This window comes from Heterodontus francisci, chromosome 26, assembly GCF_036365525.1.
Source record: "Heterodontus francisci isolate sHetFra1 chromosome 26, sHetFra1.hap1, whole genome shotgun sequence".
NCBI classification, from domain to species: Eukaryota; Metazoa; Chordata; class Chondrichthyes; order Heterodontiformes; family Heterodontidae; genus Heterodontus; species Heterodontus francisci.
The window spans coordinates 20,275,362-20,347,450 of NC_090396.1; the positions used below are offsets into that span (position 1 = coordinate 20,275,362).

The 72,089-nt window shown below is 45.6% G+C and overlaps 1 protein-coding gene across 3 annotated transcripts; it reads right to left on the reverse strand.

The window, feature by feature from the left end:
• Positions 1 to 2,095: 2,095 nt before the first annotated feature.
• LOC137384537 (transient receptor potential cation channel subfamily V member 5-like) lies at positions 2,096 to 55,622 on the reverse strand. Of its 3 annotated transcripts, XM_068058679.1 has the most exons (15): positions 55,005 to 55,622; positions 51,730 to 51,827; positions 47,461 to 47,583; positions 46,404 to 46,544; positions 45,062 to 45,160; positions 43,528 to 43,694; positions 38,127 to 38,276; positions 37,821 to 38,033; positions 36,120 to 36,206; positions 31,997 to 32,073; positions 23,524 to 23,689; positions 16,884 to 16,950; positions 12,508 to 12,776; positions 6,280 to 6,386; positions 2,096 to 3,006 (listed from the first exon to the last, which is right to left on the reverse strand). In XM_068058679.1, exons 1-15 carry the CDS (start codon positions 55,133 to 55,135, stop codon positions 2,763 to 2,765), a joined length of 2,139 nt encoding a protein of 712 aa, XP_067914780.1. In that variant the 5' UTR covers positions 55,136 to 55,622; the 3' UTR covers positions 2,096 to 2,762. The 3 variants fall into 3 exon arrangements, with proteins under 3 accessions (XP_067914780.1, XP_067914781.1, XP_067914782.1); XM_068058680.1 differs by lacking the exon at positions 36,120 to 36,206; XM_068058681.1 differs by lacking the exon at positions 51,730 to 51,827 and having other exon boundaries at positions 55,005 to 55,121.
• Positions 55,623 to 72,089: the final 16,467 nt, after the last annotated feature.

The following is a 72,089-nucleotide window of genomic DNA, read 5'->3' on the forward strand; positions in this document are numbered from 1 at the left end:
CTGCAGCACAACATTCGTTACATCTTGCCAACCAGAAAATGCCCCATTTATGCCTACTCATGGCTGGATTTTATAAGCTCGCTGCCAATCTTGATGACGTGGAGGGGGCGGGCAGTCCTTCCCTGGCATTAGCATCAGGCACTATTGCACAGGCGCAGTCGCCATTTTTAAAGGGCTTTGAGCCCTTCCATTTAGTTCAAATATTTAAAGAGTGAAGTAAAATTGACTTTTAAAAATTATATCTTTCTAGCCCCTCTCCCACTCCCCCAATAGCCATACAATTTATTCCTTGCTCTCTCCCCCCACCAAAATACTTACCTTGTGCTGCTGACCTTCCCCTCCGCCCCCAAAGTTCATCAACCTTAAACTTTACCTCTTCCCCCACCCCCTAGACCAATGAAAATAATCTGACCGCGCTATAAATTTAGAGTTTTAAAAAGCCAGTACTAGTAATGATGACTAAGAAACTACTGAATTGTTCCGCAAACCTATCTCGTTTGCCTATGTCTGCGAGGGAAGAAAATCTGCTGTTCTTACCCAGTCTGGTCTACATGTGACTCCAGACCCACAGCAATGTGATTGACTCTTAACTGCCCTCTGAAATGGTCCAGTGAACAACACTGTTTTTCTCAAGAAAGCGGCTCAGCACCAACTTCTCATGGGCACTTAGGGATGGGCAAAAAATGCTGGCCTTGCCAGTGATGTCCACCTATAATGAATAAAAAGCAAGTCTCAGCCCACAGATGAAGAATGACTGTGTGAAGTAGGGATGATAAAGTGCCACTCTCTGAAGTTGGGTGTGTGTGTGAGGTGTCTGTGTTTGAAGTGGGGGTGGAAGAATGAAGGGTCTGGGTGTGAAGTAGGGCGCAGGGGCTCAGATGGGTAAAACAGATCATCTGGCCATTGCAGATTGTGGGACCTTGCTGTGTGAAAATTGGCTGCCATGTTCCCTACTTTACAACAGTGACTGCACCTTTTTGCCAAGCAACCCTTGATTCGAACGTCAAAGGTGTATTTCATGATCCAAGGTAGGCAGCAATGCAGCAACATGCTGCATTATAAATGGTCGAACATCATTTCATGCTCAAGATCCCATTCACATAAAACATAGAACTTGACCAAGCCAGAGGGAAATGTGCTATATAATGATGAGATGCTTCCAACATAAGGGGCAAGGTCAAGTGTGTAAGTGTAAGAATGCAGACTTGAATCTATTCAGTTAGAGTAAGGTGTGTAATATGGATTGGGGTGGGAGGAGGCTGGAATTACAGAGAGAAAAATACAAAGAGCAAAGAGAGACATGAATGAAAATATTTGAGAGGCGTGATAACCTAATTCATTCCACACTGTAAGGAAATGAGATGTTACACTCACGACAGAATGCTTTTCCACACATACCTACTGTGGCAGACTATAACACCATTTAAAAGAGATTTAGATAAGTATTTGAATATAAGAGGCATGGGAAAGGGCAGGGAGATTGGATTGGAACACAAGAAGCAGAATAGACTTTGTAGTCTATGTGGGAGGTCAGAAAAAAAACAATCCCTGTCATCCACTCCCGTAAATCTCTCCCTCAAATCTGCCCACTCTATCAGCCCCTACAGCCTGCTTGGGTATGAGTGGTTCAAAGCATTCACCACTCTCTAGTGGCGCAGTGGTTAACACCACAGCCTCACAGCTCTAGGGACCCGGGTTCGATTCTAGGTACTGCCTGTGCGGAGTTTGCAAGTTCTCCCTGTGACAGCGTGGGTTTTCGCCGGGTGCTTCAATTTCCTCTCACAGCCAAAGACTTGCAGGTGATAGGTAAATTGGCTGTTGTAAATTGCCGCTAGTGTAGGTAGGTGGTAGGAAATATGGGATTACTGTAGGGTTGGTATAAATGGGTGGTTGTTGGTCAGCACAGACTCAGTGGGCTGAAGGGCCTGTTTCAGTGCTGTATCTCTAAATAAATAAAATAAACCTAAGCTGTCCTTCTTCTGAGCTTGAGCCTGTGGTCCTTGGAGAGCTAGAACTGCCACGAGTGCAAAGGGCTGAGTCGCTTCCTTAGGTGCTGTAATTTCCAAGATGCTCATCATAAACAAAGGCACAGATCTGAATAGAGATTTATTAGATTTTTTTATATATATATATATATTTCAATGTCACATCAACAGGTAGAAGTTTCAATCTTTATGTTAGTCACAAAGTGGACATCTTTTACGCCAACATAGTCAGTAATGCCATCCTTCTGAGGAATCTTGTATTCTTTATTCCCTGAATGCACCGAACAATCCCTCAATGACTCCCAGGTATATATTATTTTACTTATAAACCACTTGAAGGCCAAGATTAGATTCCAGCCAGAAACCCATTTTGGCTATCCATTATCTTCTACATCAGCCATTTGAACTCCACGATTAGATCCCAACCTGTAATTTACTCCTAGGCATCTATTATAAAGCATTTGAACCTCTTGGTCACAAGTTTAAGAGAAGGGGAAGAAGACTGAGTAAACATAGTGGAGTACAACCACATTGGCTGAAAGAGGAACTTTAGAAAGCCCTCAACATCAATTGTTCATCAACCCACGTTCTGTCTGAGCAAATGATACCAGTATCAAAGCACCAATGATTCTTGCCACCTCAAAACCTTTAGGTTTATCTATGATAGGCACCGTCATCCCTCCATAGTAAAGTTCCCTACAGACTGATAGGAGAATGGATAGATGCTGCATGGCATAGAAGCCCCAACGGCAGTCGACGCAGGGTGTCTGTCAGAGTTTACAGATAACACTCAGCTTCTTTAACCACATTGGAAGCTTCATCAGTAAAGTTAGCCCTGGATCTGTGCTGGAGAATGTGCAGCTCTATACTGGAGTTCAGCTCAGTTTCACTCAAAGTAGGGGGTGGCTGGTCATTTTGCCCTTTCTCCGTCTTGCTCCCAGGTTCCTGATGTTCTTCTACCTTTGCACACGTGGGGCTACAGCAACTCTTCAAAGTATCGCTATCATTCCTGTCTTCCACGCTGTGAGATCAAAATAGAGAGGTCACACAATTAACAACCTATATTTCCATAGCACCTCAAACATCTCAAGATTATTTACAGAGGACAAATAGGAAGTGGATGACAAGTCTTTGTGAGAAAGTTGGGAGGAGTCCTGAAAGCCTGGTCAAAGAGTTGTGCTTAATTAACTGGCATTTGTTGATATTTGTGGAACCTTGTGATACAGGATGCAATCCCTGCACCAGCATGGTGAGGCCCAAAGCACCCCTGATATTGGGCCTCTTTTCCATGGAACCGGCAAGCTGCAGAGAACTGCTGGCAAAGTGCAATTGAGGATCGGGCCACTGCGACACTAGCAGCAGCCCTTAAGTAAGTGAGGGCTGTCAGGCAAGCCCCCTCCCCACCTGACAAGAATAAGGAAAATTAATTTTTTATTTATTTATTTTTATTTAGAGATACAGCACTGAAACAGGCCATTCGGCCCACCGAATCTGTGCCGACCATCAACCACCCATTTATACTAATCCTACACTAATCCCATATTCCTACCACATCCCCACCTGTTATTCCCCTACCACCTACCTATACTAGGGGCAATTTATAATGGCCAATTTACCTATCAACCTGCAAGTCTTTGGTGGTGGGAGGAAACCGGAGTACCCGGCGAAAACCCACGCAGACACAGGGAGAACTTACAAACTCCACACAGGCAGGCCCCAGAATTGAACCCGGGTCGCTGGAGCTGTGAGGCTGCGGTGCTAACCACTGCGCCACTGTGTTCGTGAAGAAAGAAGTTGCTTTAAAAAAACAATTGTAGATCTTGGCTGGAGAGAGACATCAGCATATCAACAGACAGTACTTCTGCTCCCTGCTCCAATTTAATCCACAATGGACTTTTGATTACCAGACAGTGAAGCATTCCAGGTTAACTACTAAGATGGCCGAATACACAAACAGACGTGGTCAGGCCAGTTTAGTCACATGACTAACTGACTGTTGGAGTTTTTTGAATTTGACCTTCCAACAAGGAATTTGAAATCAGAAAGCTGTTTGCTCCTGGACTGGAAAAGACCTCTCTCCTGTTTGCTCTTATCTCGCTCTCACCAGCTTTGGAAACCATTGAAGTCACATGATCCCCAAGAGAGAAAAGGTTTAAGAAGAATACTGGGCCCCAACAAAAAGCAAAAGGACTACAGTGAACTTGAAGCACAGTAAACAAGAAACTCTTCAGATATTGCCTCAAACCTCTCCATTTTATTTTTCCTCTGCTCTTTTCTGTCCCTATTTGCATGTGTGTACCGCATGTGCATGCTGGCCTGGGCGTGTCGTATATCTGTAAATGTTAACCATATTAGAGTTTAAGTTTAAGGTTTAATAAATTTCACTTTTCTTTCCAAGAAAGCCTGTTCATGCTCATTTCTTTGCCTTATAATTGGAAAGTGGTGAACAAGGATTCACCAAAGGGGGAGCTCAAAACACAGTGTGTTTAAAAATTAAACCCTGTTACGATAAGACCAGGTGAAGACAGTAAAAGACCCCTAGACACCTTTCTCACCTGGTCAGAACAGGGCGGTCAGGCCAGGAAGGGTGGGCAATTGAAGGGAGGCAGGGTGGGCAGAAGGCTTGGATGTAGTGGGGAAGATGGTGGATAGTGAGATAGAGGTTGAGAGGGGAGGGTGGCTAATCAGTGGCAGCGGAGGTGGCAAATGGTGGTGGGGGCGCAATCGGTGACAGGGAGAGGGATGATCAGTCACGGGGTGACAATTAGAGGCCTGGGAGTGGCTGGAGTGGAAGGGAAGAGAAGTAACAGTGGCTGGGGAGTGGTGGGAGGGAGTTTTCTTTTAATTTTGGCTCCGGAGGAGCATTCCTGCTCTTCCCAGCTCCACATGTAGTTAATTATATTTTTAAAACTTACCTTGTTGGTTGCAGCCTAACAGCAGTTGGCCCTTTTAATGACCCCAAACATTAGGCTGCATGTCGGCCTGTTTTTTTTGAGTGCAGCCAATGTTGGCAGCAGTACAGCAAACCAATGTTACAGTTATTTGCATATGCAAAGGCTAACACACATTTCAGGGGTTGGCACTGCACACTGATTTTTTTGGCTCTATCCAACATGACGGGCAGAGCACTCGTGGTTCATAATGTGCATGTCCTTCCTAGCTGTCATATTGGAGCTTTAGGAGGCCATCAACAACAGGCACCGCGCGACTAAACTTCTAAACCAATGTCTTTTCATATTTCAATAGTTCAACTTTTCCAGCTTATGGCCAGCCAGTAAGTTGCATGCTGAGCACAGGATTCATTAAGTGCCCTGTACTAGTGTCATGAACCTGGTTTTTTTTTCTGGAAATATGCGGTGTGTTTTTAAGACAGCAAAGGATCAGTACTGCTTTAGAGAAGTAAGCTTCAGACGTAAAGGTGCATCTTGGTTGCCTTGGATACAACCATTCAGAGACCAAGAACAGGTTATAAATGTTGCAACTGACTTTCGAAAACTGGCTTTTGCAGAGACAGTTGAGAAACAGACACAGACACAGCTGGACCAGCATGACCTGAAAAGAGATCGATGTCAATTTAAACTGAAGGAAGTGAATTTAGACTGACTATTTTTTACCGCTCAAAATTCTAAAAGTTAAGCCAGACTGATTCTTTTGAAAGTGGGTGCAAGTTGTTGATCTGCTCTGGTCATCGCTGGAAGGATGAGGAGTTTGAAGCTTTGGATGTTGGACTGGATTCCCGAATCCCTCATCAAACACTGGAAGATTTTTAGATTTTTCTAATAAACAGTCAATTTGTTGATATCCAAAGATACTGGGTTTGGTTTGCCTCATTCGGGATTAATAGATTGTTCAATTCGGCTGTGACTTTCTTTGATTTGGAAAGTTTAAAGTGATATGTTATGCGATCTGTGGAGTGACGGGACTGAATTGACAGTGCATTGCTCCCATCGCAATCAGAATCATATATTTTGATTGGGGGCTTTCTCTTGAGCGGTCATGCCGTAACACTAGGAACAGGCAAGAGAGGAGTTAAATATATAATTCAGACATAATTTACATTTCCCTATTTGTGTATCCCTTCAATTCTGGTGCAGCCATTATAAAACAGGAGGTAGTTTCCCACCTCCACACTACCTTGTCCATCAACAGTGCATTATTTTCTAACCATTATGATTTGAATATCAAGCACAACTCATGCCAAAGTGCCAATTGTCTGGTACGAAGTACAAAGGTGGCCCCTCTTGAATATTCTTTCCCCTGATCTAAGCTGCGGGAATAACCTCTAAGCTCTCACCAGATATACCAGTTGTTGTCAAGTCCAAGTTTCATCCCACAGATACCAGCACGAGACCAGAAATATCTCGGAAGCCACCGCTCCAGATGAATCATTGATGCTGTAATCTGTTGTAGGGTAGAAATAAACTTTATTACATGATTGGTTGAACAGTACATTGGGACATGCTGAGGTCATGAAAGATGCTATATAAATGCAAGTTCTTTGCTTTCCTTCAATATGTTCATGATATCTCACAAAGCATTCTTTGTGTCAGCTGTGGCTCAGTGGCAGCACTCTCGCTCTGAGTTAGAAGGTTGTGGGTGCTCTCAGGGGAATGGGAGAGATATGAAGGATAGCAAAGGAGGACAAAAAAGATAGTAAGAGCTGAAAAAAAGGAATTAAAAAAAGAAACTTGTGAGAGGTATCAAGAATAACACAAAATGTTTTTACAATTATATTCAAAGAAAAAGGATAGCAAGTAGCAAAAAATACAGCTTGACAGAGTACTGCTGTGACAGAATATGTAACTCGGGGAATTTGCTCAGTGAGTGAGGGAATTCATAGCAGTGAGGGAAGAGGTGCTGTTCTGGTCTTTTACAGAACAAGCAGTGGTCAAAGTGTGGGAGTAGGAGACAGTGAGACCTGGCAACAACAGTGGTGGCTGATAAATCAGAGCGAGGAAAGAATGGACCTTCCACAGCGTTTTCCAGAAAAGTAAGGAATAACGTCAGAGGATAGTAGGTAGGTGATCAGTTGGTGAGTTTTTAAGGGTTTTTTCCCCTCTAAACCAGGGTAGTCATTTAAACTAGCGCCGGGAAACTATAAAGTATTGTATTAAATTTGCAACTTAGAAATCGAATTGGTGTAGTGTTATGATCCTGTAGTTTTCTTTTCCGGAAAGTATGCGGTGTGCCTTTAACGCTGTAACAGGATCAGTACTGCTTTAATGCAACAAGCTCCAGAGACTGAGTCAAAGAATGCATTCTCGTTGCCCCAGGATACAGCCACTCAGAGACTGAGGATCGAGAGATACATTGTTGCTGATTGATATTTGAAACTTGCTGAAAAACTTGCTTTTGAGATACAGTTAACAAAGATACACAGACTATCTGCCAGCATATACTGATGGACGAGAGAGCTCTCTCTCGGTTTATTTAAACCCTATTTATTATACTCTTAGAATTCTGATGTAAAGTGAGATTAATTTCTTAAAAGAAAAATAACCAAATTCTTTTAACTACTGAACTGTAATTGTTGAAATTAATCGCTGGAAAAGAACAGCATCAATTCAGCTGCTGAATTAGACTACAGATTGTTCTACTGTTGAAGAACCTTTTTCCCCCCCCCCCCATTGGACGGTTATGAGGACTTCAAGCAACCTTGGACTGTTCCACATTGGAAGATTTCACTTCGGCAGGAGCCTAAATATACAAGGACACTGATTTTTCTATTTTAAATGTTGTTTATATCTTAGTAGTGTTTAAGAATTTATTTTTTTGAACTAAACAGTTAATTTGTTGATCTAAAGACACCTGGTTTGGTTAGCCTCATTCGGGGGTTAATAGATGGTACAATTTGGTTGGGTCTTTCTTTAATTTGGAAAGTTTAAAAATGATATGTTAGGTGATCTGTGGAGGGACGGGACTGAAACTACAGTGCATTTCTCCCATCACAATCAGAATCACATATTTTGATTGGGGCCTTTGACTTGAGCGGTCGGTAGTAACAGTATGTATAACTGTAATTGAATTAATAACAGTATTAGCACAGAGTAGATCCAGAGGCATTTTAATTAAAATGAATAGTTCCTACAAGGTACTAACTAGATTATAAAAGAGGGGATAGATCATGGATGGGCAGTTGAGACCTGCTGCTTGCAATTCCTGCGCCATGTGGGAACTTCAGGCCACTTCATGTGTCTTGGGGGACCACGTGTGTAGGAAGTGACTCCAGCTTGAGCTCAGGATTTCTAAGCTTGAGGGGCAGCTGGAGTCACTGCGGAGCATCAGGAAGCAGGAGAGTTTCCTGGCTCGTACTTTCCAGGAGTTGGTCACCCCACAGGCAGTAAGTGTTCAGGATAGTAGGTGGGTGGCTATCTGGAAGTGTAGGTGGGTGAGGTTTTAGAAACAATAATCAGGGGAAAAAATCAACAGGAACTTGGAGAGGTTTGGGTTAATTCGGGAGAGCCAGCACAACTTTGTAAAAGGCAGATTGTGTTTGACTAATCTAATTGATTTTTTGCTGAAGTAACAGAGAAGGTTGATGAAGGGAATGCAATGGATGTTGTCTATATGAATTTTAAGAAAGCCTTTGACAAAGTACCACATAAAAGGCTGGTTAACAAAATTGAGGCACATGAAATAGGAGGGTCAATATCAGCTTGGATAAAAAATTGGCTTAAGGACAGAAAACAGTGAGTTGTGGTAAATAGTTGTTTTTCAGACTGGAGGATGGTAGACAGCAGTGTTCCCCAAAGGTCAGTGCTGGGAACACTGCTTTTTTGACATACATAAATGTCATGGATTTTGGAATACAGAGTAAAATTTCAAAATTTGTTGATGATACCACACTTGTAGGTGTAGCAAACAGTGAGGATGATACCAATCAACTGCAACAGGACATAGATAGGCTAGCAGAACGGGCAGACAAGTGGCAGATGGAATTTAATGTAGAGAAATGTGAGGTGATGCATTTTGTTAAAAGGGATAGGGAGAGACAAAGAATGTACAGAAACAGAGTGACCTGGGGTTTATGTGCAAAGATCTTTAAAGGTGGCATGACATATTGAGAGAGTAGTTAACAAAGCAGTTGGGATCTTGGGTTCATAAATCGAAGTATTAAGTACAAAAGCAGGGAGGCTATGCTGAACCTTTATAAAGTTCTGGTTAAGCCACAACTAGAGTATTACATCCATTTCTGGTCAACACACTTTAGGAAGGATGTGAGGGTTCTTGAGAGGGTGCAGAAGAGATTTACCAGAATGGTTCCAGGGATGGGGGATTTTAGCTACAAGGTTAAGTTGGAGAAGCTGGAGTTGTTCTTTTTGGAGCAAAGGTGATTGAGGGGAGATTTGATAGAGGTGTACAAGATTATGACTGGTTTGGATAGGGTAAACCAAGAAAAGCTGTTCCCATTAGCTGCCGTGATAAGGACCAGGGGACACAGATTTAAGGTTTTGGGCTAGCGATGCAGGGGTGATGTGTGGATGAACTTTTTTACGCAGTGAGTGGTAATGACCTGGAACTCGCTGCTTATGAGGGTAGTGGAAGTGAAGATGATAAATGGTTTCAAAAGTAAATTGGATGAACACATGAGGGAAATAAACTTGCAGGGCTAAAGGGATAGAGCAGGGGAATGGAATTGGTTGGATTGCTCTGCAGAGAGCAGGCACAGACTTGATGGGCAGAATGGCCTCCTTCTGTGCCGTTATGATTCTGTGACTCTAAGGATATTGTGGACCCTTTAAAAACAGATGAGAGTAATGCTGCAAATGAAAATAAGGAAATTACAGACTTGTTGAATAATTACTTTGTGCCAGTCTTTATAATAGAAGAAGAGGATAATATAATAATAAAAACAAGAAATGCTGGAAATACTCAGCAGGTCTGGCAGCATCTGTGGAGAGACAAGCAGAGTTAACGTTTCAGGTCAGTGACCCTTCTTCAGAACTGGCAGACCTGCTGAGTATTTCCAGCATTTCTTGTTTTTATTTCAGATTTCCAGCATCCGCAGTATTTTGCTTTTATGATAAGAGGATAACATAACTGACATTCCAGGGAGATTAATAATGAATCAATGGTTGAAACTCACGAAAGCTAACATAAGCAAAAAAACAGTAATAGAAAACTAATGCCACAAAATACTGACAAATCCCCAGGACCTGAGAGTTTCCACCCCAGGGTTTTAAAGGTGAGGAAATTGCAGATGCTTTAGCCACAATCTTTTAAAGCCCTCTCGATTCAGGAATTGTCCTTTTAGATTGGAAAATTGTAAAAGCATCTCCATTATTCAAGAAATGAGAGAAACGAGGAAATTATAGCCCTGTTAGTTTAACATGTATTGTGCAGAAGTTGTTTGAAACTATAATTAAGAACAGAGTGAGTGAGCACTTTTAAGAGAGATTTGAGTTTATTAGTCAGAGCCAACATGGATTTGTAAAGGGTAGGTCATGTCTAGTGAAACTAATTGAATTTTTTTGAGGAAGTAATTAAAGTGGTAGACAAGGTAATGTCTATAGATGCAGTTTCTATGGACTCCCAGAAGGCATTTGATAAGGTTTCAATTAAGAAAATGTTAGCTAAAATTAAAGCTCATGGAATTGAAGGCAAATTTCTGATCTAGTTTGGATATTCATCAGATGGTAAAAACAGAGTGTAGGGATAATGGATACATACTCAAATTGGAAAGAATTGATTAGAGGTATTCCACAGAATCTCGACTATTAATTAACTACTTTATTAATAACTTAAAACACAATGGAGAGCCAAATGTCCAATTTTCCCAATGACACAAAGATTAGTGGTATAATAAGTAGTGTAGGCTGGAGCATAAAATTACACATAAACATTGATTGGTTAAGTGAGTGGGCAAAGCTATGGTGGATGAATTTCAATGCAGGTAAATGTGAGGTCATCCACATTGGACTAAAAACAGATACAGAAAAGCTAGGAACAGTGGAGGTTCAAAGAGATTTAGGGATCCATGTACACAGACCACTAAAAGATTATAGTCGTCAGGTACAAAGAAAATCAAAGAGGCTAATTGGAGTGTTAGCCTATACAACTAGAGGGTTAGAATATAAAGAGGAAGAAGCTTTACTACAGCTATAGAAAGCCCTGGTTAGATCACATCTGGAGTACTGTGTATAATGCTGGGCACCACACCTTAGTAAAGATATATTAGCCTTGGAAAAAATACAACACAAATTCACCAGAATGTTACCAGGGTTCCAAAGGTTAAATTGTGAGGTGAGATTACATAAATTGAGTTTGTATTTGCTGCAGTGAAGGAGTGATTTGATTGAGGTTTTTAAAATTTTGAAAAAAACTGATAGGGTAGATGGAGAGAAATGTTTTCTGCTGGTGGGGGAATCGAAAATGAGGGGACACAGCCTTAAAATCAGAGCCAGACCATTCGGGAGAGAAACTAGGAAACATATCTTTAGACCAAGTGTGGTAAAAGTGTGGATTCTGTACTGGTCAATACTTTAATTAGTCTGTGTTTGATTGTGTTAGTCTGTTCACTGATCAATGTTCACTGTGCTTAATTGCTTAAGCCTGTGGGTGGAGCTTGAGAGTTAAGGAACTGAAACCATACAAGAAAGCTCTGGATAAACAGACCTGAGTTCAGGGTGAGACAATGTGAATAAATCTTGTAAGTTCTAAAATATTTTAAAGTACAGTAAGTAAACCTGTTGTTGACATAGAAATGGTGTCATCTCTGCATTGCTCTGAGATAAATCAGATATGTAAAATATCCAGTAAACCGGCGAATACAGAACAGGTTGTCTCCCAGAAAAGCGGTAGATGCTAGCTCAATTAATCATTTTAAAATTGTGATCAATAGCTTCTTGCTAGATGAGGGTATAAAAGAATATGGTGCAAAGGCAAGTGGATAGAGCTAAGATACAGATCAGCCATGATCTCGCTGATTGGAGAAATAGACTCAAAGGGCTGAATGGCCTACTCCTGTTCACTACATTTCTACGTTCAAGTCCCACTCCAGGTGCTTGAACAAAATATCAGGCTGACACTTCTATGTAGCTCTAAAGGAGAGCTGCATGGTCAGAGATGGCATCTTTCAAATAAGGCATTAAACCAAGGCCCTGTCTGACCTCTCTGGTGGATTTAAAAGATCTTATAGTACTATTTCAAAGAAGATGAGGGGTGTTCTCCCTGGTGTCCTGACTAATATTTATCCCTCAGCCAACATCAATTTAAAAAAGTATTACATTGCTGGTTGTGGGACCTTGCTGTGTGCAAGTTGACTGCCACATTTCCTACAACAGTGACTACACTTCAAAAGTACTTCATTGGCAGTGAAGCGCTTTGGAATATCCTGAGGTCAGGAAAGGAGCTATATAAATGTAAATAAATCTTTCTCTTCCTTGCGAATGCTGTTTCCTGCTGGAAGCATGGAATTGGGCACATTGGAGTAAAGGGACATGTTAAGAAAATCCCATTTCTCTTCATTTCTTTCCTATACTTCAGGCACAAAGAAATAAATTAATGCTTATGAAGTTAGCACCTGCGCTTGCCAGAGTACATCACGATTCTTCATCACTTGCCGGAGTGTCTGGGCCATCAAGAAGATGAAGAGAATGACCATCAGCTGGAAAGTCATCATTATGTAGGACACGTATAAGATCTTGACCATGAAAGGCGTGTCCTTTTCGTAGTTTAGTGGGATGTCGAGGAGTCCGAAAAACAGCATGAACATCAAGAAAAGCAGATTCTTATAGTCATTAAATTGAATCCACTGGGAAGGGTCGAGCTCTTGGAACGACATATAAATCGCTGGAATAAAAAGTAATTAATGTCAGCACAAAACTCTGAACCTAACTGTATAACTTGGAAATGGTCTGTAGGGATTGGCAAAAACCATTTGACAAAGAACCACACATGGTGAAGATAATAGCACATATAATTAGGTGGGGGGTTGGCCATTTGGATAGAGGGTCATGGGAGGGCAGAAAGCAAAGAGTAGGGCACAATTTCAAAATTTGCAGATGACACCAAACTGGAAAGTATTGTGAACTGTGAGGAGGATAGTGATAGACTTCAAGAGGACAGAGATGGCTGGTGGAATGGGCTGACACTTGGCAGATGAAATTCAATCTGGAGAAGTGTGAAGTGGTACATTTTGGTTAGAAGAACAAGAAGAGTCAATATAAAATAAAGGCTACAATTCTAAAGAGGGTGCAGGAACAGAGAGCCCTGGGGGTATATGTGCACAAATCATTGAAGGTGGCAGGGCAGGTTGTGAAAGTGGTTAATAAAGCATATGGGATCCTGAAATTTATAAATAGAGACATAGAGTATAAAAGCAAGGAAGTTATGATGAACCTGCTTAAAACACTGGTTTGGCCTTAACTGGAGTAATATATCCAATTCTGAGTAATGCACTTTCGGAAGAATATGAAGGCATTACAGAGGGGGCAGGAAAGACAGATAAGAATAGTTCTGTGGATAGATTGGAGAAGCTGGGGTTGTTTTCCTGAGTGAAGAGCAGGTTGAAAAGAGATTTGACAGAGGTATTTAAAATCATGAGGGGTCTAAACAGAGTTCATAGAGGGAAACTGTTCCCATTAGCAGAAGGATCAAGAACCAGGTGGCACAGATTTAAGGTGAATGGCAAAAGAACCAGAGAGGCATGAGGAAAAACTTTTCTACCCAGTGAGTGGTTATGATCTGGAAAGTGCTGCCTGGCAGCGTGATGAAGATGGATTCAATCGTGGCTTTCGTTAGGGAATTGGATAAGCATCTGAAAGGGAAATAAATTGCAGGGCTACGGGAAAGGGTGGAAGAATGGGAACAGCTAAATTGTTCTTGCAGAGAGCTGACATGGACTCCTTCTGTGCTCAAGCCATTCTACGGGCTTGATTTTGTGGAGAAGGCAGGGTCCCGGCGCTGGGCCGAAAAAGCAGATGGAACCCCACCTTGGCCTTTTCATGTCCCCTCAGAGTGATCTTCCAGTTTTTTGAAGGTTAAGTGTCTTCCGCCGGGATGCCAGTCTCTTTAAAGACAGGGATCCTGCCTCCAGGAGCTGCCGGCCATTCAAACGGCTAGCAGCTCAGTAGTAACAGCAGCACCACTGGGAGTGGTGGCCACTGCCAGTATTGCAGAGGCCTTGGACCCAGGCCCAGCACTGGAACCCGAGCCCTCAGGTAAATGAGGCAAGGTCACCGGGACCAGTCCCCCTAACCAGTGAGGGGGGTTAGGCAGGTGGTCATAAAGCCCAGGGGGAGGGGGTTCCTGGGAGGTGCATTGTTTGTCAGCTACAGATTGCACATGGAGGAGGGAACCCCCACCCACCCCGCCTCCATAAGCCTGCAGGGAGTGCATCTTGTTTTACAAGGCACCCCCGCCACTTGTTAGATCCCAGCAGAGGGATGGCAGAGACCCTCTGCCCCCAGCCATGATTCTACGAGCCCCCCCTACGCCTCTGACTCTACCTCAGGGGGGATCATAAAATCCAGCCCTATGATTCTATTCCATAAAAGGAGTTTTCTTGGAATGGAAGGGTTTGGTGAGCAGTGTTCTATAGAGGTCTGTCGTGGCCACTATACATGAACAATCCAGACTTAGGAATTGGCAGAATAATACTGAACTTGCTAATAATACTTAATTACAGAGTATGTCAAAAGCACTGCCAAAGACTGCAGGAGAACAGAGATAGGGCAGATAGGTGGCATATACAGCTCAATGCAAAAAATGTGAAATAATGCATTTCGCATGAAAAGAAATGCACCATTTAAAATGGAGTGGAGGAACAGAGGCACCTTGGCAGGCAACTACACAGGCCAAAAAGAAGGAGATATCATAAACAGGAAAGGCAAATGGAATCCTTGGCTCTATATTTAGAGAAATAGAAAAGAAAGGGGCGGACGTAATGTCGAACTTCCACAGTGCCTTTGTTCTGCTACAGTCAGAGTGGGCAGAATTTAATGGGATCCTGGGAGATGGGCTGGGAGGTTGGGAGGTCCACAGAATTGTGATGGAAATTGGGGGTGGAGGGCCAGTCACCTTCCCGGCGTCCTGCGATTAAGTTGGGGGGGAAAGGCCGAAGATGGCCAATTGAGGCCCTTAAGTAGTCAAACACTAGCACTTAAGCATCTCTTCCTGCCACCAGTGGAAATCCACCAGCTGCGGGGTGGGGGTGGGTGGGGGGCCTTCGCCATGCAGGAGGTTGCCCAGTAAAGTAAGGCGGCCTCCCTGCAGGGTTGGGGATTGCCTCCTCTGTGGACAATCTGTGGGCTCACGGAGGGTCCCCGGCACCAAAGGACGCCCCTCCGTGAACACCGCCCCCCACCCTGGCCCCCGCTGTCAACGACCATCCTCCACCATCCTTCGCCGTGGACCTACGGGACTGGCCCAGCGACCCTGCCACACTTACCTGGGGTTCAGGGCTCCAGGCCTGGTGTAGTACTGGCAGTTGCCACCTCTCCCGGTGGCGATGCCAATACTACTGAGCTGCTGGGCCTCTGAATGGCAAGGTTCTCCTTGACTTTTCAGCCTGGCGCCGAGAGGCCGGCTGGCTCCACTAAATTCAGGCCAGCGTGTGCAATGGTAAAAGTGTGGCAGAGCTTAACTGGGATGTTCTGAGGGATGAGGGCGTTATCATTTATGGTGGGGGACTTGAGAAGTTGCAGCATTTTCCATCAGGGCTGAGAAGGAATAAAAAGTTGAGCTAGAGGTCTTCAATGTTGCCAAGGGGTGCAACAAGGTAGGTAAAGATCGATTCTTTTCACTGATTGGTGAGATAGCAAATGAGGTAACACAAAATAAAAATATGGGGAAAAAGAATTGATGAAGTTGGACAAAATATCTTCACAGAGTCAGTGGTCAGAATGGGTAATTCTCCCCCACAAACCATTCTTCAAGCAGAATCTGTGAACTCTTTAACAATGGAACTGTGCAGTTGTTTGAAAAAGAGGAATATTAAAGATTATGCTTAGTAAGCAGGAGTCTGGGAGTAGTCTAGGAGAGGTGGGCCGAGTTTCAGAGAGGAAACCTGGAAATCCACATTTACCCGCGTGCTGTAGAATTTGAACTCCACAGCGTGCATCTTTTGGGACAGGTTCCCCGCCCGGATGTTAATCTTATTGTCAGGTTTGGCTTCCTGTTGAGCAAGACTCAAGAGCAGACCGTAGAACCAGATAGGTCCGATCCAGAGCTTGGGGAAGAGCTCAATCTTGGAAGTGAGGGGGAAGTTTGATCTCCGACCCTGGATGGTAGGGAGAAATCTGATCTTGGATCTCTGGGGTCTTTGTAGGGGAGGGAAGGTTTCTGATGTGGGGAGAGCTTGAGGGGCCAGATGCAAGTGCTCCTGCTCCTCTTGGCCCCCAAGAAGTGCTGTAAAGTCATTTGGCTTCATCCCAAAGCTCTGCTCACCTCCCTCTAGCTGCCGGAAACAGCAGGCGGCAGTTAAACCTATACAACTGATGAAATCAGAGTCTGCCAGCCTCATTAAAATATTTAAATTGCCAATTGGCTGCTTGCCCCCATCTTGCCGCGGTTAAACCCAGAAATGGGCGGATTGCAGGCGCGGTGAGGAGGGGTTTTATCTTATTTTTAAATTTTAACATTTGATACAATCCTAACCCATCCATTTTGGGGTGTTAATATCCAGACCGGTGGCTCTACTGGAGAAAAGTACTGAAGCAGATTTGATGGGACCAATTTTCCATGTTGTGACATTCCATGATTATATAATTATATTGCAGTAAATTCTTCGGGTCAAAACTCCAAACAAAAAAGAGGAAAATGCTCCATTTATTGTTTTAACAAAATTCCAATCAATATTAGGGCAATACATCGCTTTGGGAAAGACAGACACTCAGTCAGTCGATAATCCATACATCAATAATATATAAATGAAGTGAGATTTATTTTTAAAATTACCTGTTGTAAATCCTGTGAGTACCATCACCATTAATATTACAAACGTCAAGAATTTCTCCAAAATAATCTGTGAAGTAATTTAAAAAAGCTGTTAATTAACATTTTCCCCAAATGAGGTTGTATATTGTATATGTGTCTGCACTGCTAACAGGGAACATCGCCCAGCGGCGACATATATTGGAAATTCAGGATCGAGCTGCCCATGAATTTTCTGACCATTCCGACCAGTCAGTATAGAAGACTTGTGGCCATGTTTCTATTATAACTTCAGGCTAAGGAATGTTACAAGAATGCATCAACCACTATTATCACCAACAGTCCCTTGCTGGTCTAAGATATTTTTAACCCTACCAAAAAGGGTTTTTACAACTGGTTATAAAAATCCTTAAAAGGCCCAAATCATTAAAAAATGTACACAAACGTGGTTTGCAGGATGCAGCACAGGGAGGTGAATATTTCTACATTCAGTGCTATCTGGCTACCTACCTGAGGTTTACAATCCATTGAAAGATTGGGACAGGAAGAGGCCATTCAGCGCCTTGAGCCTGCTCCCCCATACAAATAGATCAAGACTGATTTGGACATCAACTCCATTTTCCCACCTTTGTTCCATATCCGTTGATACCCTTACAAAACAAAAATCTACCAATCTCAGTCTTGAAAGTTACAATTGTACCCCAGTATCCACAGCCTTAGTGTAAAAAGGTGCTTCCTGCTTTCCCTCCTGAAATACCTGGCTCTAATTTTAAGATTATGGACTAGAAATTCACAAATGGTGTTAAAGGGCCATTCTGAGGCTTACTGAGTGTGGCCTGTGCCCTGGCTACTTCCTGCACAGTGTCCATCATTGACATGGGTGTCCCCTGCGTGCGCCCAAACATGTGAAAATAGTGCGATGCTGACATCAAACAGCCCAACCAAAACTGGGCACTGCAGGTCCAGATCACGCATGCATTGCCCACTCTTAAAAAAAAAGAGCGTGAAGCAGTAAGATGGGCCCTGTAGTAGCACTATTTAAAGGGCCAGGTACTCTGATTGCAGGCAAGTAAAATTTATGGAATTTTTTTCTACTGAAAAGTGTCTGAAAGTATTTGGGAGTGTTTTTAGAGGTGTTCTGGTCCATTTGCATAGAGTTTTACCACATCCTCACAGAGATGGCAGAGGAGTAGGTGACATATACTCTCAAAGGCTATGACAGGAGATAGTGCCTCTGGATCTGCAGCATGACCTGAACATGGAGCAGAGGCTGTGGAGAGAGCAAGCTGCGTACCATGCCCTCTGCAAAGTTGGAGTGGATTCCTCCTTGCTTCTTGACGCTGACAGGATGCTTTCTGGCAGGCCAGCCAATGCATGCAACATCTCAGTGTGCATGCCTGTCATGCTAGGCCCCCACCTACCAAGAATGAGGCACATTAATTTTGTCACGAACATTGATTTTAAACGGTTACTGGAGTGAAGAAAAGGACTTGTTAAACAGATCAGCCTTGGCTAGGAAATACATTTGCATATTAACAGACAGGGTTTGGTAGGTCAAAGCAGCCATTCCCTGACCCCACATCCTCCTATGTAAATGCAGACACTAGAAGCACCCCACCAGAGTTGCTAACAGCATTTACAGGAACCTGCAGAGACAAAGAGCGACCTCTAGGGGCAGAGAAACCATGAGGGCGATGCCTCATCTTGTCAATGTGCCACAGGGGACTGCAGTAGAGTCTGCTCAAATACCTGCAGGCTGGACTCTCCTCTGGGACAAAGGGGAGATTAGCAAAGAATCCTCCCCCACAGTCAGAAAAATGCCACCCATCCATCCCCTGAAGTCAAAAGCCTTTGCATGACTCAGCAAAGCACTGAAAGAGAGTTCAGGATTGACCCGCCCACTACTGACTCTCCTGAAAAACAATTACCTCAGCAGGAACAAAGACCCTTGGCAGCCATGGAAATGGGCAAATGGAAGAGAAACTTCCCCAAAGAAGAACCACATGTTAATTGGGATGCCAAAAAGGGGGCAATTAAAGCAGACTGGAAACAAGCGAAGATAAGATAATCCTACATTTAATAGGATTTATGAATGCATGGGAATGAATGAGAGAAACGCATGGTGTATTCTGTACCTTACATTTTTCTCTCGACCCTTTGAATGAAATGCGCTTTTCTCAAATCACATTTCATTCTGCTGGGTGTGGAGGTGTCATTCTAGGCCCACACCAGCCAAGAACGAGGCACATTAATTTTGTCATGAACATTGATTTTAAACGGTTACTGGAGTGAAGAAAAGGACTTGTTAAACAGATCAGCCTTGGCTGGGAAAGACATTTGCATATTAACAGAGAGTGTTTGGAACGACAAAGCAGCCATTCCCTAACACATTCAACCCACAATGGACTTTTGATCACCTGACGTTGAAGGTGGGGAGATCGCATTCCAGGTTGACTGCTAAGATGGTCGAATGCACAAATGGACATGGTCAAACCAGCTAGTCACATGGCTAACCTGCTGGGTAACCTGAGTTTTTTGAATTTGTACAAACAGTTTGGGCAAAAAGCAGAATGCTCCTGGACTGAGAAGATCTCTCCTGGCTGGCTCGCCACAGCCTCTCCTGTCTGTCTGCTCCCATCTCTTTCTCACAAGCCTCTGTATCCACTGAAGACACATGAACCTCAAGAGAGAAAAGTCTCCTACAGCGAACAAGGTTTAAGAAGAATACTGGGCCCCAATGAAAATCAAGATCTATCTACAATCAAGGACTCTACAGTGAGTTCAAAGAACCATAACAAAAACTCTTCAGATATTGCCTCAAACTTTTCCACTTTATTTTTCTTATGCTCTTTTCTGTTTCTATTTGCATGTGCATATCAGGTGTGTATGCTAGCGTGGGCGCTATCCATAGGCGTTAACCGAATTAGAGTTTAAGTTTAAGTAAATTTCAACTTTTCTTCTTTAAACCTAAGAAAGCCTGTTAGTGCTGGGTTCTTTGCCTGATAATTGGAAAGCAGTGAGCAAGGATTCACCAAGGGGGAGCTGAAAACACGATGTGTTTAAAATTAAACCCTGTTACACTAAGACCAGGTGAAGGCTGAAAGGGAACCCTAGACCTCTTTCTCACCTGGTTGTAATAGTGCACTTTCAGCATTTTCCTGTATGCCGTCCCATCAAGGTCCTCATCTGAGTCCTCTGCAGCAGAACACGTCTGTCACCTTGCCCTCCAGAGAGCTGGCAGATGAAACATCCCCTTACCCCTGGCAGGACTGCACCCCACTCATGCCCACATGGGTCAACACATGCTGATTCCAACTCAATATTAAGCTCCAAGGTATGTGCAGTGTCCCCAATTACTGGATGAACTCACAGAATGATGCAGCACAGATACAGGCCATTTGAACTATCGATAACTGCAACTCCTTGAAACCATCAGCTCATCTTAAAACTTTTCCATCTCAAGTACCTGCCCAATCAACAGTGGGTGAATTTAACATCGGATTTATTGGGCTGAATTTTATTGGGCTGGCAGAAGTTCCGCCGCTGGGAGATGAGCCCGCTTTGGCGGGCAGCAGAACGCGGTGCCGCATTTTGCCAGCAGCAGCCAATTAAGTGGCTCCTGCCGAGACTGCCGTCCTATTAAGAATGGTGGCCCGTCTCTCCCAAGAGCTGCCGGACCTATCAGAAGGCCAGCAGCTCAGCAGCCTCAGCATTGCCACTGCTATAGCCATTGCTGAGGCTGCAGCTGCAGGGAGTGGGTGCCTCAATGGCTGTGCACCCTCGAAGAAAGGTAAATTGGGTTGGGGGTAGCTGTGACCTGGCAGGCAGGCCCCAGCGATTTTGGGCATGGGTGCGGGAGGAGTAGCTAAGGGCAGACATCGCCATAACTTCGGCGGCGACCATTGCCGCTGGGGACCATCTTCGTGGGCCATGGAGTGCCCAAAAAGGAGGGCTGTTCCCCCAGGGCTGCAAGGAGGCCTCCACATTTCACTGGGCGGTCTCCCAATGCCACGGCGGGGCCCTGCCTTAATTGGCCACTTAAGTGGCTCAATTGGCCTCCTTTCCCGCTGCTGGCAAAATGGCATGATAGTGGGAAGACATTGTGCACCTGCCCTGGTGCCTTCCCACCCCATTTTGCCAGGCTGCCCAGATCCCAGCCCGTTCCCAAAGGGTTCTGAAAATTCCGGCCATTTGTTCTGACATATCTTGACCCAACCTAGAACTAATCTGATTGGGTCTGACAGCCTCCAGTCCTGCCTTCTGTCTGACCTGATTGGTTATGCTGGCAACCAACTCCAGTGGAAAAAGTTAATTGTTCTGGTGACATGCTAACAAGCTGACGCAGGAGCGCAGGAGTTGCTGGACAAGAGAAGACAAAGGTCTATCTAGTTTGCTGTCTACGATCCTGGTCGTCACATGATACAACAACAATGGAGTTGTTAACTTATCATAGCAATCAATCGCTGTCAATTAGTCTACAGCAGACCCAGGCAGCAGGAAAATCCCAGTGCTCGAGAGCCAACGGTCCAAAGTGACCTGTTCCTCCTAAGCAGGTTATTACTGGATGTCATGTCTCAAATTATTCATGTACTGTATCCCAGAATTTTGGTTTCAGAAAGACATCTACGTTGATATGTCAGTTGAAACACTCAGCCTCAAAATTTGGAGGTCAGGCGAAGATTTCCCTTGAAGGGAGGGGGGAAGTTTGTGGAGGAAGGGGTTGGGGTGTTGGTATCCTACGGGATATTGCCCTGTTCTCATTTGTCAGCCAAAATTCCACTGGGGAGACAGGGTAAGGGGTGGACTACCCTAGAGATTCCACCCACAAAGCTGTTTAACGGTCTCAGTTAAGCCTTGGCCAGCAGCATGACGCAGTTCCAAGTCTGCTGGATGGTGAATTGGAACAGGTACCCTTACAGGTATAAAGCATCCTCCTCAAGCATACAAAAGGCCACCTCTCTGTAGCTGTGGGCAGGGTCAGCACTGCACTCCATGGTGGAGTGCCCTCCGTTTTCCTGCAATGCTGCCAGTGAAGTGACCCCACTGGAATTTCAAGTCCTAAAATTCTCACCAGGGATATGTATGACACTTCGAAAGAGGTTTTTTTTGGCAAGAAATTTTAAGCAATCAGTTCAGATACTTCAGTATTATGCAATGTAGTGTGAGAAATAACCTTCAGGAGAAGTCCAGTGCAATTCCCGAAACCTCAGCTTCACCCACTCACTAACTGACAATGTCATTCAAAGAGCACAGGACCAACAAAGGGTGGAAATGGCACATAACATTTCACAGACTGAAACTCTTAAAGGTGGACCGTGATCCAGTAAGGAACGTCATAGGATTCTCAATTAGATACATTAAGGAATACATACGTAATGATGTGTTCAGTCACATGATGATGACAATGCATTACGGATTATTCCTGCTGCGCTAAAACAGTGGAACTTTGCATAAAGTCTAAATATCAAAAATTGAATACCAGTGGAAAGCTTCCAGTCACAGCAGTCTCAATTTTAACCACCTGCCTCAATGGCAACTAGATCCCAACAGGACCCCATTCCCATCCCTTTAGATTTTAAAATGCATTAATCAGGCCATGGACAAGACTCCCACTAAAGGCAGGTGGGGGTCGAATTAACATACCAGAGTCCTGATGACATCATTGGAGCCATGGCTTAACTTTAATATGCCACGAGAGGGAGGCTTGAGCTGTGGGCTTCCCAGCAGCTGATCTGAGGTAGAAGCTGATAACTCCCAAGGTCAGTATCTCATTTAGCACTCCTTGTGGTCCAGACAGTGCAGGCGTGCTACCCACAAGCCCCTGAAGGTAGCCTTCAGCCTTGCCCAATTCCAATCTCCAGCCTCCTCCACCAGCCCTCCTGGTCACAGGCTTCCTCCCCTCCCCAGTCCTCCTGATCACCAATCTCCCTCCCCAAGCACTTCCAATAGCGGGTCTCCTCCCCTGCCCTCAGCCCTCCTGATCACAGTATAAAGCTGATGCTCCTTTTCCTCAGTTGCAGCCTCCTGCCACTAAGTGTTCCCTCCTGCCTGTTCTGTGCCTCATGTTCCGGTTCTCAATTTCAGTGGTGTTACTGAGGGTGGGTCCCAACCAGAGACCAGAGGGCATGGGTTATGGAAAGAAAATATGAGAGAGGGAGAGTTGTACCTTGGAAGATCCTTTCCCAGTGGCTGATTCAGAATGGTGTGCAGTGATTTGCTTATAGATTGGTCTGCATTGAGATGCAGAATGGGGAAACTGAGGGGGGAGGAGGGGAGAGGGGAGCGTGTGGGGAGAAAGCGGGCTGCGATAAAGAAAAAAACACTAAATCTTAACAATCTAGAGATATGGGGTGAGACTTCCTATACTTGCTATCTCTTAGTGACATTGTTAGCACAGGGGTATGAATTCTCCCTGATTCCCCCCTATTCTTAATAAAATCAGCCAGTGTATTTGAGGAAATCTCTCCCTCGCCCACCCTTTTGCCAAACATATCAATATTGAATCAGTTCTCTTTATACAGAAAGCTGATTTGTAGCGAAGTTTTGGAGCACCCTGTTCCTACATGTACCTACCCATTTTTCTGTTTTCCTGTTCATTATTAAAAGGCCATTTCAGTCTAGAACAATAGACAATTTGTCCCATGAATATATTTGATTTTTTTACCTTCTGGAGCAGGATGGCAAATGACCCAAGGATCTGGAATCCCCGAGCAAAGTATATGGAATTGCACCAGGCCAGGACAATGGCGAGAGCCATGAAGAACCCCTCAGCGCCTGCGCTCGTCAGCCGCAGAATGAGTATCAATAGCACCAGGAATGCATAGCAGATCCTGTCGAGGGAAAAGGAGAGGACAAAAATCAAGTGAGTGAGAAGCTAGAAACTGTGGAGGAGCAGAGAGATTTAGGGGTCCATGAAGAGAAAACACTAAAAGAGGATGTACAGATAGAAAATATAATTAAAAAGGCATGTTGGCCTTTATCTCAAGGGGGGGTTGGAATACAGAGGGGTGGAAGTTATGTTAAAGTGCTTTAAAGCTCTGGTTAGACCTCATTTCGAGTACTGCATTCAGTTCAAGGCATCATATCTCAGAAAGGATATAAGGCCTTGGAGGGGATCCACGCAGATTCACCAGAAAGATACCGGGGCTAAAAAGCTAAACTATGAGGACATGGTGCATAGACTAGACTTGAATTCCCTCAAGTATAGAAGATTAAGGGATGATATAATTGAGGTGTATAAGATGGTTAAATGAGTTGACATGGCAGATAGAGAGAAACTATTTCCTCTGGTGAGCGAGTCCAAGACAAAGGGGTATAAATTTAAAATTAGAGCTTCATCATTCAGGAGTGAAATCAGAAAGCACGTCTTCACGCAGAGTAGTGGAAATCTGGAACTCCCGGAAAAAGTTATTGAGGCTGGTGGTCAATTGAAAATGTCATAACTGAGATTGATAGATTCTTTATAGTGTTATGACCAGGTGAGAAAGAGGTTCTAGGGTTCCCTTTCAGCCTTCACCTGCTCCTACCCATAACAGGGTTTATTTTTAAAAACACTTTTTTTTGCTCCTCCTTGGTGAATCCTTGTTCACCGCTTTCTAATTATAAGGCAAAGAAACCAGTACAAACAGGCTTTCTCAGGATTAACGAAGAAAAGTTGAAAACAGACATTCTGCACAAACTGTTTGTACAAATTCAAAAAACTCAAGTTGCCCAGCAGGTTAGTCATAGGACCAGCTGTTTTGACCATGTCCGTTTGTGTATTCGGCCATCTTTACAGTCAACCTGGAATGTGAGCTACCCCACCTTCAACGTCTGGTGATCAAAAGTCCATCGTGGGTTGAATGTGTTAGGGAATGGCTGCTTTGTCCTTCCAAACACTGCTAGTTAATATGAAAATATCTTTTCCAACCACAGCTGATCTAATTAACAAGACCTTTCTCCACTCAGTTTAAAAATCAATGGTCATGACAAAATTAATGTGCCTCATTCCTGGCCGATGGGTTTGCTTTAATTTATAAGTCGGTTTCCCAGGGGAGAACCTTTCCTAATCACCCTCACAAAGTCAAAAAGGACAAAGGGTGGGAAGGTGATAGGAGCCCAAGCAGTCCTGGCAGAGAAAGGAAAGCAGGAGACACAGGGGGCCCTCCTCCAGCCAAAAAGGAAGTGCTGTGAGCAAGAGTGAGACCCGGAGACCTGTGTGCTTCCATTCTAATAAAGCAGGGCATTTAAAAGCTGACTGCTGGAAACTGAAGGAAAAACTGGTAAGGTTAATCAGGACACACCCGCTCAGTGAAGACAGCACCCTGATGGAAGGCACTGCAGAACAAGCTGTGACTTTAACTGCTTTAAGAGTGAGACCCAGGAAGCTTATGACTGCAAATGCAGGAAAAGCTAATAGGATTCCTGAAGGTTATCAGGGTTTTGTATTTGAAGGGAAAGTAACCCCATAGCCCTCGAATGGGGTAAGCAAACCCATGGTGATTCTCAAGGACACAGGGGCCACGAAATCCCTTTTACTGGGAAAAGGCCTGATCTTTTCCCCAGAAAGTGCAGTAAACACCAAAATGGTGGTGAATGGTATTGGAGGGCAGTGTATGCCTGTACCTGTACACCAGGTGCACCTGGGATGCGACCTAGTTTCGGGACCAGTAACTGTAGGGATTGTCCCTAGTTTGCCTGTGGACGGGGTTGATCTGCTCCCAGGTAATGATCTGGCGGGGGTGAAGGTGGTAGCTGCTCCCCCCCCACCCACCAAGTAGTGAACGAAAGACCGCAGGAGGTCAGAGAGACAGGACAGTGGCGGGTGATGGACCCCCGCAGTTTCCCTGAATGTGCAGTGGATCAGTCCATGATCAAACTAGCTCCCAGAGAGGATACTGCATTGGCACTGCAGGTAGATGATCATAAGGTCTGCCTGTCCGAGACATTCTTTGGAAAGTTAGGAGACCCAGGGAATTAAGTAATTAAAAAATAATAATAATAATTAATTAATAGGGGATTTTCCCTAGCTGATGCTCAGCAAGCCTCTGTAAGGGGCCCCCGCCAAGAACAAAAAGGGACAGGCAGGCACAAGGCTGGCAAATGGTTAGACAGAGAAAGGGAAAAAGTGACCAAGAGGGCAGGTTAAAGGATGTCCGGGAGGAATCCCGGATGAAAACCCTTACTGTCCAGTCAGCCAACCCTGAAAAATGTGAAAAGTTTGACCCGACATCCTGCTATGTAAATGCAGACACTAGAGGCACCCCACCAGAGTTGCTGACAGCATTTACAGGAACCTGCAGAGACAAAGAAAGACCTTTAGGGGGCAGAGAAACCATGAGGGTGATGCCTCAAACAAAAACAAGAAATGCTGGAAACACTCAGCAGGTCTGGCAGCATCCGTGGAGAGAAAAGCAGAGTTAGCGTTTCAGGTCAGTGACCCTTCTTCGGATCGGTTCCGAAGAAGGGTCACTGACCTGAAACATTCACTCTGCTTCTCTCTCCACGGATGCTGCCGGGCCTGCTGAGTGTTTCCAGCATTTCTTGTTTTTGTTTCCGATTTCCAGCATCCGCAGTATTTTGCTTTCATTTTAGGGTGATGCCTCACCTAGTCAAAGTGCCATGGGGGAGCACAAATACCTGTAGGCAGGAGTGTTTGGGCAGAAAGTCCGTTTGCTCCAGGACTGAGAAGATCTCTCTCCTGTCTGCTCCCATCTCTTTCTCACAAGGCTCTGAATTCACTGAAGACACATGAACCCCAAGAGAGAAAAGTCTCCGACATTGAACAAGGTTTAAGAAGAATACTGGACCCAACGAAAAGCAAGATCTACCTACAATCATGGACTCTACAGTGAGCTCGAAGAACCAGAACAACATCTCTTTGGCCTCATTGTTTCGAGAGACAATGGGTAAGCGCCTGGAGGTGGTCAGTGTTTTGTGAAGCAGCGCCTGGAGTGGCTATAAAGGCCAATTCTAGAGTGACAGACTCTTCCACAGGCGCTGCAGAAAAAATTGGTTGTCGGGGCTGTTACACAGTTGGCTCATTCCTTGCGCTACTGTCTTTTTTCCTGCCAACAGCTAAGTCTCTTTGATTCGCCACTCTTTAGCCCCGCCTTTATGACTGTCCACCAGCTCTAGCGATCACTGGCAACTGACTCCCACGACTTGTGATCAATATCACAGGACTTCATGTCGCGTTTGCAGACGTCTTTAAAGCGGAGACATGGACGGCCGGTGGGTCTGATACCAGTGACGAGCTCGCTGTACAATGCGTCCTTGGGGATCCTGCCATCTTCCATGCGGCTCGCATGGCCAAGTCATCTCAAGCGCCGCTGGCTCAGTAGGGTGTATATGCTGGGGATGTTGGCCACCTTGAGGACTTCTGTGTTGGAGATACAGTCCTGCCACCTGATGCCAAGGATTCTCCAGAGGCAGTGAAGATGGAATGAATTGAGACGTCGCTCTTGGCTGACATACGTTGTCCAGGCCTCGCTGCTGTAGAGCAAGGTACTGAGGACACAGGTATGATACACTCGGACTTCTGTGTTCCGTGTCAGTGTGCCATTTTCCCACACTCTCTTGGCCAGTCTGGACATAGCAGTTGAAGCCTTTCCCATGCGCTTGTTGATTTCTGCATCGAGAGACAGGTTACTGGTGATAGTTGAGTCCAGGTAGGTGAACTCTTGAACCACTTCCAGAGCGTGGTTGCCGATATTGATGGATGGAGCATTTCTGACGTCCTGTCCCATGATGTTCGTTTTCTTGAGGCTGATGGTTAGGCCAAATTTGTTGCAGGCAGCCGCAATCCTGTCGATGAGTCTCTGCAGACACTCTTCTGTGTGAGATGTTAATGCAGCATCGTCAGCAAAGAGGAGTTCCCTGATGAGGACTTTCCGTACTTTGGTCTTCGCTCTAAGACAGACAGGGTGAACAACCTGCCACCTGATCTTGTGTGGAGAAAAATTCCTTCTTCTGAAGACTTGAATATGTGTGAGAGCAGCAGGGAGACGAAGATCCCAAACAGTGTAGGTGCGAGAACACAGCCCTGTTGCACGCCACTCAGGATAGGAAAGGGATCTGATAAGGTACCGCTATGCTGAATTGTGCCTTTCATATTGTCATGGAATGAGGTGATGATACTTAGTAGCTTTGGTAGACATCCGATCTTTTCTCGTAGTCTGAAGAGACCACGTCTGCTGATGAGGTCAGGGGCTTTGGTGAGATCAATGAAAGCAACGTAGAGGGGCATCTATTGTTCATAGCATTTCTCCTGTAGCTGGCGAAAGGAGAACAACATGTCAATGGTGGATCCCTCTGCTCGGAAGCCACACTGTGCCTCAGGGTAGACACGCTCAGCCAGCTTCTGGAGTCTGTTTAAAACAACTCAAGTGAAGACTTTCCCCACTATGCTGAGCAGGGAGATTCCACGGTAGTTGTTGCAGTCACCGCGGTCACCCTTGTTCTTAGAGAGGGTGATGATATTGGCATTGCGCATGTCCTGTGGTACTGCTCCCTTATCCCAGCACAGGCAAAGCAGTTCGTGGAGTGCTGACAGGCACTCTTGATTATTTCAGGGGTAATGCCGTCCTTCCCAGGGGCTTTTCCGCTGGCTAGAGAATCAATGGCATCACTGAGTTCCGATTTTGTTGGCTGTTCGTCCAGCTCATCCATGACTGGCAGAGACTGGGCTGCATTGAGGGCAGTCTCAGTGACAACATTTTCCCTGGAGTACAGTTCTAGGTAGTGCTCCACCCAGCGGTCCATTTGCTTGCGTTGGTCAGTGATCGTGTCCTCTGATTTAGACTTGAGGGGGGCGATCTTCTTGATGGTTGGCCCAAAAGCTCTCTTAATGCCATCATATATTCCTCTGATGTTTCCGATGTTGGAGGCCAGCTGAATACTACTGAATAGGTGTTGCCAGTAGCCATTTACACAGCGCCTGGCTGTTCTTTGTGCAGCGCTTCTGGCTACTTTAAGTGCTACGGATGTTAACTCGCTGGGGGCTTTCTTGTAGTTCAACAGTGCAATGCGCTTAGCAGGTATGACAGGTTCCAGCTCTTCAAAGTGAGATTGAAACCAGTCTGCATTCTGCTTCTCACGTTTGCCAAAGGTGGTCATTGCTGAGTCATAGATAGCATCTCTGATGTGGGCCCCTTCATCTCTGCATCCCCTGCAGGAGTGTTTTGAAGGGCTTTTTCAAGTGAATTTAGAAACCTATGTAACAGCTGTGGATAAGAAATTCTGTTAGTGTTGATGCGCGGGCGGTCCTTCTGCTTGGAGTGATGTAGCTTCTTTGGTTTGAGTCTAACTTTGCTGCACACCACGAGTGGTCGGTGTCGCAGTCCGCATTGTGGAAGCTGTGTGTGATTTGGACACTGTTTAGAGAGGCTCGCCTTGTGGTGATGAGGTCCAGCTGGTGCCAACGACGTGATCTTGGGTGCCTCCATGAAACCTGGTGGCAGGGTTTAGTACGAAAGAATGAGTTGGTGATGCAGAGGTTGTGATAGGTACACAACTCCAGCAGTCTCTGTCCATTCTCATTCATCCTTCCAATGCCATAGCACCCAAGGCAGGAGGGCCATGAGCCATGGTCGGCCCCAACCCTGGCATTAAAGTCCCCCAGCAGGAACAAATGTTTGGTATTGGGAATGCTACTAATGATATTATGGAGTTCCTCGTAGAACTGGTCTTTAACTTCAGGTGGGGAGCAGCATGTTGGAGCATAGATGCTGAGTAGGTGTACTGGACCAGAGGCGGTGAGCAGTCAGATGGACAGTATGCGTTCCAAGCCATTTGTAGGTGGCTCTATCATGCTGAGCAAAGAGTTTCTGATGGCGAAGCCCACTCTATGCTGTCTTGGTTCTTCAGGATCCCTACCCTGCCAGATGAAGGTGTAGTCTTGCTCTCTTAGAGATCCGCTCGCAGGGAGGCGTGTCTCCTGAAGTGCTGCAATGTCCACATTGAGTCTACTGAGCTCATTGTTAATGATGGCGGTCTGCTGAGAATCATTGATTTATGTAAGGTCTTTCGACCGGCCAGGACACATAATTCTGACGTTGCAGCTTGCAAAATGAAGCGCTGGTACCTTCTTTTTTTTGTCGTGCTGTTTTGTGCAGAGTTACAGTCCACTTGTCGGGCAATGACCCTGAGCTCCAAACACCCATTGAATCAGGTGGACTGTGGCAGGACAGAGCCTTATTGAACCAGAACAACAACTCTTCAGATATTGTCTCAGACCTTTCAACGTTATCTTTCTTCGGCTCTTTTCTGTCTCTATTTACATATGTGTATCGCGTATGCATGTTTGCATGGGGTGCAGTGTGTATCCTAGGTGTTAACCAAATTAGAGTTTGAATTTGTTTAATAAATTTCAATCTTTCTTCTTTAAACCTAAGAAAGCCTATCTGTGCTCATTTCTTTGCCTTATAATTGGAAAACGGTGAACAAGGATTCACCAAGAGGGAGCTAAAAATACGGTGTGTTTAAAATTAAACCCTGTTACAGTAAGACCAGGTGAAGGCTGAAGGGGAACCCCAGACCTCTTTCTCACCTGGTGGAAACAAAGGCAAAATGGAAATGATAGAGGAAGAGATTTTAAAAAAGAGAATAACAACCAACGTGAAGCAAAATGAGGGAGAGAAGGGAAAATTTGTGCAGCAAAGTTTGAAAAGTGAAAAAACAATGTGACAATCGTGGACTATTCAAAAAGTTAGTATTTTGGATGCTGCCTTGAAGGCTTAGTGAAAAAATGCACTCAACCTGGGTCACATAGACCAAGAGGGTCCCAGGCTTGGTTCTCTGTCCTGGGATTTTAGTTGCTCTAAGCAAGGTCAGCAGTGGAGATATCATAATCTGCCTCAGTGATAGAATTCTCATTCCTGATATCTATCCAATGCAGATGCTGGGTGAGGGCAGGCCAAACTCAGGTACGTTGCCCCCAACTACAACATGTACAAAACAAAGAGAAATGCCCCAAGGTACATCACAGAGGGGAAAGGATAAGAACTCCAACCGTAGTGAAGGAATTTGGAGTAACCGAAATTTTGATCAAAATGATGGGTTATAAGAAAGCTTTTAAAGGTTTTTTTCATTTGTTCATGAGATGTGGGCATTGCTGGTTGGGCCAGCATTTGTTGCCCGTCCCTAATTGCCCTTGAGGAGGTGATGGTGAGCCGCCTTCTTGAACCACTGCAGTCCCTGGTGGGTAGGTACACCAACAGTGCTGTTAGGAAGGGAGTTCCAGGATTTTGACCCAGTGACAGTGAAGGAACGGCGATATAGTTCCAAGTCAGGATGGTGTGTGGCTTGGAGGGGAACTTGCAGGTGGTGGTGTTCCCATGCATGTGCTACCCTTATCCTTCTGGACGGTAGAGGTCGTGGGTTTGGAAGGTGCTGTCAAAGGAGCCTTGGTGAGTTGCTGCAGTGCATTTTGTAGATGGTACACACTACTGCCACTGTGCGTCAGTGGTGAAGGAAGTGAATGTTGAAGCTCATGGATGGGGTGCCAATCAAGCGGGCTGCTTTGTCCTGGATGGTGTCCAGGTCACCACAGATGGGGAAAGAATAAGTGGCAGATTCAAGGAGGGAGTTCCATAGAGAGTGGGGCTGAGGTGGTTACAGGCTCTTCCACCAATGGTGGGTCAATGAGATAGGGAAAGCACAGGAAACAAGAATTAGAGAACAGTACGTAGAATCTTGCAGCACACAAGGAGGCCATATGGCCTATTATGCCTGTGCAAGCTCTTTGAAAGAGATATCCAATTAGTCCTACTCTCCTGCTCTTTTCCCATAGCTATATGAATTTTTTCAAGCATTTATCCAATTCCCTTTTGAAAGTTATTATTGAATCTGCTTCCACTACGATTTCAAGCAGTACATTCCAGATCATAACAACTTGCTGCATAAAAAAAATTATCCTGGTTTCCGATCCCCCCGACTATTTGGGCTAAATAGTCTCCCAACACACACAAAGAGAATGGTCAGCTGAGGTACAACTGGTGCCCATAGAATCGTACAAGATGTATGACCATCTATGGACCAGGGGAGGCTGTAAGACATAGTGAGTAAGAGAGAAAACTGGAGGTGTAAGTAACGACAAGTTAGCATATGAAAGTCAGGTTTAACTGGATTTTTTAAAAATTCATAGTCATTCTGCTCACATTATAACATGGAATGGGCCTCCAAGGATGGTTTTCCCAAAATATCCTGCTGTTCCATATCGTAAGATGTCAGCACTCTAGGGAGCAAAAGATAAAATCAGCAACTCACAAATATTTCTTGAAATTTAGGGGCCGATTTTCACTTTCAATAATGTTAAAAGGCTGGTAATAGTGGATGAGAAGTATCAGCAATGGTTCAGTGGCTGGCCCTCTGAATCGGAAGGTTGTGAGTTCAACTCTCACTCCAGAGATTTGATCTCATAATCAAGGCTGACACTCCAGTTCAGTATTGAGGGAGTGCTGCACTGTCAAGGTGCTGTTTTTCAGATGAGATTTTAAACCAAGGCCCAATCTGCCCTCTCAGGTGGGCGTTAACAATCCCATGGCAATATTTCAAAGAAAAGCAGGGGAGCTCTCTCCTCTGTCCAAGTCAATATTCATCTCTCAACCAACGTCACTAAAACAGATGATCTGGCCATTATCACATTGCTGTTTGAGGGACCTTGTGTGCAAATTGACTGTCATGTTTCCTGCATTACAACAGTGGCTACACTTTGAAAAAAGGTACTTCATTGGTTGTAAATCACTTTACGATCTCCTGAAGTTGTGAAAGGCTCAATCATAGAATTATAGAATGGTTACAGCATAGAAGGAGGCCATTCAGCCTGTCGGGTCCATGCCAGCTCTCTGCGAGCAATTTAGCTAGTCCCACATCCCGGTCCTCTCCCTGATGCCCTGCAAATTTTTTCCCTTCAGGTGCTTATCCAATTCCCTTTTGAAAGCCATGATTGAATCTGCCTCTACCACCCTTTCAGGTAGTGCATTCCAGATTCTAACCACTCGCTGCATAAAACATTTTTCCTCATGTCACCTTTGGTTCTTTTGCCATTCACCTTAAATCGGTGTCCTCTGGTTCTTGACCCTTCTGCCAATGGCAAGTTTCTCCCTATCTACGCTGTCCAGACCCCTCATGATTTTAAACACCTCTATCAAATCTCTTCTCAACCTCCTCCTCTCTAAGGAGAACAACCCCAGCTTCTCCTGGCTATCCACATAACGGAAGTCCCACAACCCAAAACCATTCTCATAAATCTTTTCTGCACTGTTTATAACCTTCACATTCGTCCTAAAGTGTGGTGCCCAGAATTGGACACAATTCTCCAGTTGAGGCCAAACCAGTGTTTTATAAAGATTCATCATAACTTCCTTAATGTTATACTCTGTGCCTCTATTTATAAAGCCCAGGATCCTGTATGCCTGATTAATCATTTTCTCAACCTGCCCTGCCACCTTCAACGATTTGTGCACATATACCCACAGGTACTCCTGCACCCCTTTTAGAACTGTACCCTTTTTTATATATTGCCTTTGCTCATTCTTCCTACCAAAATTAATCACTTCACACTTCTCTGCATTAAATTTCATCTGCCATGTGTCTGCCCATTCCATCAGCCAGTCTATGTCTTCTTGAAGTCTATCCTGATTATTGCTTCAAAATGTTTTCCCACCAACAAGGTTAAACTGAGTGGCCTGGAATTACTGGATTTATCTTACACCCTTTTTTGAACAAGGGTGTAACATTTGCAATTCTCCAGTCCTCTGGAACCACCCCTGTATCTAAGAAGGATTGGAAGATTGGAAGTGGCCAATGCATCTGCAATTTCCACCTTTACTTCCCTCAGTATCCTTGGATGCATCCCATCCAATCCTGACGACATCAACCTTAAGTACAGCCAGCCTTTCTAGTACCTCCACTTCATCAATTTTTAGCCGACCTGGTAACCCACTAACTCCTCTTTCACTTTGGCTTCGTAGCATCTTCCTACTTGGTAAAGATAGATGCAACGTACTCATTTAGTACCACAGCCATGCCCTGTGTTTCAACATGCAGTCTCCTTTTTGGATCCTAATCAGTCCCAACCCTCCTCCTACTAGCCTTTTACTATTTGAATACCTATAAAAGACTTTGGATCCCCTTTTATGTTAGCTATATAAATGCAAGTTCGTTTTCTTTTTTTGGGAGGCACCTGTTATACAACCCACCTTTGGAAAGTTTTGCAGGGTGCATAAGTCAAGGGCAATTAGGAATGGGCAATAAATGTAGACCTTGCCAGTGATGCTCACCTCCCAAGAACAAATCTTTAAGAAGTGGCTGATCCCCGACTGCCAGTTCTACAACATCGCAAATAATGAAAATCATACAATATACCCCACGCCACCCCATGGGCTGGATTTTCTTTTCCCATCGTCGGGAGTGGCGGTGGGCAAAGAAAATGGCGGCTCGCATATGCGGGCTACACACTCCCATGCCGCCGTGATCTTCCTCATGGCGGCCCAGGATAATATGCCAGTTGGGCGGCCCCCCGCCCCCTACAATGATGTGAAGGGGGTAGGCTCTGCGATGCCAGCAATGGCGTCAGCTGCATGTGCGCAGGCACTGGCGCCATTTTTAAAGGACAGCCACCACTGCCGGGTCATTTAAAGTTTTAAAGGGCTCACCCTCCCCCACAATGTACTGCTGATAAATCTATCACCCCTCCCCCCATAACAATTAATTTCAACATTTGCCCTCTCCTCCGCCCCAAAACACACAGATCTCTCCTTCCCACCCTCCCCTACACTAGTAATTTGCATTATGGCCCGTTTACCCTCACCACCCCCCTCCCCCCTCACTGCACTAAAAATCATGTTTCCCCCTTCCCCACCATGGTGGCGCCTGCTTTCCCTGGATGGGAAAGTGAAGGCGCGTGAGTGCCAGCCACCGCTCGGAAGATCGCGGCCTGAAGGAAAGATTGCTGTTGATTTTATTTAAATATATTTGAGTATTGCTGCAAATAGAGACATGTTATCGAAGCTTTTCGTCTTGCACTTATCAGGACAATCCGCAAGAATACCAATGTCAGGGAAAACAACGACTTTATACTGTATGAGAAGAGAGTGCTGATTGGTTGGCAAGTGAACTCTGATTGGTATACGCGTTGCCATAGAGAATGCACCAGTTTATGGTGACTGACAGTTAACTACCAAGCTTTGTTTGAAATTTAAACCAGGCAGCTTGACTCTGATTGGTCAAGGCATTGCCATGAGGAATGAACCAGCGAATGGCTGTCAGTTATTTTGTTTAGCTGAAACAGGCGCAATGTTTGTATGCATTCTTTCTGTCTGCAAAGTACAGGGCCCTTTGTATTCATATATGTAGCTTCCGGTACGCGCAAACTCAAAACACCGTGTCCAACATTAGATGTGATTCTGTGATTGGACAACATTTGCTAAATAATTCTCAATGTGCTAAGCATTATGCTGACAACCAATTTAAGATTGTCAGTAGGTCGCGCAGTGTGGCACATTTGCGTGTATTGAAAGCTACATATATTGATACAAAAGACCCTGTACTTTGCACAGTCCAAACGACTATTAAATGTAGTCATTTCATTAATTTAAATATGTCATCCGGGTCCCATCATCCAGAGGCGGGGGTGCTGCCAAGGAGCCTCGCCACCGCTGGGAAGATCGGGCCCAGGCGTCAGGCTCCGTTGCGGGCCGCTGCCAGAACAATCTTCCAGCACCACCCCCCACCATGGAGCCCGATGTCAGGAGCTCAGTAAAATCCCGGCCCATATCTCCATTCTTCAGCCAATAACCGTGGCAGACTGAAGAGCGGTTGACTGATGTATGGACCTTTTCATTTTTCATTGCCAAGTGATTCCTTCACTGGAGGATTGTTTGAAGCCTACATTGGGTTTGGTGTGAAAGGTTAATTTGGTTTTGTGAAAGGCTCAGATGCCTCCACCAATGGTCAAATGATTCTCAGTCACATCAACTGTCAGCTACAGGAAAAAGTCCTCTTCTACCAGTCATGTATATATCATGTTTAATGGGAACGCCCTGTTCTATCTGTTCTTAATTACTGTTGGCAAGATTACTATCCGAATATGAGCTTCCTCTGTCCACAAATTAACACAAGTGTTAACCCATTTATTTTAAATGGGATTAGCACCTTTGCTAACATAGTGAAGGCATTGACTGCTCATCACTAATACTAATTTTGGGGCTATTTTTTAAGCGCAGTGATAGTTTCCATTCCTCTTACATACCCAGCTGAGCAAAAAAACATCTGCCTTACTTCTATCAGAAGGATGGCAATGGCTCCGAAGACAGAAATGCTCTCCCCCACCAAGCGGATGTAATCATTGTTTGATGCATAGCATAGCTGGAATCAAGAGACAGAGACTGAAAGTTACACCCATTGCACTGTGATGGTTGAAAGGAAAAATGGAGGTTAATGTCAGTGTAAGATTTTAACACAGAAAGCAACTCCCATTGCACTACTTCACTGACAGGCAATTAGTTCTTGCATGAATCATAGAACCAGAGGATGCTACTGTCCTTATGAACAGCCACATTGTGAAGAGTTCCTCTCTTTTTGGTACTTTCAGTGATATCTTAAACAAAGCCTAAAAAAAAACAAGAAATCTTCACAAATGCTTCCTTGAAGTCACTATGCCTCAACCTTTATGCTAAACATGTCAACAACTCTAAAAATAGCACAAAGAGCAATTTCACATGTACATGTTAAGCACTTGGATAATAATAGCAGCCTATCATTCCATTCACTTTGCTCATTCTGGTGGATTTCTCTATTCTCCTCTATCTCAGTGCCTGAATACACTCTAAATAAATGTGACACATGATTCCACATCTACTGATTGCAACACTTTGCTAATTTTCATTGTATCATTTAGTGATAAAACAGCCAGCCCACAGTGTAGTAAAGTCTCACCCCACCCCATCACCCACACTGTCCATTAAATACTCTTAGGTCAGTGTATAGCAAGAAAGGTGCATGGTAAAGCTCCCTCAGGAATGATCGTCAAACATTCCAACGTCATTAGAGCACAGAGTAAATACAGAGTAAAGCTCCCTCTACACTGTCGCCTCAAACATTCCCAGGGCAGTGCAGCACGGATTAGATACGGAGTAAAGCTTCCCCTGCACTGTCCAATCAAACACTCCCAGGGCAGGTACAGCACGGATTAGATATAGAGTAAAGCTTCCACTACACTGTCCCATCAAACACTATCAGGACAGCTACAGCACAGGTTAGATACAGAGTAAAGCTCCCTCTACACTGTTCCCCATCAAACACTCTCAGAACAAGTACAGTGTGAGTGAGACGACTACCCCACCAATGCTATCCCATTTGCAGCTACACTGTGCTTGTTTCCACTTGGGACCCTGCTGCTTGTTGCTACCAAGCTCGTTTGTCCTGCTAAATGGTGCTTCAGTAACTTGATCATTTGCACAGATTTTGTGATTATTCTCTTCACTCCCTTGTTGTTGATAAAAATAAGTCCCACCAGAAGTACACACCTCTGCCCTCCCCAACCCAAGAGGAAGCTAGTCCATGTGAATCACTCAGTCTAGCCTGGAGATAATGAGGATGGTCTCAATGCACTGAATATCCACTCCAGGTTGGAGATGGCCTAGCTGACTCACCCTTAGTAGAAAAGCAGTGACTGACCTATAAACCCAGATCCAAGAAGTAATAAAGCGGGTCACCCAAACTTCACTCTACCATCCCTTTAATTCGATTTCCACTCAAGAAAAGATAGCACTTGGGAAATATAGTATTCAATGGGTATTTTTGTGGTTGGCAGTCCCAATGGGTAGCCTCATCTCTTTATGGATGTGAATGGCGGGCAGCACACCCTCATTGCTGATATGTGGTCCCGTGGGTGAGGCTTCCTGATGGCCATGCAAACCCAGAGAATCCCCCCGGTCCAAACAGTAGCTGGTACCACCCCACCATGGTTATGGTACTAACATTTAATGGCGCCTCTTCCAAAATCTGTGTGTCTCTAGGGTCTGTGATATTGTCACGCCGTGGTATAAGAGGTCGAAAGATGCAGCAGGAGGTGAATATGATAATGTAAATGAAGTAGAAGAGAGCAAGTGTTCGGAAATAATACTTTCCATATTTGTTCCACTTGAAATGGATCAGCGCTTTGATTGCAGGGAGATTGAGGATTTTCAGGGCCTGAAAAAAACAGAATGAAGCAGAAACACTCAGCATTTAACCTTTACTCAGCCACCTTCAGAGTATGTTTCTGTCTGCAACCCCTTGACTTACCTCAACCTCATTACTGCACAAAACCAGATCAAGGACAGAGTGATCGTCATCCCAGGAATCAATGCCAGCGAGGTCGTAGAACGTGGCAGAGACTGATTTGAAAAACCATTGAATGTGGTATTCCCTCCTTCCCATTAAATGTTGAAACAGCTGCAAAATACAATATAAATCCAACATGTTAGCGACTGTCATTTATTTTATGTCTGATTGAGGATGGGACCTTCATGTACTTGACAGGATACATGTGTTGCTTGGTCAAAGGTTAATGTCTATAGAGGGCAGCAAGCCAGGGATGAGTAATGGAGAGGTGAAAATGAGCAGGTATTTTGCAGATTACAGATTCTTCACTCAGTAGTTTTCATTAGGAGATTAAGAGAGTAGGGTAGAATCCATGATAGAGTAAACTGCACATTGACAATTAAAAAAAGAACCTTACATCGCACTTTTTATCATTGCTGGAAATCCCAGAACACTTCACAGTCAAATCAGTATTTTTGAAGTGTAGTCATTGTTTTAATATAGGAAACATGACACACAACAACGCCCCACAAATAGCAATGTGGTAAGTGATCAGATAATCTATTTTAGTGATGTTGGTTAAAAAATGCCATGGCATCTTTTATGGACACCTAGGGCTGAATTTTACCAGGCCCTTGACGCCGCGGGTCACGGCGCAGGGGCCAGTAAAATACTGTGGGGAGAGGCCCACCTCAACCCGCGATGTCAAGAAGATCCCGCCGCATTTTACCGGCGGTGGCAGGACCTCGGTACAGCCCCCCCCCACTGCACGGCGGCGGCAGCACAATTAGCATATGGCAAAGGGTACTTACCTTTGCTGATTATGCATCCCAGCACCTTTCCCCGACACTTCCGGATTTTTCGATGAACGGGCGGCCGTCACGTGCCGTCCCGTCCACAATTGGAAAAGCCGGCAGGTCCTCAGAGGCAGAAGGTTTCGCAGCAGAAGGTAAGTTTCTTTTCGGAGGTCTCACTCTGCATACCTAAAGGGAGGAGGGAGGTGGGGCATTACAGAGGTCTCACTCTGTATGCTGGAAGGGAGGAGGGAGGGGGGGGCATTACAGGGGTCTCACTCTGCATTCGTAAAGGGAAGGGGTCTCGGATTACTGGTGGGAAAGCTCTGCTGGCATGAAGGGAGGTACTGTGTACCATCCCTCCGTTAACAGTGTAGTCTCTGTGTTTGTTTGTGTTTGTGAGGGAGCAATGGCTCACGAGGCACCCTGTGTGTGGGGAGGGTGCCAGAAAGGGCAGGAGCAGTAAGGTTGTATGGATGGTGGGGGCAATTGATTCAGCTGGTAGGATCTTGATGTGGTCATGCTGTGCCATTCTGAGTGTCGGCCAAGATGGGCAATGCAATGGCACACCACATAGTTGATCCATGAAAGCAGCTGATGTACCCGTCAACACCAATCCATGCCCTATTCGGAACGTTTGAAAACATGTAGGGTTCGACTTTATTAATCACATGGAAATAGGTATGGCTCATCCTACATTGTGTGATCCTCTGCTCGTTAGGATCTGTATGCGCCAGAGGCAAAATCAACAGGCAGGTGCAATCCCCGTAGAGGCCCCTGGTCATGAGCAGCAGCCCCCAAGGGGAGCTCGCCATTACATTTGCCGTGCATCTACAGGCCCCACATGACATGCCATCGGATATCAGAGCACCAGTGTCAGAGGCGATTGTGCATATATAGAGAGGGTGGTGACACGTCTCTGTGCCCTGCTCAAGGATGACCTGCAGCCCATGGGCTCCGGTGCACATCCCATGCCTTTTTTCCTCATAGTGGCAGTGGTTCTCAAGCCTGATGCCTTTGCACCCCTTTAGGGGCCCACCATAGACCTTTGTGGGGTCACACAGTTGGCAGTGCACCGCTGCATCAGGGAGGTCACCAATGCCCTGCACCAGAGGGCCAGTGAGGATGTCCGCTTCAGGACAGACTCTCACAGCCAGGCCCAGAGGGCCATTGGTTCTGGCACCAATGCCGGAGAACCATAGGTTGTAATGTTCATAGACTGCACTCATGTGGTCATCAAGCCGACTGCCAGGCTACCACTTGCAGACGTCACATTAAAGGAGCCCTCTCAATCTAGATGAAGCTGGTATGTGATCACTGCAGATTTTGCTGCGAATGTGTGACCACTTCTCGGGCAGCTGCCATGATACCTGGGTCTTGCACCAGTCCTGGCTGCCACCACTGTTCACTGAACTGGCCCAGATGGAGGGGTGGCTTCTTGGAGATAAGGGCTATCCTTTGCAGACATGGCTCCCAACACGAGAGAGAGAGACCCCACCACTGCTGCAGAGGAGAGATACAATGCCAGCTACCAAGCTACATGAGCCACCATTAAGCAGGAGATCGGCATGCTGAAAGAACACCACCAATGCCTGTATGGATAGGGTGATGCGCTGTACTATGGGCTGAAAAGGCCAGCTCCTTTCTTTGCTGCCCTGCACAACTACGCACCCAACAGTGGCCAGGCCTGGCATGATGAGGAGAGACGTCAACAGAATTCCTCCTCGAACTTTGAGGACGCTGAGGACCTACAACATGAAAGACGCATGGGAGGGCAGATGGCACCCAGGTTCTGCATGCAGGGCTAGCAGTGAGGTAGGTGGCTTATCAGAAAAGGCTCTCTGCACCATAGGAACCGACATGAGCTCTGTGTAAACCATTAGAGGCAGCAGCTGACTGAACAAATGTCCATTTCACTGCATCCGTGGAGACGCTCATGAGTAATGGTGGCGTGGCAATGATGTTATTGTATACGTTGGCTTTTCTGAAGGGCCAACGGTGCAAAGAGATGTGACATTGGCACTACATGTTGGCACACATCATTCACACAGAGAAAAGGACATATGTATTGGTGAGGAACATTTAGTGAAAGACGTATTTACATTGCTGTGACACCCGTGCATTCCCATTTGTTTCAGTGTGTTCTCTGTAAACCTCTGTAATACCTTTTATGGTCTATTTAAGTCTCACGTCCTGGAATGTGCAAAAGTACGATTATTCACCCAGGTGCAGCACGCCTACAAGAAGAAATGTTACACTTGAGTGGGAGAAGAGGATTACAACTTCACAGGACACTGGGACACAGCAGGGTAAGTATGTGGTGCCAAAGCGGAAAGTGCTGGGGTCACTCAGCAGGTCAGGCAGCATCTGTGGAGAGAGAAGCAGAGTTAACTGTCAGGTCTGTAAACTTGGACAAGTTAACTCTGCTTCTCTCTCCACAGACGCTGCCTGACCTGCTGGATTTCTGCGGCACTTTCTGCTTTGCTGCCAGGTTGACAGCAGCCCCACTCTTCAGCCGTCAGGTAAGTATTTCTTTGACAGCTGTCAGGAAGCAGGTGCTGGGGCTCTTAAAATAGGGCCCCAGCACCTGATGCACAACTGTCAAAACTCTTGCTGCGCCGAATGACCCACCTCTCCCCATGTAATATGGTGGTGGGGGGGGGAGGTGTCGCGTGGCCTCTATGGAAATGAGCGGAGTGCGGCACCCCAAAAGAATTCAGCCCCTAATGCCTAGGTTTAATGTCTCATCCAAAAGACGGCATGGCAAACCGTGCAGCACACCTTCAGTACTGCACTGAAGTGTCAGCCTGGATTTTGTGCTGAAGTCTGTAGAGTTGCATTTAAATACAAACCTCCAGACTCAGAAGCGAGAGTGCCACTGTTGAACCAAGCCTAACACCAATGACAGAAAGTGGCTTCATGAGCTGAATAGCCTCTTTTCATACCAACTGGAAAATTTCATCAACTTTGCTTCCAATTTTCACTCTTCCTTCACATTCACGTGGTCAAACTCCAAATCTTCCCTTCCCCTCCTTGACTTGCCTGTCTGCACTTCTTGGGATAGGCTATCAACAAATATTTACTACAAGCCCACTGACTCACACAGCTACCTCAACTGCACTTCCTTACACCCCGCTTTCTGTAAGGACTCAATTCCCTTCTCCCAGTTTCTCTACCTCTGTTGCATCTGTTCTAATGGGATAATCTTCCATACCAGCGCTTCTAAAATGGCTTCCTTTTTCCTCAACCAAGGATTCCTCCTCCCACCGTGGTTGACAGGGCTTTCAACCTGGTCTATCTCATTTCCCACACTTCTGCTGTCAGCCCTTCCCCTCTCTCCCAGAACCATGATAGGGTTCCCCTGTTCTCATCTTCCACCACCCTCCTCCAGCCTCCCTATTCAATGGATAATCCTTCACCATTTCCGCCACCTCCAGCATGACGCCACCACCAAATGCACCTTCCCCTCCCATCCCCTTTCAGGATTCCGAAGGGAATGTTCCCTCCATGACACCTTGGTCCACTGCTGAATCGCTCCTAACAGCCCCTCCCCTTCCCATGGCACCTTTCCATGCAAGTGCAGGACATGCAACACCTGCCCTTTTTCCTCCTCTCTCCTCTTGTCCAAGGCCCCAAACACTCCTTCCAGGTGAAACAACAATTTATGCGTATTTCTTTCATTTTAGTATAATGTATTCTCTGCTCACAATGTGGTCTGCTCTGTTTTGGGGAGACCAAATGCAGATTGGTTGCAGGAAACTCAATCCAGTCCACAAGTATGACTCCGAGCTTCTGGTCGCCTGTCATTTTAATTCTCCAACTTGCTGTCATGTTGACCTCTCTGTCCTCGGCCTGCTGCAGTGTTCAAATGAAGCTCAACATAAGCTCGAGGAACTGCGCCTCATCTTTCAATTAGGCATTTTACAGCTTTCTGGACTCAACATTGAGTTCAACAATTTCAGATCATAACCTCTGTCCCCTTTTTGTTTCTTTTTTCTTGCAGGTTTTGGTTTTAACTTGTTTTGGCTTTTGGATGACAGCTGATCAGCATTCTGCAATTCACACCTCCTCTAGACACATCTTTTGTTTCTTTACTTGTCCCATTACCACTCCCTTTGGCTTTGCACCACCAATTCTTTTGTCATTCATCTCTCCTGTCTTCCACCCTGTCACTGACCTTCCCTTTTGTCCTTTTTTCCACCCTTCCCCCTTTCACTTGCTTAAAACCTACATTTCTAACTTTTCGCAGTTCTGAAGAGAGATCATCGACCTGAAACGTTAACTCTGTTTCTCTCTCCACAGATGCTGTCTGACCTTCTGAGTATTTCCAGCATTTTCTGTTTTTATTTCAGATTTCCAGCATCTGGAGTATTTTGAGTGTTGATCCGTTTTTGGGTACTGTACATTATTTAAGTTGGAACTCTGTCTTTTTGGGATTTAGTTTCTGTACAATATTAAGCATGTAGAGACCTCCCTTCCTTTCAGATCTCTTACATACCTGGTTTATATGCTCCTTTCTGTATGTGCAAGTCTGATCCTCTCAGTGGTGATGCCTTTGCCTTTCATGAATATGTGAGCATATCCCTCACCTGTACATTTCCTTTTAAGGCAGCAAGTTTGAAGGGAGTCAGTCCATCATTGTTTGTGATTGTTTCTGCTGGTTTCCCATTCTCTGGATCGAGGGACAGGATAAAATCATACATCTGTGCTGTGTAACGATGGGCCTGCAGTGCCAGGTGATGTAGAACAGTGTTACCTGAATTAGACCCATTGGCAGAAAGAAAGAAAAACTTGCATTTACATGGCACTTTTCACAACCTCGGGCCACCCCAAAGAGCTTCACAGCCAATTAAGTACTTTGGAAATGTAGTCACTGTTGTAAAGTAGGAAACATGGCAACCAATTTGTGCATAGCAAACTCCCACAGACAGCAAGGTGACAACGGCCAGATAATCTGTTTTTAATGATGTTAGTTATGGGATAAATATTGACCAGAAACACCGGGGAGAACTTCCCTGCTCTTCTCCCAAATAGTATTTTTTAGATCTTTTATGTCTGGCTGAGAGAGCAGGCCGGGCACCTCTAAAAGTACTTCCTCGGTACTGTGCTGGAAGTGTCAACTTCGATCTTGTGCTGAAATGTTTCTAACTCAGAGACAAGACCCACTGTGCCGCGGCTGACACCTAAGCAACTCAATACATTGAGAATCTGAGTGTTGTGTTCAATAAAGGGATTTAACATTAAGTTATAGAGTTGAATAGCTCTGACTTACTGGACTTCCCAGTCCACTACAACAGGGGAGGCTTTTACTCTTCTCTCAGGTCTATGTCCGAATACTTATTCAGAGATAATAGCACACCTGGTGAAACAGTATTCTGTGTGAGTCACTCCCCTCACAAAATCTTTCTGCTTTAGAAGCATACAACTTTGTGATCTCCTGTGAGACTCGTGATTTCATCATCTGGATTCAATTCTGGGCACCACATCTCAGGAAGGATATATTGGCCTCAGAGTGAATGCATGGCAGATTCAAGCGATTGACATTGGGGCAAAAAAGGGTTAAATTATGAGGACAGGTTGCATAGACTAGGCTTATATTCCCTTAAGTATTGAAAATTAAGCAGTGATCTGATTGTTGTGTTTAAGATGATTAAAGGATTCAATAGTGTAGATAAAGAGAAACTATTTCCTCTGGTGGGGGAGTCCAGAACAAGTAAGCACCGTAAAATTAGAGCTAGGTATGTCCGGGATAATGTCAGGAGGCACTTTTCACACAAAGGGTAGTGATAATCCGCAACTCTCTCCCCAAAAAGCTGTTGAAACTGGGGGTCAATTGAAAATTTCTAAATTGAGATTGATAAATTTTTGCTAGACAAAAGTAATTAAAAGTTACGGAACCAAGGTGTACAAATGGAGATAAGATGCAGATCAGCCATCATCTAATTGAATGGCAGAACAGGCTTGAAGGGCTGAATGGCCTACTCCTGTTCCTATGTTTCCATCTCTGAGACTGATAAATTGGCATATCAGGCATGCCAGGAGATTGGCTGCAACAAGAGTTGTCCAGTCTTTACCTTGACTTCTAAGTCACTAGTATTCACAGTTTCCATTTCCGACACTTACCCAGGTAATCCTGCGCCTTAATGTCTGCTCCCTTTTCAATCAGGAACTGGACAATCTCTTTATTCCCAACACATGCAGCGAAAGACAACACGTGCTCACCTGAAACAAAGTGACAACTCAAAAGAACTAATTGGAGACAAATAAACTGACTCAATGAAGAGAAAGCAGAATGTGTCTGACCAAGACAGTCTCTCAACCATCACCAATACAACAACAATTGAGAGAAGGTCAGCTGGTCCATCGATACCTATCCCTCTTGTACTCTAACTCTCCCAGGTACCAGAAATGCATTTTGTCTCTGCCACCCTCTCTGGTCCACGAAAGAGAATGTTAACCCTGAATAGCTCGGTCTAGTAATAAAGTAAAATTGCTGAAAAGTGAGTAATTCTTCATTCATAGGATGAGAAATGTTTGGAATAATCAACATGTCAGAAAAATGGAGGCAAATACAGGCTGGGAGAGTTAGAGTACTCGAGGAATGAACTTCAGTTTTGTGTAATAGTCTTCGCTTGTCCTTGACTACTCCCTGTGTTCCCCACAGAAAGAGCAGGATCTTCACACATATCGTCGGGAGTTATGAGCAGAGTATCCCAGAGATCACATTTGAGAGCTTAGCTATTTTTAATAGCTATCTATAATATAATAAATTTACTACTTGTGTTACACACTCCTTATTTGGGCAATATAATTGTGCCGTACAGTCGCTGCTGCAGCTAAACATTTCTACTAGTCAATGCAGCTCCAGAGGCTGTAATCTTCATACCTGTATCTATAGTGTTCACCGCTCCAGCATCCCTAACCTTTTGCTTTAATAAATATATATTTGGAACAACTAATTGCCATTTTTATCTCCCCTTTTCAATGTTTATGTAAATGATTCATGAAACTTTTGAGTGATTTTCTTTTTAAGGGATTGATAATGCAGGCTGTGCCTGCCGCTTCTCCCACACCACACAACTTGATCCCCACACCAACCCTCACCCACTGACCCCCATTCCCTCGGAATACCTTTTAAAACACATTTCCTGCCATGATTAATTGTTCTCAAATTTTCCTGACAGTTACTGGCAGCCTGTCAAGTGGTTTCTCTGATTAGATTCCCACTGCCTCCCCTTACACCTGACACTGCACGCCTCCAGCTGATAGATCAGCTCCAGATCCCCATTCCTATACCTAAAGCATCACTGTGCTCTGAGGGATATTTGCTTTGTCCCGACTATCTGTGGGCATTACCAATGGAGATCCACTGGTATATCTCAACATCTTACAAAAGAATATTGTTATCAAAGTTTCCAATATTTGCAGATGATACACACAGAAGCAAATTATGATGAACTCTTACCATAATAAATAAAGTTATTTTCACTTCTCCTAAACATGATCCCAGTTGCACGTGATGATGCCAAGTCGGCTCCCCGGTTTATCAATTCTTCAACCAAATGAACATTTTCGTTTGCCACAGCAATGTGCAGGGCTGTTATCCCTAGTCATTAAAATAATTTGCAGTCAATTCCTGTCAATCAGTACCATTCTCCTGCCCTGAACCCCATACCTCAATCGCTACCCATCCTCGATTCCCCACTCACTACCCATCCCCCATTCATCACTCACTACCCATCCGCCATTCCTCACTCATGATCCGTTTTCCATTCCTCACTACCTATCCCCTGTTCCTCACTCACTACCCATCCCCCGTTTATCACACGATCCATTTCCCATTCCTCACTCAATACCCATCCCCTGTTCCTCACTCACTACCCATTCCCTGTTTCTCACTCAATACCCATCCCCTGTTCCTCACTCAATACCCATCCCCTGTTCCTCACTCACTATCCATACCCCATTCCTCAATCACTACCCATCTCCTGTTCCTCACTCACTATCCATGTCCCATTCCTCACTCACTACCTATCCTCCATTCCTCACTCACATCCATTCCCCTTCCTCACTCGCTACCCATCCCCCACACTTCACTCATGATCCGTTCCCGATTCCTCACTCACTACCCATCCCCCATACCTCAATATCCATTCCCCATTCCTCACTCACTACCCATCCCCCACACCTCAATATCCATTCCCCATTCTTCATTCACTACCCATCCCCCAGTGCTCACTCAACAACCATTCACCATACCCCAATCACTACCCATCCTCTATTCCTCACTTATTATCCATCCCCCAGATCAAAACCATTACTCAACACCACACCTCAATCACTATGCCCATTTATGCTTCAATCCTTGCCTATCCAAGGATCCCATCCACACTGTTGCAGCAGTCACCCTCCCTGCGCCTCCCCACAACCCCCCCCCCCACCCAACCCCCCCAACCCCACCCCACCCCACCTCATTTTTGTGAACAGTAAACATGAGAAATGAAATAATCTGTAAATACTACCTTCATACAGCTCAGAGGTGGCCGATACATTGATAAGATCTGGAACTTCTTCGAACAGCACTGTTGCAACCTCATAATTACTGTACAATGCTGCTATGTGCAATGCTGTCTCACCCATCACTCCTACCAGGAAATAATGCAGCTACAATTACACAAGGTATTATTTCAGCTCATTTACTAAGGTTTACTTTAAGCTAGAGTTGCCAGCACCCCAGGATTGTCCTGGAGTCTCTGGGGATTAAAAATCAATCTCCTGGGCATTGCTGCAAGCAAACCCAAGTGAAAAATCATAGGTGGCATTAAAAAAAAATAAGTCTTTTTAATTTTCTTTGAACATTTTTGTTCCTAAGTTATTAAAATATTGGAGATGGGAAAAAGACCATTTGACTGGGCAGGGGAGTTGAGGTTTGCGGTCATGCGATGAAACCTCCAGGAACACATCCAACCTGAGTTAGCAACCCTACTTCAAAACATTGTTCATCTCACAGTCATTACGCCACTCCTAACCACTACATCGGGGGGATTATCAGACATTCATCAAAAGTATGCAATGAGTATGAAGCTATTATTAATGAGGCTTATCAAGTACTATGATGGTCCTCAAGGTCATTTGATTATTAGCTATAATAACTCAGTTTAACATCAATTAATCATTTGAAATATTCGCAGAAATGCTCAAAGCTCTGCTCCCAGTGTGACGCTAGGGGTTTACCAATATGCAACAACAACTTGCATTTATATAGTGCCTTTAAGGTAGTTAAATGTCCCAAGGTACTTCAGATGAGCATTAAAAGACAAAAAAAAATGACATCTTGCCAAAGAAGGAGACATTAGGGCAGGTGACAAAAAGCTTGTTCACAAGTATATTTTAAGGAATGCATTAAGGGAAGGGAGAGAGAGAGAAGTAAAGAGGTTTGGGGAGGGAATTACAGAGTTTAGGGCCTACAGGACGAAAGGCATGGCTGCCAATAAGGCTGATTCTGTGAACTGAACTCCTGTCTAATGACAGGAGTCTTGTAGAGTAACTCTGCAAATGTTTAACTGTGGTGTTAGTGGCTCTTCTGAAGGAGAGTGTAACAATGTCATGGTAGATTTATTGTGGCCTCTGAATGCTTTGTTGTGGGTTGATATAAAGGCCGGAATTTTAAAAGTCCTGTAGGGACAGGAATGGAGGTGGGGGTGGGGCTTATAAAATTGCTAACGAAGGTGGGGGCTGGGGGGTGGGGGGGGGTTGCCCATCGTCTTCCCCATGCCACGGAATTTAGTCCAGGGCAGGGTAGGCCATTCTAAAGGCCTGCTACTCGACCCGAACCCGACAGAACCCGACGACATGTGTCGGGGTCCGGTGGGTCGCTCTTCCGGGTCCGGCTTTCGAACTCGGGTCGGGTCGGACCAGGTCCAGGTCTGGCCAGGTCCCGGTTGGACACACACAGTAATAATTGGACTTGAAAGGTTGTTTAAAAAGATGAAGATTGGAGCCACAAAGTCAGTGATTGTTTGGTCACGAGTTAAAGAGAAACCCATGGAGTTGTGCCCAGACAGGTTGTGCCACACTGTACCAGTATCAATATTACTTAAAATAAACACAGCAATTGCCCGAAGGCTCAGAAAATATCATTATACATTACCTAGACTCTAGCTTTACAGGTTGAAATACTTGCTGCAAGTTTATCCAGTGAGCAGCTGAGATGCAAAGACCAGGAAGGTCCTGAGTGATTAATTATTATAAAATATACAGCATTTGTATAAAAAAATATGAAATGATCACTGTCAGGACTCTAATTTAGTTTAGAGATACAGCACTGAAACAGGCCCTTCGGCCCACCGAGTCTGTGCCGACCATCAACCACCCATTTATACTAATCCTACACTAATTCCATATTCCTACCACATCCCCACCTGTCCCTATATTTCCCTACCACCTACCTATACTAGGGGCAATTTATAATGGCCAATTAACCTATTAACCTGCAAGTCTTTGGCATGTGGGAGGAAACCGGAGCACCCGGAGGAAACCCTCGCAGACACAGGGAGAACTTGCAAACTCCACACAGGCAGTACCCAGAATTGAACCCGGGTCGCTGGAGCTGTGAGGCTGCAGTGCTAACCACTGCGCCACTGTGCCGCCCCTACACACATACAGTAACAGTATGTTTATTTTAAACAATACAGATACTGGTACAGTGTGGCAATACCTGTCTGGGCACAACTCCATGGGTTTCTCTTTAACTCGTGACCAAACAATCACTGACTTCGTGTCTCTAATCTTCATCTTTTTGAACAATCTTTCAAGTCAAATTAACAGTTTTTGTTGCTTGTCTGCACAAACTGAAAAAGTGAAAAACGGATTCGGAATCGGAAGGTAGGTAAAGTGAACATTCTGGTGGTTAGGTTGGGCTTGGGTCGGGTCGGGCACGGGGAAAAATGGACGGGCTCGGGCCGGGTCGGGCTCGGGTTGGATGTGGTTCTGTTGTGGTCGGGTCAGGTTTTTATTCCTGTCCTTAGCAGGTCTTTAGGCCATTCCTGCCTGGAGGCCAATTGAGGTCCTTAATGGTCACTTGATGGCCACTTAAGGGCCTCTTCACGCTGCCACTAGCATTTTACCAGCAGTGGGGGGTGCCTCCGCCACATGAGGAGGCCGCCCAATAACACCAGGCAGCCTCCATGTGGGCTGGTGGGGGAGGGGGGGGGTTGGGTGGCACCCTCCTGCCTAGGCAATCTGTGGCCCACCAAGGGCCTCTGGGGGCAAAGGCCACCGCAGTGCTCTCAACTACCCACCTCCCCCCACCCCTTGCCAGGGCCTTCCTGACTGGCTCCAGCGAGCCTGCCCCACTTGCCTAAGGCCCAGAACTCCATGGCTGCTCCTGGTCCCAGGCCTCCTGCAGTAACCGCAATGGCTGCTGGGACTGCTGAGCTGCTGGCCCTCAGATTGGCCAGCAGTTCCTGGAGGTGAAATCCCATCCCTGGCACCAGGCAGTTAATTGGCTGCCCATTGTGAAATTCAGCCGGGGACCAAAATAGGGCCAAGGTAGGGTCACCCCAGCCAGCCTTCTGGTCCATTGCCAGGACTCCTGCTGTCGGTTTAAATTCCAGCCTGAAGATAGGTTTACTAACAGGAGAGGATGAACAGACTGGGTCTCTTTTCTCTTGAAAAGAGAAGGCCAAGGGGTGACCTAATACAGGTCTTTAAAATTATGAAAGCTTTTGCTGGTGTAGTCACAGAGGGCAGAATTTTCAAAGGCCCATGAAGGCATGTCTGGGGTGGGGTGAGGCATGAAAACAAGATGGAAATCCCATCGGCAGGCTCCTAGACACATTTCTGCCTGCACAGGATTCTGTGATGGTGGGATTGGTTACCTACGTGGCTACAGAGGGTAACCAATTAAACCCCTTGAGGGCTTAATTAAGGGCAATCTCCTGACCGGTTTAACCATCAAGCCGGAGGCTCCATTCAATGGGGAAGGCGCCGCGTTAATAAATGCCTGCAACTGCAGCACTGCCCCTTACTGTGTGGGGCTTACCCCTCCTGGCCAATGGCCCTAACCCTTTTGACCTTTCTCATATCCCCCATTTGTGGCCAGCGCCTGGGAATCTAGCGCCCTCGCGTCGCCCTACATAATTCAGCAGCGCCTACCTCTGACAGTGAGGCTGCTGATCTTTCAGTGCTGGATGCCATCCTATTGGCCCTCCAAACTCAAGAGCCCACCCACTGTCCTTAACTGGATGGGGCTCCAGAAGGCAGCCATTTAATTAGCCGCCTCCTCCAGAATCTCCCTCAGGGTCCTACCACCGGCATTTCCAGGTTCCCGACCCGCATTTCATCCTGACGGTGGGATCTGGACCCTGGAACAAAGGTTCTGCCCCCCCCAGAGAGAATGTTTTTACTTGTGGGGCAGAGCAAAACTAAAGGCCATCAATATAAGATAGTCACCACGAAATCAAATAAGGAATTCAAATGGAACTTTGTTACCCAGAGAGCGGTGTGAATGTGGAGCTCGCTACCACGGGAGTAGTTGAAGTAAATAATATAAATGCATTTAGGGAAGACTGAATAAGCATACGAGGGAGAAGAGAATATAGGATTATGCTGATAGATGAGGAAAAACGGGAGGGGGCTCAAGTGGAGCATAAATGCCAGCATGAACTGGTTGGGCTGAATGACCAGTTTCTGTGCTTTTTTTCCTATACAATCCTCTGTAACAGTCTTCAAACAAAATGAAAATGTTAAACCATTCAGTTCTTTTCCAAACATAAAATGCAGGCTCTCACCTGTTTCAAGAGGGTCTACGGAGGGAGACTCGAGGAGTTTTTTGATGGCATGGACATCATTTGCTCTTGCAGCTAGAAACAGAGGTGTTTCCATGATCCTGTAGGGGGAGAATCCCAAAGATCAGAGTGAGGGCATTGATGGCAAAGATGAAGGATTCAAAAAGTGAGGCTATTGATTGTCACACCAATGTGGACGAGCCTCACTCGTCCATCCTTCTTAACGTTCCCCAGACTTGCTACATTGTGTTAGGACTGGTGAACAATCCTCTCAGAGAATCATAGAATCTTACAGCACAGAAGAAGGCCATTCAGCCATTGTGCCTGTGCCAGCTCATTGAAAGAGCTATACAATTAATCCCACTCCCCTTGCTCCTTCCCCATGGCCCTTCAAATGCTTCCTTTTCAAGGATATACCCAATTCACTTTTGAAAGTTACTATTGGATCGGTTTCTTCCACAATTTCAGCCTGCACTTTCCAAATCCTAAGAACTTTCTGCATAAAGAAAATTCTCCTCATCTCCCTCTCTGGTTCTTTATCAGTTATCTTGCAGATGCATCAAAACATGTTCACTTGTGACATTCTGAGGGTGAATCAGCACAGCAGGTCACCAGCTGAGAATGCTACAACTCACAAAGCTATATTTAACCTAATCTCATTTTATGCAAATTTGATAACATTATGTCTCTTCCCAGCTAGATCACGTGTAAAATTATCACCTATTCATCTCAACAGGCCTTTGAACATTGGCTGGCTTTAATCTGTGGTCAGAGGGCTCTGAGGGTCATACGTGATCAGTGAAAATGATCAAAAGTACAGTTTCTTCATCATGCCCAATGTCAGGACACAGTGCCTGCTGTTGCCATTTAAAAGTGAGTGTAAAACAATCCCATGGACAGCGAGCTGAGTAAATACATCATTAAATAAGTCTCCAGACGAGTGCTGAGTTAGCTGAACTCTGCTGGGCAGTAATAGGGATACTACAAGCACTGTCTCAGCTGTCAGGCCAGAGAGATAGCAGCATACACAGATCGACATTAAATAGAAACACAGATAGAGAGACAGATACATACATATACAGACAGGATAGACAGTGAATGGAAACATTGGTAGATAAAGATATATTACATAAATAGAAGGATGGCTAACAATAGATGTGTAGAGACAGATGAACAGCAATTAGATACAGAGACAGATACACACATATAGAGGGATAGAGATATGCAGAGACAGAGACAGATACATATAGATAAACAGTCAGTAAATAGATTCATAGATAGATGGATTGATAGATGAGTGGATAGATAGATAGATACAGGCAGATAGATAAATAGATAGATGTCAAATCGGTGTTGTCAAAATGCCATTAAATTGGAGTTAGCTGTAGAAAATGCAGTGTAACACTTTCCAAATGTAGTGTCTGAGGTAACTTCCATTCCCAGCCTTACCCCTAACATGGTCAGGGTCATGGTCACGGACAGATAAGAATATGCAGCAGATTTGCTCCACACTGTGATCAGACCCTAAGGAGACTAGTTTCTGTCTGTGTCTATGTGCTCACTCCAACCTCCTGTATGCATCATTTTGTTAAAAAGCAGGTTAAGAACTACATGAGGCTCACGAAGGAAATTTAAAAAGGCTTGCATTGAGAAAGCACTTTTCACAACCTCAGGACATTCTAAAGTGCTTTACAGCCAACAAAATACTTTTGAAATGTAGTCAATTCTGTAATGTAGGAAACATGGCAGCCAAGTTATGCACAGCAAGATCCCACAAATAGCAATGTGATAATGACCAGACTGTTTTTAGTGCTGTTAGTTGAGGGATAAATATTGATCAAGCTATCAAGGAGAATTCCCCTGCTCTTCAAAATGGTGTCATGGGAACATTTACAGCCCATTACACACTTGTTGTACACCCTTCTGTTTCATACCCTCCTGTTACACACCTGCGACACACCCTCCTGTTACATATCCACCATTACATACCTGTTACACACTCATCACACACCCTCCCATTATACATCCATTACACACCCACCCATTACATACCCATTTTACACTTATTACACACTCTCCCCTTACACATCCTCCTGTTATACACCTATTATACACCCACCTGTTACACATTCACCCATTGCACACACATTACACATTTGCCTGTTACACACTGGTTACATACTCACCCATGACATGCCTATTCTACATTCACCTGTTATATACTTGTTTTACACCCACCCATTACATACTCACTCGTCACAAACCATTACACACTCACCTGTTTCACACTTACCCATTACACTCTCACCCATTACATACACATTGTACACTCATCCATTACACAACAGCCCATTACATACCTGTTGTACAACCACCTATTACACATTCATTACACACCTGCCCATTACACACTTGCCTGTTACACACTCGTACATACTCACCTATTACACTCTTCCCTGTTACACACTCAGTACGCACCCACTCATTACATGCTTGCCTGTTACACACTCACCTGTTACACATTTGCCTGTTACACACCATTACACACTCACCCAATACACACTCACCCTGTATGCATTCACCTGTTGCACACTCACCTGTTATACACGCACCTGTTACCATTACACATTCATCCTTACAAACTCACCAATTACATACTCACTCATTACACACTCATCTGTTAAACACTGCTAACCACTCATCCATTACACTACGTTGCACACACACTCCCATTACACACTTGTTACACACTCATTCATTATACACCCATCCGATGTTCCTTCCCAATGACTTTGATGGTCACTCATCAGATGATCCAGTGAGTAGCTGAGGCATTCCTAACAGGACAGGGTCCCCAGGCTCAATTCCAAACCATTGCTAAGTTAGCATTTATATTTCACCCTTCGCAACCTCTGGATGTCTCAAAACTTTTCAGCCAGGGTCTTTTGCTTTAAGGAAGGAGAAATGCACCACCTAAGGATCCCTATTGGGAATGCAGGTCCGCAATGGGCAGGATCAGACTCCAACGCTGTGACCAAACGGATCTTCTTCACGCATGAGCCCGGACAGTAAGTTCAGCGAGGTCATTTAACTATGGTAGGCACCACAACCTATCCCCATTCAGTCAGTGCCTACCCATTTTTCAGCAGGTATTGTGGATATCAATTGGAAATGCGGACTCTGGATGACTTTCTTCCCCTTGCTTAACCCAGAGAAGAATCCCAGTGACCTCCTCAAATGAGGAGGGGATTTTTTGTACAACAGTCATTCTGTCTCACCTCTTGTACTGCAGCATGTGAAGCTCATCGATTCTCTCCTCCCGCGCAATCTCGGGCTGGAGTTTCAACGACAGTTCATTGACACAACTGGAGACGGACCATCTACCACTTCCCAGCAGAAATCCCATCATCCTTCGCTCGTCGCCTCAAGCTCTTTCTTTCTGTAACCAGGAAGATTGGCTGTCGTGAACCAGAAAGGAGAACGATCCCTCTATTCCCAAAATCTGTAAGAGTCCCTTACAGACACATACGTCTTTGAAGTTGGTGAGAATTTGCTGCGAGCCTGCCCCTTCTCAGGGCCCACATACATTCAGCTTGTGACCTGTACCAAATTCACTTCCTGGTTTAACCCTCTCCTGCCTGCTCAGCTGTTTCATTCTTCAATGAATAAAACAAAGAGGCCCCTTGCCCCCCTGCAGAGTAGAATACACCACGATCTTCTGGGGAGGGAGGGAGCAGCCCCAATGCTCAAGATGTGGGGACACCTCTCTATCCTTTGTTTGCTCAAGGACAGGTTTGTGACCATAGCCCCTTTAAGAAGTCATTAAAGGTTGTTGGTGACACAACGGCTGACTTGAGGTGGTCACTGCTCCTAAGGACGTCGTCACGGCAGCCAGAGATTTATTTTCTCTTTTGGCAAACTGTCCTGCTGCAAAGTGATTGGTTGGCAGGGGAACAAGGAAGAAGTGTAGATCTCAGAAGCCTTGCTGCAAAACAGCAGATCATGAGATTGCAAGGCTCTTGACAGCAAGTACAAACAATCAGCAGGGCAATGGATATTTTCATTTTTGTGCACAATGTTTCCGTAACAGTGGGAAAACTTTCAGAAGGACTAGTTGAGGTGAAGAGTTTAGATGAATTTAAGGGGAAGCTAGATAACTACATGGGTGAGAAAAGAACAGAAGGGTACACAGAGAGGGTTAGGTGAAGGGGGTGGGAAGAGGCTTGTGTGGCGCATGAACAGCAGCATGAACCAGCTGGGCCGAATGGCCTGTTTCAGTGCTGTACATTTTATGTAGCCAATGTCTCATTTGTTTAACACAGCTCCCAACCCAGTTCCCCCACATCCCGGTGAAGGCACTGAGTCTCACTGGGGTACAGTTCCATGGGCTAGTATACTCAGCAACTCCCCGAACCTGTCCGAGTACCCGCTCTTCATGCAATAGCCTAGACTCCCACGGTCAGCAGAGCCCAATCAGTCCTCACAGGTCCACATCCAGCAGAGGCCATTGAATGGGTATCGCGAGCTGGAGTCCCATACGTCTGGAGTTTAGTAGTGACCATCCCCTTCCTGTTACCCTGGCTTAGATCAGCTAGCTCTACAACTTGAATTTGTATAGAAGCTTTAACATAGTAAAATGTCCCAAGGCACTTCACAGGACTGTTATCAAACAACATTTGACACTAAGCCAGTTATTAGGGCAGATGACCAAAAGCTTGGTGAGAGAGATAAGTTTAGTTTAGAGATACAGCACTGAAACAGGCCCTTCGGCCCACCGAGTCTGTGCCGACCATCAACCACCCATTTATACTAATCCTACACTAATTCCATATTCCTACCACATCCCCACCTGTCCCTATATTTCCATACCACCTACCTATACTAGTGACAATTTATAATGGCCAATTTACCTACCAACCTGCAAGTCTTTTGGTTTGTGGGAGGAAACCGGAGCACCCGGAGGAAACCCACGCAGACACAGGGAGAACTTGCAAACTCCACACAGGCAGCACCCAGAATTGAACCCGGGTCGCTGGAGCTGTGAGGCTGCGGTGCTAACCACTGCGCCACTGTGCCGCCCATAAGGTTTAAAGGAGTGTCTAAAAGGAGGAAAAAGTGGTAGAGAGGTTTAGGGAGGGAATTCCAGAGCTTAGGGCCTACGGAGCTGAAGGCTTGGCCGCAAATGGTACAGGGATTAAAATCAGGAATGGGCAAGAGGCCTGACTTGGAGGAGCACAGAGGTGAGCACTTTTAAATCAGGGTGTTGCTCAACCGGGAATAAGCGTAGGTCAGCAAGCACAGGGGTAGTGGGTGAACAGGACTTGGGGCGAGTCAGGATATGGGTAGCAGAGGTTTGGGACAAAGCAGAAATTAAAAGTGGGGCCTTTCTATCTAAGTAGCTCAGCATCACTCCATTGCATGGCACTTGAAACCTGAAGGATAAATGTCTCCACCTCACGCTTTACACAAGTATCAAATGCTGCCATTCAGCTTACATCTTAGAAAGTTCAGGAACCCTCTGTTAAAGAACTGGATTACCCAGTCCAAATGGGACCAGGGCAGCCTGGGCTTAACTGTCTCCCTTTCCAGATGTTTGGAGATTTGAAAGAGGAAAAAAGGGAAGAAAGTGCTGATAGGATTGCCAACCCTCCAAGAATGTCCTCACGTCTCCAGGAATCGCAGATTAGTCAGGAGAAAAATAATTATATGAATGTTATAAATTTGGTTTTTTTCATGTTATAGAGTCATAGAGCCATTACGGCACAGAAGGAGGCCATTTGGCCCATTGAGCCTATGTCGGCTCTCGGTAGAGCAATCCAGTCAGTCCCATTCTCCCACTTTATCCCACAGCCCTGCAAGTTTATTTCCCCTGTGATGGAAACCACACCTGCCAAATGGAAACATATTAATTTTGTCATAGGGAACACTATTTGAAAGCTTACTGGACATTGAAAATAATTTGTTTAAAAAGACACAGAGCAGTGGCTGAAAACATGGCTGCACATTTGCATTCTGAGAGACAGTTGCACAGAGAGACAATGGAAGCGCTCCCTGACCCAATTAGCCAGATGGGTTTTGTCAATAGTGATGATCAGAAGACATTGAGAATCTTTGTCTGTATAAGAGCCAGCCACTGGGTGTGTCTAGGAAGCTTTGAAGAAACAACAAATCTCGCAGGCGATGCTGTGTCAAACAAAGAGCTAATCACATGACTAAGCTGCTGGTCAATCTGGGAATTGATTGAATTGTGCTCGCAGTAAAGTTTTTGGGCAGACTTATTTTGAAGACCAAAAGAGAGCAAGGTCTCTCTCTCTCTGTCTCTCTCTCTCACGTAAAGTTCCAGGGACCCACGGAAGGAACTTAAACCTCAAGACAGAAGACCCCTGCAGCCTTCCGGTACCAGCGAAACAAGTTTGAAAGTGTGCACTGGGCCCCGACGAGAACGGCAACACTTAACTGCAATCAAAGACTTGACATCCAACCCAAAACCAGTAACTGAATTCCATCTACTACTTCAAACCTTCCCCCTTTAATTCTTTCTCCTCCTCTGTCTCTATTTGTGCATGTGTTTATTGCATTTGCATGCTAGCATGGTTGCGTTGCATATTCTTAGTAGTTTTAACTGAGTTAGAGTTTTAAGGTGAATAAACTTATGCCTTTCTTGTTTAAACCTGAGAAAACATGTCTGGTTGATTCCTTTACAATTACCATTAGACAGCCTCGAGCTAGGACTCACTAAGGGGAAGCTAAAAACACTGTGTATAGTTAAACCCTCTCCCCTTTCGCCAAACCAGGAAAAGGCTGAGAGGGGAGCCATAGACCTCTTCCTTACCTGGTCACAATATCTTCAATTTCCCATCCAAATTCCTTTTGATCATTTTTGTTTATCAGTTATAAGAATATTGGAGATGGGTAAAAAAAGATTGTTTGACTGACAGTCAAGTACCATTCAATCTGGTAATGATGAAAGGTCATGAATCAGAAACATTAATGATTTTAACACACTCACGCAGTGTTAAAATTGAGCCCAATGTTAACTCTGTTTCTCTCTCCACAGACAGTGCCACATCTGCCGAGTGATTCCAGCATTTCCAGTTTATATTTCAGTTAATGGAGAATCTATTCACTTTCCAATTAGCTTGGGAAGACGCCGCCTGGCAAGGCTGGACGTTGCCATGTAACCAATAGCGGGAGGCATGGGCGCAGGCCTTCTGGAGGGGCAAGGTCACATGATGGAACCATCCAGAAAATGTCCAACCAGAGTGAGTGAGCCAAAATGCTGGGAACCTGACAGGCATTCCCAGCAGGCCTGTGGGCATCAGAAAAAGAATTTTAAGAGGTTCAGATGTGAGATCAGCACCCAGAACATGAACCAGCCCTAATCCCCCCTTCAGCTGCAGAGTATGTCCAGCATTTTTGCTATACTTAAGAAGTGGTTAAACTGTTAAGCGGAACACACTTCCCTTTCAAAGACTGTTAAATCACTGATGGCCTTTCTCACTGTAACTAATCCGATTTAATCTAATGTATCTTTGAGCTTTTTTCCACTGTCCCAGTGGACTTTCTGCCTTCACAAACATTGTATGACGTGGTAAAGAAAGAGTTTTTTTATGCATTCTTGGTATGTGAGCATCACTGGCAAGGCCAGTATTTACCCATCACTAATTGTCCTTGAGATGCTGCCTTATTGAATACAATTGAATGTCTTGCTAGGCCATTTTAGAGGGTAGTTAAGAGTTAACCACACATGCGTCTGGAGTCACATATAGGCCAGACCAGGTAAGGACAGCAGACTTCTTTCCCTAAAGGAACCAGACGGGTTTTTACAATAAACCAGTAGTTTCATGGTTACCATGACTGATATTAACTTTTCATTCCAGATTTATTTAATTAATTGAATTTAAATTTCTCCAGCTGCTATAGTGCGATTATGAACTCATGTCTCCAGATCATTAGCCTAGGCCTCTGGGTTACTAATCCAATAACAGTAAGTACTAGTAAGGCTGATGAATTGAGGACATTGATTAACACATGAGAATATGATATTATTGCTATCACTGAGACATGGTTGAGGGAAGGGCTGGCAGCTTAATATCCCAGAGTATAGAATCTTCAGACGTGATAGGGGAGGGGGATAAAAGAGAAGGTGGCATTGCACTGTTGATTAAAGAGTCAATTACTGCAGTAAGGAGGCATGATATCTTAGAAGGTTCCTTTAATGAGGCCTTATGGGTAGAACTTAGAAACAAAAAGGGGGCTAGCAATTGGTTGGGAGTGTACTACAGACCTCCAAACAGTCAGGCAGTGATAGAGGAGAAGATATGTAGGCAAATTTCAGACAGGTGCAAAACTAATAGGGTAATAATAGTAATGGATTTCAACTTCCCCTATATTGGAGAAGATAGTATTAGTGCAAAAAGTTTAAAGGGGGCGGAATTCTTCAAGTGCATTCAGGAGAGCTTATTGAGCCAGCACGTAAAGAGTCCTACAAGAGGGGGAGCGGTACTGGACTTAATCCTAGGGAATGAAGCCGGACAAGTAGTAGAAGTGGCAGTGGGGGTGCATTTCGGGGATAGTGACCATAACTCTGTAAGATTTAAGGTTGTTATGGAAAAGGACATAGAGGGACTGGATATAAGAGTACTGAATTGGGGGAAGGCAGATTTCAATATGCTAATACAGGATCTAGTCAAAGTGAACTGGGAGCAGCTTCATATAGGAAAGTCCACATCAGACCAGTGGGAGTCATTTAGAGAGGAAATTGTGAGGGTTCAGGTGCAGCATGTTCCTGTAAAGCTGAAGAGTAGGACCAACAGGGCAAGGGAACCTTGGATGTCAAGGGATATAGAGGATTGGATTAAGAGAAAAAAGGAGGCGTATGGCAGATTCAGAGTGCTGAAAACAGTGGAGGCCCTCGAGGAATATAGAAAGTGTAAGGGAGTACTTAAAAAAGTAATTAGGAGAGCGAAGAGGGGGCATGAAAAATCACTGGCAGACAAGATAAAGGAAAATCCCAAGGCGTTTTATATGTTAGGGGCAAGAGGATAACCAGGGAAAAAGTAGGGCCCATTAGGGACCAAAGTGGCAATCTGTGTGTGGAGCCGGAGGACATAGGTGAGGTTTTGAATGATTACTTTTCATCTGTGTTCACTATGGAGAGAGACAATGTAGGTGTAGTGATCAGGGAGGGTGATTGTGATATACTTGATCAAATTAGCATTGAGAAGGAGGAAGTATTAGCTGTATTAGCGGACTTAAAGATGGACAAATCACCAGGCCCAGATGAGATGTATCCCAGGCTGCTATATGAGACAAGGGAGGAGATAGCGGGGGCTCTGACACAAATTTTCAAATCCTCTTTGGCCACAGGAGAGGTGCCAGAGGACTGGAGGACAGCGTATGTGGTACCAATATTCAAGAAGGGTAGCAGGGATAATCCAGGTAATTATAGGCCTGTGTGTTTAACGTCAGCGTTAGGGAAATTATTGGAAAAAATTCTGAGAGACAGGATTAATCAGTGATAGTCAGCATGGCTTTGTCAGGGGGAAATCATAGAGAGATATAGCACTGAAACAGGCCCTTCAGCCCACCGAGTCTGTGCTGACCATCAACCACCCATTTATACAAATCCTACATTAATCCCATATTCCCTACCACATCCCCCCTATTCTCCTACCATCTACCTACACTAGGGGCAATTTACAATGGCCAATTTACCTATAAACCTTCAAGTCTTTGGCAGTGGGAGGAAACCGGAGCATCCGGTGGAAACCCACACGGTCAAAGGGAGAACTTGCAAACTCCACACAGGCAGTACCCAGAACCAAATCTGGGTCACTGGAGCTGTGAGGCTGCAGTGCTAACCACTGCGCCACTGTGCCACTCCATGAGTAACAAATTTGATTGAATTTTTCGAGGAGGTAACTAGATGTGTAGATGAGGGTAAAGCAGTTGATGTCGTCTACATGGACTTCAGTAAGGCTTTTGATATGGTCCGCATGGGAGACTGGTTAAGAAAGTAAGAGCCCATGGGATCCAGGGTAATTTGGCAAATTGGATTCAAAATTGGCTTAGTGTAAGGAGGCAGAGGGTGATGGTAGAGGGTTATTTTTGCGAATGGAGGCCGGTGACCAGTAGTGTACCACAGGGATCGGTGCTGGGACCCTTACTGTTTGTAGTGTACATTAATGATTTAGACATGAATATAAGAGGTATGATCAGTAAGTTCACAGATGACACGAAAATTGGTGGTGTCGTAAATAGTGAGGAGGAAAGCCTTAGATTGGGGCAGCACAGTGGTGCAGTTGTGAGCACCGCAGCCTCACAGCTCCAGGGACCCAGGTTCGATTCTGGGTACTGCCTGTGCGGAGTTTGCAACTTCTTCCTGTGACCGCGTGGGTTTTCGCCGGGTGCTCCGGTTTCCTCCCACAGCCAAAGACTTGCAGGTTGATAGGTAAATTGGTCATTGTAAATTGCCCCTAGTGTAGGTAGGTGGTAGGGATTATGGGATTACTGCAGGGTTAGTATAAATGGGTGGTTGTTGGTCGGCACAGACGCGGTGGGCCGAAGGGCCTGTTTCAGTGCTGTATCTCTAAATAAAATAAATAAATTACAGGACGATATAGATGGGCTGGTAAGATGGGCAGAGCTGTGGCAAATGGAGTTTAATCCTGAGAAGTGTGAGGTGATGCACTTTGGGAGGTCTAACAAGTCAATGAAATATATGATGGATGGTAGGATCCTAGGCAGTACAGAGGGTCAGAAGGACCTTGGGGTGCTTGTCCATAGATCACTGAAGGCAGCAGCATAAGGTGGTTAGGAAGGCATACAGGATACTTGCCCTTATTAGCCGAGGCACAGAATATAAGAGCAGGGAGGTTATGATGGAACTGTATAAAACGCTGGTTAGGCCACAGCTGGAGTACCGAGTACAGTTCTGGTCACCACATTATAGGAAGGATGTGATTGCAATGGAGAGGGTGCAGAGGAGATTCACCAAGATGTTGCCTGGGCTGGAGCATTTCAGTTATGAGGAGAGACTGGATAGGCTGGGGTTGTTTTCCTTGGAGCGGAGAAGGCTGAGGGGGGACCTGATTGAGGTATACAAAATTATGAGGCGCATTGATAGGATAGATAGGAAAAAGCTTTTTTCCTTAGCAGAGAGATCAATAACTAGGGGACATAGATTTAAGGCAGGAGGTTTAGAGGGGAGTTGAGGAAACACTTTTTCACCCAAAGGGTGGTTGGAATCTGGAACACACTGCCTGAAGGGGTGGTAGAGGCAGAAACACTCACGACATTTAATAAGTATTTAGATGAGCACTTGAAATGCCATAGCATACACGGCTATGGGCCAAGTGCAGGGAAATGGGATTAGTTTGCATGGGTGCTTGATGGTTGGCACAGGCGCGTTGGGCCGAAGGGCCTATTTCTGTGCTGTAAAACTCTATGACTGTATATCCAATATGTTACCACACTCCTATTTGTATAGCACCTCTCACAGCTGTGGAACAACTCAAAGCAATCAAAAAGTACTTTTTTATGTGTAGTCACTGTTGTAATGTTGGAGGTACAGCAACCAATCTGTACACAGCAAGCTCTCGCAAACAGCAATGTGATAATAACCAGATAATTTGTGTTTGTGGTGTTGGTTGAGGGATAACTGTTGGCCAGAACACAGGAGATAACTCTCCTGCTCTTATTCAAATAGTGCCACAGGATCTTTTACATCTACCTGAGGGGGCAAACAGAATGATGATTCAACATCTCATCCAAAAGACAGACCCTTCAACAGAGCACTTCTCACTCAGTACTGCACTGGAGTGTCAGCCTGGATTATGTGCTCAGGTTTAATGTGATGGGACTTGAACCCAGGACCTTCTGACTCAGAGGCTAGAGTTCTACCCACTGAGTCACCACTGTAAGAAGCTTAGGATGAACTTGACAGCTGAAGAAGCCAATGTGGTGGATGGGTGTCCCAGGCTGAAAGGAAATTCATGGCATCTTGATCTGAACAGTGATTACAGCAGCTCCACTCTGGTTTCAACTGATATAATTTGCCTGGCAGCAACTATGGAAGTCACTCATCCCCAGGTGCCAGGAATTGGATTTTCCTTCTCGATGCCAGCTGAATTTGTATATAAAACCATCTGTCATGTGCCTGCCTGAAGGTAGCTTTCCCCCTCCTGCCCCCATTCAGGCCTGCAGCCAGTTGCATCTCCCCTTCAGCCCATGTGTAAATGCCAGTTGGAGGGAGTGCCTGGCCTCCTGTGCCATTTTCCTTCCATCCGCTATTCCTCTCACCACTCCCTAGGGCTACCTGGTGCCAGGTCGGCCTGGGTACCAATGGTAATGGGCTCAGATAGACAGAGAGGGCACCGTTAAAGACTTTCCTCCCCAAAATTTGACCCAGAGCTTACCTTATTTTTCAGAACCTCAGTTGGAGCCAAGGCCTAGAAGTGGGTTTTCCCTTCCCCTCTTCAGGGCTCGTTTCCCCCTTTGATTGCCTGACAGCTTCTTCCAGAGTCGCAGCTGTGGTCCCACTGTACTGCGTCTTGTTTCGCCCACTCACAGAAACAGAATTCCCCTGGGGGCAGGAATCCTGCCGGGGGCCTGCTGTTCATGGCCAATGAACTCGCCCACCCCTCCCCCTCTCCTTCATCAATGCCGTTGTTATGACCAGGTGAGAAAGGTGTCTCGGGTTCCCTTTCAGTCTTCATCTGGTCTTGCTGTAACAGAGTTTAATTGTAAACACACTGTTTTTAGCTCCCCCTTGGTAAATCCTTGTGCACTGGTTTCCAATTATTAGGCAAAGAAACCACAACAAACAGGCTTTCTTAGGTTTAAAGAAGAAAAGTTGAAATTTATTAACCTTAAACTTGAACTCTAATTCAGTTAACACCAATGGATACACGACACACCCACACTAGCATGCATATGCGATACACACATGCAATTGGAGACAGAAAAGAGCAGAAGAAAAATAAAATGGAAAGGTTTGAGGCAATATCTGAAGAGTTGCTGTTACGGTTCTTCGAGCTCACTGTAGAGTCCTTGATTGTAGCTAGATCTTGATTTTTGTCGGGGCCCAGTATTTTTCTTAAACCTTGTTCGCTGTAGGAGACTTTTCTCTCTTGGGGTTCATGTGTCTTCAGTGGATTCAGAGGCTTGTGAGAAAGAGATGGGAGCAGACAGGAAAGAGAACTTCTCAGTCTTGGAGCAAATAGGCTTTCTGACTTCAAACTCTCTGTGGCCAGTTCAAAAGAAAACCCTGGAACAGCCAGGTAGTCATGTGACCAGCTGGTCTAACCAGTCCTGGCCCTTGTGGATTGTATCCGCTGTAGCAGGCCCTGGAATGCGCTTCCTCACCTTCGATGTCTGATAGTATGTAATTTTTTTTTTCAGCCATGCTGATCTGTTTAACAACTCATTTTCTCGCTCCAACAACAGTTAAAAATCAATGCTGGATTCACTCAGCAGGTCTGGCAGCATCTGTGGAAAGAGAAGCAGAGTTAACGTTTCGGGTCAGTGACCCTTCTTCGGAACGTTCCGAAGAAGGGTCACTGACCCGAAACGTTAACCAGCATTTCTTGTTTTTGTTTCAGATTTCCAGCATCCGCAGTATTTTGCTTTTAGTTAAAAATCAATGTTCATGACAAAATTGATGTGCTTCATTCTTGGCAGGTCGGGGCCTAGCATGACACCGTTCATGGCCAATGAACTCCCTCCACCCCTCCCTCAATGCCATTCATGACCAATGACCTCCCTCATCTGTCCCCATCCTCTCTCAATGAGTAACAGGTTAAATGTTGTGATTAGTGCTGCGTTCACCTATGTTTAGAATGTGGAACTCACTGCCACATGGAGTAGTTGAGGTGAATAGCATTGATACACTCAAGGGGAATGAGATAAGCAGAAGAAGGAGAAAGGAATAGAAGAATGTGCTAATGGGGTTGGATGAAGTAGAGTGAGAGGAGTTTGGTGTGGAGCATAAATACCAGCATGGACTAGTTGGGCTGCATCGTCTGATTCTGCACTGGAAACATCATGTAATTTGCTGGCATGAAGCGGAGCCATTTTAAGGCCCAAGTATCACTTTTATCGATCCAGCAAACACCACCCCCCCCCCCCCACTTTACTTCGCCGCCCACTACCCATTCCAAAAACTGCCCACCACTGCCAACTCTGCCCACAGCCCACTCACCAACTACCCACATCAAAAAAACACCCACCAACTACCCACTCTACCCATGCCCCACACTGTCCACTCTGCCCAATGTCCACTCTGCCCACCATCCATTTCGCCCACTTCACCTACCGGATTTGCACTCAATATTAAAATTTAGCTCAGAGCCATCCACCACTTAACAAACACGACTCACTCACCAGCACTTTTCCCTGAGTACTGGGTTCAAGCTCTCCTGAACGCAGTATTGAGGGTGTGACAGATTGACAGAAGTGCGGACCTTGGATAAGAGTCCCAATCTCTTGCTCCAGTAGTTCATGTGGGTGTTAAAAGATCTCACGACAACCGGGTCTTGTCTTGATGTGCTAACTTATGTTCCTCTGTCAATGAGAAACAGGATAACTGCTCATTCATGTGATTGTTGTATGTAGGATGTTGATAGTGCAGAATAGCGGCTGTGTTTACCTAACAATTTCAAAGGTGGTGTGTAGCACATTGAGATGTCTTAAATTCAATCTAATTAATTACAATTTCTTTCTTTCAAATCTGCTTCCTGGGGCAATGCTCTGCTGTGATGTGGAGGGGGCGGAGGTGCCTCCTGGTTGTCTTGATATGATACAACAGCACTACCTACTGGAGAGTGATTGCGCTACATCACATTGACCCACATTTCGGTCTGGAAGGGGGGCAGTTTTAACCAGGCTTAAATGAAGGAGTAGTGGCCTGAAAATAATCAGGTAAATTTACTGCCTTCTTTGCATGGGTGCTCCAGCCACTGACCTCTTGAGTGGGCAGCTGGGTTCCTGCCTGTTTCAATGGGAAGGTAACATTGAAATACAAATGGACGTGGTAATCTTTTGATGTTTATGGGGCCAGAAGGAGCAGGAAAATACTCCAGCCGCAGACAGTATTTGATCCCCCTCCTCCCCATTTCCCTGCCTCACACCAACACTCACCCCCCTCCCCGCAAGGCCTGGACTGATGGCCAGCTCCAATTTGGAGCTGATCGCTTTCATGCCCTCCTCTACCAGCGAACTCAATCAGAACTTCGATTTGGCATGTGCAGGTTAAGGGATCAATACAAATGGCAAACAGGCCTCAAATAGCTTCTATCTCAGCAACAGCGGGCAGGTCCATTCCACCTAACCACCATCTGTTTTGCAACAAAGTTTATCGTTGGCTCCAGTCACACATTTCATTCAATCATAGAGCACAGAAGGAGGCCATGCGGCCCATTGTACTTGTGTCGGCTCTTTGAAAGAGCTATCTAATTAGTCCCACTCCCCTGCTCTTTCCACAATGCCATGTAAATTTTTCCTTTTCAAATATATATCCAATTCTTTTCTAAAAGTTACTATCGAATGGGCTTCCAGGACGTTTTCAGGCAGTGCATTCCAGTTCTTGATAACAACAACTTGCAACTATAATATGCCTTTAATGTAAAAAAAAACACCCCAACCTGCTTCATGGAATAGACACTGAGCCAAAGAAGGAGATGCTAGGAAAGAATGGCCAAAAGCTTTGTCAAGGAAGTGGATTTTAATGGGCTTAAAGGAGAAGAGAGAGGTGGACATGTGGGGTGAGCCATCCTTGGACAAAGGGGTGTGGGTTTGGCTAGTCATCATGTTTATACATTAGCTGTTTGTTAGGAATGTACTAGGCAAGGGAGTTGAGATTAAATGAGTGTTGCTGAGACAGAATGTGCTTTTCTGTCTCATGCTGTGAAACTGCTGGACCAGCTGCAAGGCCAATGGTGAGATAGATATGTAAATGAAGGATTGAATTAATGCTGTATCCCATTCGTTTAGGGCAAATGCTCAACTGTAGTATCATTGGTGTTTTTGAATGCAAATTAAGGATTGAAATTATTATTGTAAGACTATTGGTTACAGAACACTATAATTGCCACTGTTTTGCAGAAACTCTTTAGAACATTGCAGTGAGCCGCACTGTGGCTGTTCTCCTTGTGCACAAGTCAATAAAAGTAGGTTGTGATTACTCACCGTGCCAAGTCTGTTTATTTTACGACAGTTTCTTGGAGGTTCCACTGAGATGACGAACTCCCGGAGTGCTAGCACGGGGGAATAGCGTGGTGCCTCGCAGGTCAATGGCTCGATGACCGCGGCTGCCTGATTTTGGCATTACGAGGTTTTGACCGAGGAAACACACACGCTCACCTGTGTAGCACTACCGGGGTAAGTCAGAAGTTTGAGGGTGGTTACAGTCCCCCTCAGTGGGTGGTTAGAGTCCCCTTCGGGGTTAGAGTCCCCATCCGGATCCGGACAATAGTAGGTAATTCGAACGGAACGCTGGCCAGCAAGGTATGGTCTGTTTTTTTAATATGTGGAATTCGTTAACCAGGAGGGCTGGCCCCCCTCCCAAGGGAACACCGAATGCATATATGTATGTACATTACAGACCAGAAAGCATTTTACATGTCTCGCAGTGGGTGGAATGGACGCAGGGTAAGGAAAAGGCATTCCCGCCTGGCGGTACCTTTAACCAGGACCAAATTGAGAAGCTGGGGTGTATTTTGGGAGAAATGGAGAAAAGTGGTAAGAAAAATGTAGGATGGTCTGCATATCTCCAGTGGCGAAAGGAGATGCAGAAGCGTTTGGATGAGTCGCGTAAAAAGGGTCAGGAAAGTGTGCGAAGGTCTGAGGAAGTGAGGCAACCCAAAGCCAGGATCCTGGTCACGCAAACATCAAAGGACCCGGGTTCTATTAAGTCTAAACCTCCTGTCGAACAGGAAAAGGAGGAAGAGGAGTGGTCACCCCCATACCCTTCCCCGTCAGCCCCTCATGAAGGAGGGCACCAAGCCCAACCTCAACCCCAACCCCATCCCCATCCAGTCCAACCCCACCTTCCCCCCACCTTATGAACACCCTGGACATGCCGGCTTGCCCTCAGCTCCCTCTCCACCGCCCCACCCTGACAGTGCTATGGACAGTGTGGGGCCCTCACAGAACACCAGAGCCTGGGCTAGGCAGATACCCCTGCGTGCCTTCCCTGGACCTCAGGGAGAACCTGTAAACGTTTACTGTCCATGGACGCCCTCAGAACTACGGGCTATTGTTGAATCCACCCCCGACCCGAAGGATGGTGTTGAAAAATTTATACAGAAATTTGAAATCCTTCAGAAATGTCACAGTCCCACTAAAGATGATATGGATGTTGTTCTTGATGCGTGTTTGGGCACGCAAAGGTGGAGACCGATCCGCGAACAGGCTCAGTGGCCTGCAGGGGACATTGATGCGGACAGTCTGAACCAAATATGGGAGCGTCTTTGTGCAGCCTTACGCAAGTCGTTCCCCGATACTGTGGATTGGCATAAGATTCACAGTACCGTTCAAAGGCCAGATGAAGATGTACAGGATTATGTTGAACGTTTTCACTCAGTGTTTAATAAATGTTCCGGTATTGCTATAGACGCTGGTATGCCAGCGCTTGTCAATGGTCTTGTACAGGGGTTGCAGCCTGACCTAAAAAGAATGTTTACGCTGACCTGTGTTGGGTGGGAGGGTAAGCAGAATTTGCCTGAAATCATTAGCGCTCTCCAACATTGTGAGTGTCAACTCCAATATCAAAAACCCAAGCCGGGAGATAAGGGCACTGGCAAGCTTTTATATGCCGGTCTGTCAGGGCCTGGTGAGCGCCAATCGCGATGGGGCCGGAATGGTGGACGCAGAAGAAACTGGCAGACCGGCTGGGGAGGCAATACAGGTGCCTGTTTTATATGTGGCCTTCGGGGACACTGGTCCCGGAATTGCCCTCAAGGACCACCGGCACAGGATCCCGCAGCAGCGCCATTTCCGCCTCCACCACCCCCGGCACCCCTGACGGCTCCCTATACCATGCATAACCCCTTCGGTCCACCAGGCCCACGTTAGGGATGCCACGCCCGCCTATTGCCCATCATTACCGCTGAAGACCCTATTATACCATTGGTAATTAACGGCCGTTTGATGAATTTTCTGATAGATACTGGGGCCACTTACTCTACTATACGCACAGATGAAGCTCCTGATCAACAGAACGTCGGTGTCATTGGTGTGTCGGGACAACCGTTGTCATTCGCTTTGTCAGATGAGGTGCAGTTCTCTCTCTCAAGCAGAACTGGCGAACACCGATTCCTCCTCGGCACCGATGTACCTGTTAATCTCCTCGGACGTGACTTACTCTGCAAGCTCGGGTGCATACTGGTTTGTTCCCCTGAAGGCGTTCATCTCGAGGTCCCAGAATCAACGTACCCAACGGTTTGTGCCTTGCTACAGGCGGCTGAGTATGAGGACTCAGTCCATCCCCACGTGTGGCGGTGGAATTCCGGGAATGTCGATCTCTCGTCTTGCCTCAAGAAGTTATTCCTTCATCTACTGACTGATTACCAGGTCTGAGAAACCCTGGCCGCTTATTTCTACCCCCTGCAAGACTGGCATGATCATCTCCACTGCACAGCCCACTACTCAGCGGACGGTCCGGACCCCCAGTACGGTCAGGAAGTATCTCCCCACCTGGGTGAGTGTTATGTTCTTACTATCTTGTCCCTTTGCGCTGGCCCCGAGGGCGTTGCTGCCTCTGTGGCTCTACCCCTTTCTGCTACACCTCTCTTTCGGGCCCCGTCGGATACAGTCCCGCATGTCACTCTTTGTGTGATAAAAGGGTCCCACGCTAAGGACCTTTGACCAACGGTTTCCCGCCTCCAACGGGGAACCCCCCTCTCCAGTTTCAAATGGGAGGAGGGAGTGTTAAACCTTTACGAGCAAGCGGTGCAGCTCCACTTCCACTATCCTTCCGATTATCCCACTTTTTTTCAGTATAGGGTCCTGCAGCCCCATTCACCCGTGCCAGCTTCTGAGGTGTTGGAAGGAATTCCTGAGAGCCTTTGGGCAAGGGGACCCATGATGTGGGCCGGGTGCTGTCAGCAGAGCCCTTTAGAGTTCGGCTGGATCCAACCATGCCATTGCCCCGGAAGTCTCAATACCCTCTTAATCCAGAGGCTGAGGAAGGTGTTTGTCCTGTCCTGGAGGAACTCCTGCGCCTTGGAGTCGTGATCCTGTCCGTTAGCCCTTGTAACACCCCCATTCTTCCCATCAAGAAGCCGGGTAAGGATACATGGCGTTTTGTCCAGGATCTACAGGCGGTGAATGCGTGCATTATACCCGCCTATCCAGTGGTCGCTAATCCTGCTACTATTCTGACCTGCATCCCCCTACAGTCCACTCACTATACTGTGGTGGATTTGTGCAGCGCTTTTTTTTCTATTCTCATCCACCCGGATTCCCAGTTCCTTTTCGCATTTACCTACAAAGGCAAACAGTATACTTGGACTCGCTTGCCTCAGGGCTATACCGAGAGCCCAACTGTTTTTTCGCGCGCCCTCCAATCCGATTTGGCCAATATCTCCTTTCCCGGAGGCTCCACCCTCCTCCAGTACGTTGATGACCTTCTCCTCTGTTCCCCATCCCCTAAGACCTGCTCGCAGGACTCTTGCATTCTTCTGCAAGCCCTTGCCAGCAAAGGTCACAATGCTTCTAAGGAGAAATTACAGCTCTGTAGTTCGAGAGTTGAATATTTAGGGCATGTATTGGACGGACCAGTCTGTCTCCTTTCCCAGAAGCGTGTGGGCAGCATTGTCTCACTCCCGAAACCACGAACTAAGAAAGAACTCACCCACTTCATGGGCATGACTGGCTACTGCCGGCAGTGGATTCCCAACTATGCTGACATCAGCCGCCCCCTTCAAGACCTTACCCTTCCCTCGGCCCCTAACGTCCTCCCCTGGGATCCCGAGTCGGAGGCCGCCTTCGCCTCTTTAAAGACTGCTCTATCCTCGGCCCCTGAACTAGAACTGCCAGACTACAGTAAGCCCTTTAACCTCTATGTCCACGAGCGGAGCGGGTTCTCCCAGGCCGTCCTCATCCAGTCCCATGGGGGCATTCAGCGGCCGGTCGCCTACTATAGCACCCGTCTAAACCCCGTTGCGCGAGGTTACCCCACTTGCGTCCGCTCCATTGCGACGGCCTACTTGGTCATTATATCCTCACAGAGCCTGACGCTTGGTTATCCGGTTATACTCCATGTTCCCCATGCAGTTGCGGCCCTTCTAAATCGCTCTGCTACTCAACATCTAACGGCAGCTAGGGTTACCAAATATGAGACCGTACTCCTGGGAGACCCT

Excerpts from the sequence above, each read along its gene's own strand:
- LOC137384537 (XM_068058679.1), bottom strand. The coding sequence starts at position 55,135 with ATGATGGGATTTCTGCTGGGAAGTGGTAGATGGTCCGTCTCCAGTTGT. Across the intron at positions 38,277-43,527 it reads CCTTAAAAGGAAATGTACAG|CTGTTTCAACATTTAATGGG; the intron begins GTGAGGGATATG and ends TGTATTTTGCAG. Across the intron at positions 3,007-6,279 it reads GACAACAACTGGTATATCTG|CGTGGAAGACAGGAATGATA; the intron begins GTGAGAGCTTAG and ends TTGATCTCACAG.